This window comes from Schistocerca nitens, chromosome 4, assembly GCF_023898315.1.
Source record: "Schistocerca nitens isolate TAMUIC-IGC-003100 chromosome 4, iqSchNite1.1, whole genome shotgun sequence".
Lineage (NCBI taxonomy): Eukaryota > Metazoa > Arthropoda > Insecta > Orthoptera > Acrididae > Schistocerca > Schistocerca nitens.
This window is the reverse complement of record NC_064617.1, coordinates 306,717,839-306,789,927: the sequence shown is the minus strand read 5'-3', so window position 1 is coordinate 306,789,927 and position 72,089 is coordinate 306,717,839. Positions and strand designations below refer to the sequence as shown.

The window sequence follows — 72,089 nt, the reverse complement described above, 5'->3', positions numbered from 1 at the left end:
AATGTGTCAATACTGAAACCCGAGTCGCGACACTTACGGAAGACGTAAGTAAACAGAAAGAAAAAATAGGTGACTTATCGGAAAGAGTTGAGGAGATTTCAGATAAATTGACAAGTCTTAGTTTAAATGGGGATAGAGATTCAGATGATACAGCTCCATTACCATTTGCAGAAACCGAAGAGTACCAGAACATAAGTAAGCATGTTGAAAATCAGGGAAAATTTAATGAACGCGTTAAAAGGGAAGTTGAGGCATTACGAAAGCAAGTCAAACAAATTGAAGGCGAAATCGTAGGAAAGGACAGCAAAAGAAATTTGGAATCACAGTTAGCGGAGGGGTTTGAAGAAAATAATTTGTTTCATTTACGGGATGCAACAAGGGAGCGCCAGGCGCGCGAACTTGACAATAATCAACATTGGGACTGGGACAGACGCGGTAGGTCTTTGTCGCCACGAGGCGAAAACTTTGACTATAAACACTTTTTGACTGTTCGGAAATTTAAGATCTTCCGCAATTCTAAGAATGACATACATCCATGTGCATGGTTAGATCAATTTATGTATGCACTCCCACCAAAATGGCCACTAAGTCACAAACTGGAATTTATGTGTGGATATTTAGAAAATGAACCGGCGACGCGGATGCGCGCACTCATTAGAGATTGTAATAATCTGAATGATTTTTATCATGCATTTCTATCGGCATATTGGTCCGAAAACACGCAAGACAGAGTCAAACACAGTCTTATTATGCAGCGTAATTTCAAACAGTCTGATTTCCGCACGCCAGCGGAATATTTTGAAGACATGATTCGAAAGAATCAGTTCCTTTCCAACCCTTATAGCCCGACTGAATTAATTCGCATTTGTTTAACTAAGCTGCCACAATCCATAAGACAAATTGCTTTAGCCGGAAGATGTAAAGACGACATTGAGACTTTTAAGACTTTGTTACAAGTACTTGAGTATGACAACGACGACGGGACTTCTTGTAACTTTTTCAGTAACAGTAATTACGATAGATTTTCAGAGAAAAGGGATAGTGATCGGAACGGGCGTTATATGGGTAATTTTGAGAATGACAGACGTAACAGACAGGACAATAGATACCAGCCTTATGACAATAACAGACGTTCTAACAGAAATTACACAGACAATTATAATAACGGTAATTCTTACCGGAATGATCAATCATACGGAAACAGTAATCGGTATCATCAAGACAGAAATTATCCATACAATAATAGAAATTCTTACTACAGAAATGACCAGGGTAGTAGATACAACAATAATTACAGAAGTGACATTCGAAATTATACAAGAAGTAGTTATGCAAACAGACAGGAAAACAGAAATTTTAATAACAGACACAACCAAGAATTTGCATCTAACAGACAGGAAGGACCTAATTGGCATCCTCCGCGTGACAGAAATTCAGAGAGACAAGTGGAAATAGTAGAAATTGATCCGCGAAATGTCGGGAATAATCAAAGACGTGACGCAAACAATCGACAATGACTAGCAGCTTCGGCTTCTGGCAGCAATATAGACGGGTCAGAAAGTAATGACACTACAACTTTACACTACGTACGCCTGGAAGATATGAGAGACATTTTGCTAGGCGAAAAAGAGAATAGTGTAGACGCATTTTTACATCATGTTATTGAACTATGTGTGGGTAAGAATAAGTTCACTGCAGTTCTAGATTCTGGGAGCCCATTGAACGTCATTAGTGAATCAGTTTTTCGTATATGTGAAAGAACTATTGCCTGTCCTGTGTTACCTATTTCTAAAACTACAATTCGAGGAGCGATTTCTGGAAAAGGTGTGGAAGTTAAACAACAGACCAACCTAAATTTCATTTGTCAAGGATACGAATTGTCTGCTAATTTTATTATTGTTCCATTACTCAGTACACAGATTATATTAGGTATGGAGTTTCTTAACACACATAAGGCAATTTTGAACTTTAAAGAAGGAAGTGTGAATTTGACTGTTGCCGGAATGCCGAAATGTCTGAAATTTTTCGAGTGTTTAGCAAGATCTGAATCAGATACAAAATGTTTAAGGTTTCTTATTTCTGATGTTTTCGTTGAGCATTATGACGACAGTGTGTTTATTCATGACAATGACAATAGATACAGAGACGCGATGGAGGTTATAATTAGTAGCGAAGAATTAATTAATGAAAAGGTTAAAAAAGCTGAAGTGCCAGATGACGTTGCAAGAGAAGAGCTGCACCATATTTTGACTTCACATGCTACAGTGTTTAGTCATCACACAGGAACTATACGAGGCTTACAATATTTATTTAAAGTAAAAGAACACACACCATTTCGCGGGAAAACGTACGCTATTCCTTTGGCTTACAGAGACAAGGTTAAGAATGAACTTCAATACATGTTAGATCAGGGCATTATTGAGCCAGCAGTCAGCCCTTATACCAGCCCATTACACGTTGTTCTTAAAAAGGATGGGTCAATTCGTTTGGTTCTGGATTCCAGACAGATAAATAATATTATTATTCCTGAAACTGACCGTCCACAAAATTTAGATGAACTTCTGCAACATTTCCATGGAATTAAAGTTTTATCCACGATTGATATGCGCGCAAGTTTTTGGCAAATAGAACTCCACCCTGATTGTAGAAAATATACTGCCTTTTTAGCCTTTGGTAACTGTTACCAGTTTCGGAAATTACCGTTTGGACTTACTGTATCTTCAGCAGCATTCATTCGTAGCTTAAATGAAATTTTACCTGTTTATCTTCGTGACAATATTACTTCATATGTTGACGATATTCTTATTGCTAAACGTTCTTGGAGTGAGCATAACAAAATTTTGGATTCATTATTACGTATTTTTGCACGAGTTGGCATGACAGTGAACTTGGAAAAATCTGAATTTGGTCGTTCTCAGGTGAAATTTCTCGGTCACATTATTTCTACAGAAGGTATTCTCCCTGATCCAGAGAAACTAGACGCTATTCGTAATTATGCTGTTCCTACCACAAAACGTGATGTTCGTAGTTTCCTTGGTGTCTGTAATTTTCTTAGACGCTTTGTTAGATTGGACAATTTGGCCACACCTCGTTTATGTGAACTATCTGGAAAGAAATCTAACAGGTGTTGGGATGAGGAAGCTCAGTCAGAATTTGAACAACTTCGTGATGCTTTAGTTGCTGCTCCACTTCTTTCACACCCGGATTCATCTAAAGATTTTTGTTTGGCAACGGATTCATCATACAAAGGCCTAGGTGCACACTTATTTCAAGAGATAGAAGAAAACGGCGTTGTAGTACAGAAGACTATTGCATTTGGAAGTCGTGTTCTCTCTAAATCCGAAAAGAATTATTCGATTACGGAACTTGAAGCTTTGGCTGTTGTTTGGGCTTTCACAAAATTTCGCACATTTTTGTTTGGCAGACATACTAAGGTTTACACCGATCATCGAGCTCTGGAATTTCTTATGTCGACAAAATTAACTCATGGCAGATTGTCACGATGGGCGCTGTATCTACAGGAATTTGATTTTAGTATTGTTTACATACAGGGATCTTCAAATATTGTTGCTGATGCTTTATCACGTGCACCTATGGGTTTGAAACAAAGTGCTGAAGAGGACTGCAAAGAAAACCATTTTTGTTTGATGTACATTCAAGGTGTTGCGTTTGAGAACTTTATTTCATCTTCGCTCCAGGACATCGCTAAGGAGCAAAATAAGAATCCAATCTGGAAGGACATTAAGGAGAAGTGGAGGAGAAAGGAAAGCGTAGCGATCAGACAGTATTATTTAGTTCGCAATGATATTCTTTTCAAACGAAAATCGGTCGACAGCTCTGTTTGGTTAGTTTGTATTCCTGATGAGTGGGTCAATAAATTGATTTGGTACACACATTTTAGTTATGCGCACTTTGGTCCCAGAAAATGCTTTCATAAATTACGAGAAAATTGCTACTTCAGTAATATGGAAAAACGTATTCGATCTGTTCTTGCCAAATGCAAATTATGTCAAAAGGCTAAGCCGCCAACAATTTCTCACAGAGCACCGTTGTTTCCTATCATTCCAGCGAAATTAAAGGACATGGCTGCAGTCGATTTGTTCGGTCCAGTGGTTCGTTCTACTAATTGTTTTGCGTACATTTTCGTAGCAGTGGAATTAACATCAAAATATGTGTGTTTTACACCTTTATGCAAAGCAACAGCTCGTTCAGTATCTAATGCTTTCATCAAACATTTTCTTAAAGAAGTGGGTCATGTTGATAAGGTTATATCAGATAATGGATCACAGTTTCGCTCTAAAATTTGGCTTCGTACTCTACGGCGTCGTAAAATTAAACCAATTTTCATTTCACTTTTTCACCCTCAATCTAACGCTTCAGAAAGATGGATGGAGGAAATCAATAAATTGTGCCGTCTTTATTGTCATCAGAATCACAGAACCTGGGATCAGTATCTTCATATTTTTCAAAACATTCTGAATGAACTTCCTAATGACTCAACTTCTTTACCGCCTCTATTGATATTAAAAAATAAAGTACCAACAAATCGCATTTCTGAAATCGTTCCATTTCCGCCTTCACGGAAACTGCGGCATTCTGAAGTTGTCAACCTGGCTCTACAAAATATTGCATCTGCGGCTGCTAGAAGAGAGAAATCAGCTAAACGTCCTGGTCGTTTAAAAATCTTGTCAGTTGGTCAAAAGGTGTTAATTATGTCTCATCGTTTGTCTCATAAAGGAAAAGGCTTGTGTCGCAAATTTTTTCTGCTTTATAACGGTCCATATAGGATTCGCAAAATTATACATGATAATACTGTGGAAGTAGAAACTCTTAAATCTCGGCGCTCTAAGGGAATACATCATATATCGAACGTAAAAATTTTTGTGGAATGACATACTTTTGAGAAACCAACAGTTATACGTAAACAGGTGGAGAATGCAAGGATACCGCGCCGTGTTCCGGCGGCGGCAGATACTCAAAGCAACAGTGAAGTCTGCGCGCCGCAAAAGGCAGTCGTTGACCGCAAACAATTACTTCATACGTCACGCGCCTACAGCTGATCGAGCGCACAGTGTGAATGCACTGACAGCCGTAAACAAATACACAGTCTAATTTTTCCGACTAAATTCTGTATAAAGCTATGGTGACTTTATAAATTATGTTATTAACGTTCAGTATTTTTCAGGATACGGTTGTGTAAAATATTTAAGACCTTTAGGTAAATTCTGTGCGTGTCCGACGTTAAGACGACTTGCTATTGAGAAAATTTCAGGAAGAATGTCATTTCGAAGAAGAAAGTAATAAACAAAAAAGGTAACGATTAATTGAGTTTATTTTTCAGGTAACATATTTCCACTTAGGTACGTACTTTAGACGTAATTTGCTGCTTGCGATTACGTGACTCATACTTTGTGCTAAATTTCATGTTCTATGAATTTATTTGTGAAGCGACGTGCTTACGCACATTAACTGATTTTGACGATGATTGATTAATGAACAGGCTTGTTATTTGTATATATTATGCATCGCTTGGCTGCACTGCTTTTTCACTGATGTCATATTTTTCTATTATGTGCCTGCTGTGCTTATTTATTTAAATTATAATTGTCACCTGATTAATTGTGCTGACTGTAGTTTAGGTATGTAAGTTATACTTTGTGATTTATCTGCTTGCGCCTTCATGTTTACTTATTAAGATGACACATGAACATTTATTTGCTTATGCTGAATGATGCTAATGACTTGTTTATTATGTAAGATATATGTTTGCTGCTGTGCGTATGGATTGCATATTTACACACTTCTGTTTTGTTGTCATAACTATAAGTTGGTATATAGAAATGCTGATATACTGTGTACAAACATAGAGTTTAGGTCACACTATGGTATTAATTATAGATTGTTCGCTTGGCAGAGCCTCGTTGTAGGGATTGTGCTGCATCCACTTGTTGACATTCTGTTCTCTACTGGTATATTTACTCGCTATTGCATGTTTTGCTTACGCTCAGTGCCTTATATTTTTAAGATAAGAAAATGAACTGCTATAATTCTACGAACGACATTGGTACAAAAAACTGCATAGAAGTCACATGAGTTGGAGGTTTTATGGAAGCTGTATAAATTTATGCTAATAGGAAGGAAGCTAACGACATGACATACCAACACTAGGTTTAGACCATTGACAGTTATTACACTGCATTCTTCGTGAGCAATTGAAATAGGAAGTGACACTTGACACGAGAAATACTCCACATGTTTGCTTCTGTTTGCCATAATTTTTGAAGTGGTGTACACACTGAAATATCACCATCATTAACACTTCGTAATCGTACTTACTTACTGAAAGTTATTCAAACTAAGGTCTGTTAGAGGTCATGTACGCATTTCTTTTATTTAACGATGGACAAGGAACCAAAATGTATCTTATAATTTATAATGAGTAGAAGATTTGGGTCAGATGGATTATACAGAGGTTGTGTGTGGACACTGTGTCTTCGGATTGTATGGGACGCTGAATTGAAGTTGCACTAGGATTTTGTCTGTACTTGTTCGAGGAGACTGACTAGAGGAAAGAGTTGTTATGGAAGTGAAATGATATTGGTGCTGAGGTTTATATGTATCGACGTATTATTGAGGTATTGAGATTATGTGAAGTTGATGATTATTGGAGTTTCGTGGACAAGAGGTAAGGTAAATGAGGTATTATTGAAGTATTGAGATTATGTAATGCTGATGTTTATTGGAGTTTTGGTGGATAAGAGGTAAAGTAAGTGAGGAGCATATTTTTTTTGTTGGTCCATATGGTACAAGGAGGATGAAGATGGCAGACTAGAACACTCAAGTAGAAGGAAGATTGTCTACACACACACTTTGTTAAATCACTAAGCAGTATATACTTTTTTTTTGGAGAGAGGAAGCAATTGCATATCTTGGGTCACTGACAGTTGTTCAGCAACCGTACATTTTCATCTGGCTTGGCAAACATTGGTCTTGACATGATGACTATGACGTTGACTAACTATTATTGACTGTTATACATTGCTGCCACTACTACTTGATACACATGATGAACATAAAAGTTTGACAGAATTGCATTTACACAGTTAACACTATTCAATTACACAGTAGCACTAATGTGGATGAAAGATGAGTGAGTCTGTTTTGTGTGTTTTCCTTTTCCTATCCCAAATTGGTACCAACCTATCTCCTAAATATTATTTTACTTGTTTGTTGTGGCTTGCACTGACACCCATAAATATTATAGGTTTACTGATATTTGTGTATTTGTAATATTTAATATGACAATTATCTGATATCATTTGTGTGTTTATTATGATTTGTATGTTTAGTGTAAAAGCATTGTATGTGTATTCAAACTATTGTTCATGCCTGAACTGTCTGATTAGTGATGGTGCTGCACTTTTCAACATGGTGGATGCCACCTGGACATGTTTAATTTCTGCTGATGAACTGTGTGATTAGTGATAGGGAATATTATGAACTGTTATTTGCACTTTTTCTACATGATTGGTGCCACTAGGACATGTTTAATTTCTGCTGATGAACAGTGTGATTAGTGATAGTGAATTTTATGGACTGTGGTCAGCACCTGGTCAACATTACTGGGTGCCACTGATGGACTGCTTCTACTGAAATGGTGTTACTTGTTGCTGTCTGCACCTGCTCAACATAGCTGGGTGCCACTGATGGACTGCTTCTTCTGAAATGGTGCTACTTGTTGGTGTCTGCACCTATTTAACATTGCTGGTGCCACTGATGGACTGCTTCTACTGAAAAGATGTCACCTGTTGATGTCTGCACCTGCTCAACATTGCTGGGTGCCACTGATGGACTGCTTCTACTGAAATGGTGTTACTTGTTGGTGTCTGCACCTGCTCAACATTGCTGGGTGCCACTGATGGACTGCTTCTACTGAAATGGTGTTACTTGTTGGTGTCTGCACCTGCTCAACATTGCTGGGTGCCTCTGATGGACTGCTTCTACTGAAAAGATGTCACCTGTTGGTGTCTGCACCTGCTCAACATTGCTGGGTACCACTGATGGACTGCTTCTACCGAAATGATGTCACTTGTTGGTGTCGGCACCTGCTCAACATTGCTGGGTGCCACTGATGGACTGCTTCTACTGAAAAGATGTCACCTGTTGCTGTGTGCACCTGCTCAACATTGATGGTGCCACTAATGGAACTGCTTATACTGAAATGGTGTTACTTGTTGATGTCTGCACCTGCTCAACATTGCTGGGTGCCACTGATGGACTGCTTCTACTGAAAAGATGTCACCTGTTGATGTCTGCACCTGCTCAACATTGCTGGGTGCCACTGATGGACTGCTTCTACTGAAAAGATGTCACCTGTTGGTGTCTGCACCTGCTCAACATTGCTGGGTGCCACTGATGGACTGCTTCTACTGAAAAGATGTCACCTGTTGCTGTGTGCACCTGCTCAACATTGCTGGTGCCACTAATGGAACTGCTTATACTGAAATGGTGTTACTTGTTGGTGTCTGCACCTATTCAACATTATTGTGTGCCACTGATGGACTGTTTCTACTGAAAAAATGTCACTTGTTGGTATTTGCACCTGTTGACCATTGCTGGATGCTACTGCTGGAACTGTCAACTACTTGTTTCTTGGGCTATGGAAAGCGTTTATGTGAATATTTGTATAAACTGATTTTTTGTGTATTACTGTTTGTGAAAAGTAATGAGACTCTTACCTGCACATATTCGTCATTGCTGATGCTATTGATTGAACTGTTTAACCACATAATACTTGTGTAAACTGTTATGTAAAGTCACATGTATGAAAGAATTTGTATTGCTTACTGTATTTTATATATTAGGTTATTGAAAGGTCAGTGCAAAGCCAAAATTTTGTCTAGTTATATGATATTTACGCATGAATATTATCTTTTATTTTTGTCTGTATTTTTTTGACGAATTTGGTGGTATTTTCACCACCAATGCTGGCAAAAATACCATCAAATTCTAGCCGTGGAGGAAGGGCATATGAAAGGTGGCTACACTGAGCCACAGCGCCAGAGATCGCGCTAGAGAGCATTGTTCTGCCGCCTCCACTGGCAGTGATTATTGAGAACTCGTAGTGGGCAGTGCTTGGGGAGAGCTCGTGGTAGTCAGTGCTGAGATGTCGTAGTGAGGAGTGTTTGTTGAGATGAGCTAGTAGGCAGTGCTTGCTGAGATGTGATACTGAAAAGTTCTTGTTGAGATGTGATAGTAGCGAGTCGGTATGGAGAGATTGTAATGTCTAGAGTGCTTTTCATCAATATAAATTAAGGTAACAAACTACTTTTCTTTTCTTTCTCATTATTTCAATGTCCTGAATAATGCGTCATTACAGGTTCAGTCAACAAAGCATCTGGCTTGTGTTCTTGTATTAGAGTGTAATTCTGGTTTTCTTGAGTAATTATGGTATTTCTATTTTCTTTAATTAATTCAGTATAAATGATATTTAAAATTTCTTGTGTTGTTGAAGAAGAACCGTGCCAGATGCGTACGTTGAGTCATACTTCCACACACAGAACAGTTACACTTGTGCTTTGGTCTCGTAGGTTTTATAGTTGCTGGGGACTTAATTAATTAATTGTGTTAATGAAAATTTCCATTTCATTCTTTGTTGTTGTTCTTTGCAGTCAGATAGCGTAATAATACTAGTCAGGGCCAACCGTTTACGAGACTTCGTAATCGGACAAACAGCTACAAAAATTAAAAATTATTTGCATTGTATTTTAATGAAGCCCCCATGCAACCGCAAGACCGCTACGGTCGCAGGTTCGAATCCTGCCTTGGGCATGGATGTTTGTGATGTCCTTAGGTTAGTTAGGTTTAACTAGTTCTAAGTTCTAGGGGACTAATGACCTCAGCAGTTGAGTCCCATAGTGCTCAGAGCCATTTGAACACTCATGTCCCAAATTTTTTAATGCCTACTGGGCCATCATGAATCGCGGTGACATCTGTATAATTCTTGTCTTTGAATAAAAACGTCCTTTCTGTACCTCATATTGCTGTTCTAGACTGTGGCAGTTCTTTCAATGTATGGTCCAAGTTTCATCGACCTATGTTACCTGGCAGTGACACGTCTTGTGAAAGTTACTTTCGTCCTTAAGTTTTGCTCACCATACACTGAAAACCATCTTGCAGCGTATGGCGGAGGGTACCTGTAGTACCACTACCACTTCTCCGCTTACCTTTTCCTTCTGCACCGATCAAGGTGGCGCAGCGGCTAGCACACTGGACTCGCATTCGGAAGGATGACGATTCAAACCCGCATCCGGCCATCCAGATTTAGGTTTCCCGTCATTTCCCTAAATCGCTTCAGGTAAATGCCGGGATGGGTGCTTTGAGAGGGCACGGCCGATTTCTTTCCCCGTCCTTCCCTAACCCGAGTTTATGCTTCATCTCCAACGCCCTGATTGTTGATGGTTAAACACTAATCTCGTCCAATCCATTCCGCGAAAGGTGTGTGGGAAGAAGAGCTGTCGCGAACCCTCCGTATGAGCTCTAACTGCACTGTTTTCTCCCACAGCGGTCATTCCCAACATGCATATGGAAGAAAGTAAAATGTTGACTGTGTTTGTTGGAACGTACGCTCTCGAAAACGGAACAACAACCATCTTTTTGTTGCGTATAGCTTTGCTTGCAGCGGCTGAAATGGAGAGCATCGACAGAACGTTTTGTTTCTCGCAAGCAGTCGAATTCCAGGACCCACAAGTTGCCATCAAGAATTCGCTACGTTAATTACAAGCTTGGGATGATGTCAGCTAATTACATGCTCGAATGATGCAGCGAATGATCGTATCTCTGCTATCGCACGAGAAACCTGTTAGGAGTGCACATTTCTGAACAGCGCTTGAAAGTACTGATTGCTATCATAATGTTGATTCCCATGTCCTTAAAAATAAATCACCTCAGTGGACAATCAAAAATGGACGCCTGAAGATTTCTTTCTTTTTTTTTTTCAGGAAGAGAGTGTTAACGACCTTGTACTGTGGACTAACAAGTAGGGCGTTGTCTCGCCTGACAAGGATCGAATCCACGTGCCGGATTGACGAGCACTAGTCCGCCTCTCCAGAAAGAATGAGCGTACTTATTAAGCGGTTATACTCCTCCTGAAAACAAAACACACGCCTTTAAAATGCGGTAATCCAGAGAACATCGTTTCACCGACAACTGGCGCACATGACTCCCACACCTTAGAATAACTTGCATTTGCGGCTAGGGGAAGAACATCCCACCACGAAAGTAAAACGAAAAATATCTGCCACATGTAGAATAAGTGATTGTGCATCACTAACAGGCTCTACCGTAAGTGGAACAAATATTGCGAAAGTTCCAGCGTAAAGTCAAGCGCCGGCACGACGGACAAGAACATTAGAGCAGAGAGGACTGTGAGACGACGTCAGCCAGTAGTGCGCTGATCGATACCTCTCTAGCACGACAAAGAGACAGTAGCGCCATCTACACGAAGAGATAAGCGCCCCGCCGCCTGGCAGCGGCACAGTTGAAGACGAGCTGTTCTACGAAGGCTACGACAGTGACTTAGGAACTTCCTTATTTCGCTTTTATTACGAATTGTGTATACTGGCGAGACTTCTTATTTGTTTGTCGCCCATTGCTTGTGACACTTCTGTATTTCACAAAAGCTAAGTATTGTCATTGATCTTACTGTAATAAAAATTCATTAATACGACTTACTAGAACGGTTTTCTAGCGGTACGAGAAAACAGGCTTCCTAGGCACCCTATATTAGACGAGTGGGCAGGAGACAACAGTGAAAAAGGAAGAAAAGAAAACTGCCTGAAGTTGAATCAGAACTGCCTGAAATTGCAGCTATAATTACTTTTGTCCTTTGAATAGTGTCATATGGTGGGGGTGGGGGGGGGGTGGTAATAATGAAACTGATTAATAATTGCTGCTTGAATATTAAAACAACTGATTGGAACGAATAATTGAAAGAGAAGGCAATTTATAAATCTGTACACATATCCTGGGTGAGCTTTTAACTGGTACTAACATCAACAGACCACCAGTGTCAATACATTTACGATCAATATTCAGATTTTGAGTCACGTACTGCTTCACGTTGGTTGCTTTGTGCGTAGTGCTGATTCTGACAATGCGAACACAGGATCGCCCCTCTGGAAAAAAAAAGTGGCTCTGGGACCTAACTTCTGAGGTCATCAGTCCCCTAGAACTTAGAACTACTTAAACCTAACTAACCTAAGGACATCACACATACCCATGCCCGAGGCAGGATTTGAACCTGCGACCGTAGCGGTCGTAAGGTTCCAGATTGTAGCCCCTAGAACCGCTCGGACACAGCAGCCGGCGCCCCTCCGCAGTTCGCGCAAATTCCTCTTGTCTGCTTCGAACCTCCTGATGCAGGATTCTCGAAGCAGGCGAAATGCTGAACAGACAAGTGACATCGATGTAAATATATGAATAAACTTGGGCTTCCTAATAATTTATAATACTTTTTAATATTAATATTAATATTAAGTATTGTTAAAGCAAACAAGGATAAAAACAATCAGCTCTAATAAGTTTTAAATTCATTTTCTTTGTAATATAATGGTTCAAATGGCTCTGAGCACTATGGGACTTAACTTCTGAGGTCATCAGTCCCCTAGAACTTACAACTACTGAAACGTAACTAACCGAAGGACATCACACACATCCATGCCCGAGGCAGGATCCGAACCTGCGACCGTAGCGGTCGCACGGTTCCAGACTGTAGCGCCTAGAACCGCTCGGCCACCCCGGCCGGCTTAGTAATATATATTTAATATTAATAAAAAATTGGAATACACATATTTAAACAATACTGGTACGACGGAGCTAGTCATACGTCCGCCCGCTACCACTTATAGAAACAAAAATGTGAGGATACTGGAATTAATCAATTAAAGAGCGTATCATTTCTCTTTTTTGTATCAGAACATTATCTTTGCCACAAAACAAGTCGTTACTTTACGTTTGGCTTTATATATATATATATATATATATATATATATATATATATATATATATATATATATATTGCATGTATAAAAAGGAAAGAACGAAGAAAGAAAAGAAATAATAATAATATGATTCATGATACCTTTCTTCATGCGCGAAGCGAAGCTAACGCGTAAGTGAAAATCGTCAGTATTCATCAACTTTAACTCGTTTATCGAAAGAAAGAATTTATTAACGATGGTTTACAGTGTTACACAGAGCTGCTAGCGTACTGTTCAACAACTACCAACGAACTCTGTTTCTTTTTATCTATACATTATTTAAATTCCATTTCTTGGGTTTGGGCTGGCAGTGGCAAAATTTCCTATCTTTCGCTGCTTGATTACATAATTCATAAACATAAAATAATTCAATAGGTTAATAAAGGCGGCTGGTAAAGCAGAGAGCGCAGGGTGTTGCCAGTGAAAAACCATTCACCAAACAAACAAAAAATTATTTTATGGAGCTCGAGGTCAGTAGCATTCCTTACAGAAACCCGTAAAATTTACGCAAGGTTAATACCGCCTAGCTTAACACAACTATGTACGGATTAGAATCCCGTGCTAAACAGGCACTAAAGATGATATTCAAGAAAAGCAGTTAAAATTCGCTCGTCGGCTTCCTGACAGACAATCTTCACTCCTTCCAAGATAACAGTGTTAAGTGTAGATCAGATATGACTAGGATTCAAAGAAATAGTATCGACAGTATTAGAGAAAATTGTAACAAGTAAATTAAGAAACGACGGAGCTGTTCCCCTGTGGTACGCAAAATGGGTCAGAACACTTTTGCAGCATCAATGTAAAAAGAATGCCAAATTTAAATGAACGCAAAATCCCTAAGACTGACGATCTTTTACCGAACCTCGAAACTTAGCGCGGACTTCGAGATGCTTATAATAGTTTCCACAACGAAACTTTATCTCGAAAGCTGGCAGAAAACCCGAAGATTCTGGTAGTATGTAGAGTATCCTAGAGGCAAGACACAATCAATGCCTTCTCTACGCGACAGCATTGGAAGTACTATCGATGACAGTGCTGCTAAAGCAAAGCTACAACACACTGCCTTCCGAAATTTCTTCACCTAAGAAGACGAAGTAAGTATTCCAGAATTCGAAACGAGCACAGCTTCCAACATATTAACTCAGAAGCAGATATCCTCAGAGTAGTGAAACAACTTAAATCACTTAACAAAAGCAAGTCTTCTGGTCCAGACTGTATACTAATTAGGTTCCTTTCAGAGTATTCTGATGCAATGCTCCATACACAACAATCAATACAACCGCTCGCTCGACGAAAGATCCGTACCCAAAGACTGGAAAGATCCACAGGTTACACCAATATTCAAGAAAGGCAGTAGGAATTATCCACTAAATTACAAGCCCATATCATTAACGTCGATATGCTACGGTATTTTGGAAAGTATGCTGTGTTGGAACATTATGAATAACCTCGTATAGAACGGTCTATTGACACATAGTCAACACGAATTTGGAGAGCATCGTTCTTGTGAAACACAATTAGCTCTTTACTCACACGAAGTGTTGAGTGCTACTGACAAGGTATTTCAAATTAATTTCATATTTGTACATTTCCAGGTTTTTGACACCGTTCCCCACAAGCGCCTTGTAATCAAATTGCGTGCTTATCGTACCAGTCTTACGCATGTGTTATTGAATTTCCTATAACTGGGGTCACAGTTCCTAGTAATTGACGCAAAGTCATCGACTAAAACAGAACAGATTTCCGGCGGCCCCCTAGGTAGTGTTACAGGCCCTATGTTGTTCTTTATCTATATAAACGATTTAGGAGCAGCTGACCTACGCTGTTTGCAGATGGTCCTGTCGTTTATCGTCTAGTAAAGTCATCAGAAAATCAAAACAAATTTCAAAACTATTTAGGACAGATATGTGTATGGTTCAGAAATTGGCAACTGACCCTAAATAATGAAACATGTGAGATCATCCACGTGAGTGCTAAGGATGTCCGTTAAACTTCGGATGCGCTATAAATTAATCAAATCCAAACGCTGTAAATTCAGCTAAATTCCCAGGAATTTCAATTACGAACACCTTCATTTGTAAAGAATACATGGAAAATACCGTGGGGAAAGCGAACCAAACCCTGAGTTTTATAGGCAGAACACTTAGAAGATGCAACAAGTCCACTAAAGAGACTGCCTACACCACGCTTGTCCGTTCTCTTTTGGAATACAGCTATGCAGTATGGGATACTCAAAACATAGGATTAACGAAGTACATAGAGAAAGTTCAGAGAAGAGCAGCACGTTTCGTATTCTCGAGAAATAGAGGAGAGAGTGTAACGGACACAGGATTTGGGGTGGATACAATTCAAACAAATGCGTTTCTCTTTGAGGCGGGAGCTTCTCACGAAATTTCAATCACCAACTTTCTCCTCCGAATGTGAAAATATTTTTTTTGCCGCCGACCCAAATAGAGAGAAACGATTATCATCAATATATATTATAAAAGTAAGTGTACACTGTGTGCCGCTAAAACTCAGAAACGAGTTCCGATACGACTATGGCAGTTATGTGGTATGTTAGCCGTCCATCCCCCATCCATGAAGAAGGTTCCCGTTATTACCTGAAAGGCATGCTTTCGAAGATATAAGGTCTGTCAAGTTTCGCCCTTTAGGAATTTTAGATTCCAGAAAATCTGAGAGTATTCGACAGCATTCCACAACATTCCAGAAAGTTCCGGATTGGTCCATTATGATCCGAGATGTTCTGGAATATTCGGAAATGGTCTGGAACATTCGAGAAGATTCCAAAATGTTCGGGAACATCCCAGAATATCATGGATCACTGTGGAACATTTCAGAATACTCTTGAATGTTGTGGAATGGTTCAAATGGCTCTGAGCACTATGGGACTCAACTGCTGAGGTCATTAGTCCCCTAGAACTTAGAACTAGTTAAACCTAACTAACCTAAGGACATCACAAATATCCATTCCCGAGGCAGGATTCGAACCTGCGACCGTAGCGGTCTTGCGGTTCCAGACTGCAGCGCCTTGAACCGCACGGCCACTTCGGCCGGCTTGTTGTGGAATGTTCTGGAACATTGTGGACCAGTCGAAGCCTTTTTGGTATGTCCTGGAAGTCCCCACTAGGGGGCTATTCATTGGTAGGGGTATATAAAGACATCATGGGTTTGAACATCAGTTTCTTATCAGTGACATAGGGTGGAACCGGAAAAGTAGCGCAGTGAGGGAATAAAAACAAACAGTGATGAGTGAGTGGTCAAAGTGGTGACTGAATATAAACCGAAAATAAAGTGCGAAAAATTTGTAAAGTGTACTTAGCATATTTCATAATAGAAAGTTGAGTTATATTTTAAACAGAGCCCAAACGATAAAGAGGAGGAGATCTTGCCAGTTCTGAAGCAAAACGACGAAAACAAAAAGAACAGCGAAAAAATGAAACAGACGAAGAGCGCGAAGCACGTTAAGTTCCTAACGAACGAGAATGAACACTGTGAGAAGCAGAGAACATGGCGGCCAATCGATGCCAATGCCAGTGGCTTCTGGGTACCCCAGATACAGAATGCGATCCCCAGTGTGCTCCTCCAGGACTTCACTCTCCTGCTTCGATCGGGTCGAGATCCGTCTTGCATGAACCACATTTTGTCGAAATGAGGGTCATTTTAGATTTTTTTTTTTTTTGTCATCAGTCTTCTGATTTGATGCTGCCCGCCACGAATTCCTCTTCGTCTCAGAGTGGCACTTGCAACCTACGTCCTCAATTATTTGCTGGATGTATTCCAATCTCTGTCTTCCTCTACAGTTTTTGCCCTCTACAGCTTCCTCTAGTACCATGGAAGTCATTCCCTCATCAACGGATGTTACCTTAATAGTGTTCAAAAGTCATAATATATATAGCAGTTCATGACATCCATTCTTACAAATGTACTTTCATTTGCTAACTATGACTATCAGTAGTTAGTGCCTTCACTAGTTTGAATCTTTTATTTAGTTGGCAGTAGTGGCGCTCGCTGTATTGCAGTAGCTTGAGTAACGAAGATTTTTGTGAGGTAAGTGATTTGTGAAAGGTATAGGTTAATGTTAGTCAGGGCCATTCTTTTGTAGGGATTATTGAAAGTCAGATTCCGTTGCGCTAAAATATTGTGTGTCAGTTTAAGCACCGTCATGTATAATTTTTCTAAGGGGACGTTTCAGTACTTTCGCGTTTGTTTTCTGTCGTGTTAGTGGCGACTGTTGCCTTTACCATCTTCACAGTAGTAGCTACTGATACTAACGTGGATTCTGTCGTCGTCTGCGACTCCCCATTAACGCTAATGATAATTATGGGAATTTCACTTAGATAAATTTACGTATCTATCTCAGAATAAAAATAGCTACTTCAAAAAATGTACTACCCCTCCCTCTACACTGTCCAGCTGTTGTTTTCATGTAATACTTGAAACAAAACATTTTTCGAACTCTATACAGACTACTGTCAGTTGTATTTATTCTGCAAAGTCAGGATCTATCTAATACAGATGTTAGAGTATTGAGAAATTTTCATTCCTGATTACAAGTATTCTGATGAATTGTAGAATGAATGTCCAATTAGGCATTCTTTCCATTTGTTTTGAAATTTTTTTGGATTTTTTATTTCCTGCCTGATGTCCACTGGCTACTTGTCATAGATTTTTGGACCAGAATACAGAACTTCATCAGGGACGAATAGTCCATAAGGAAATTATTTCTTCTCCTAGTAATGCAACTGTTAATTTCTGTGTTCATCTTAAATTTGCTCTTTTTATCAAGCGAAAACAGCATCAAGAAGTATATGTATTGGCATGTTAGTGTACGAATACCTAGGTCGATGAAGTTTCTTCTATAAGATGTTCCAGTGTCAACTTGACACAATATTCTTGTTGCACGATCCTGTTGAATAAATACCTTTTCGCCCCAGTTGCAGTGGCTTACAAGATTACAAAATAGGAAAGTACAACACAGGAAAGTAAGCTAGGTATGCCAACAATCCTGTCTGCACAACACAGGGAGGAAGATTTCTTAGCTTAGACCGCCACAACTGAGCTTTTTGTTTAAGTTATCTATATGCTGGTGACACATATGCTGGTATCCTTCTGAATGCTCAGGCACGTTACACATGTGGCATGATCCAGTGTACGCCCATTGATCTTTACTTCAGGTGCCTCAAAGTCATTTTTGTTTCTTTGAAATTGACCACTCTGTGTTTTAAGATTAAGGGTTAAGCTTTTGGCTATGAATTAGTCGCAAGGCCATTCAGTTACTTCTTGAATGTGACTGGCATTGATACGCTTTCGTGCTTCAGTAATATACTTGTGTCATCAACAAGCGTTATAGTTTTGTAAGAGTTCTCCAATGCTCCGGTTAAATCATGTGAACTAAGAACAGGAGCCGCTTAAGCACAGTACCTTCGGTATAACGTGTTTAATGCAACCCCCCTCTTCATTTTATCTTATTCCTGTGATATCGTTTGCTAATGTGACATTCTGCTTTCTATTTTTAAGCTATGACTCCGACCACACAACGGGAAGACCTTAAGTACTATACCCACTTTAGTTTCCCGAAAAGAGTTGTATAATCTGCACAATCAATGGTCTTGACTTGACAAGGTCGCAGAAGAACCCCACAGGGTAACATTCGTTGTCTGATTCGTCTAAAGTTCAGTTCTCGTAAAGTCTTTTCGGAATCCAAAAATAACTGCTCATAAAAGCTGATTTTCAGAGGAGTGGTTCAGCATTCACCTACAAGCTAGCTTAACAAAAAAAAAAATTGAGAACACAGGAAAGAAGAAGACCAGCCTATATTTGGAGGTCAATTGTTTACCTCCATTTTTGTGTATTGGTTTTACTACTTCATGCTTCAGCCACGATTTATCTAGTGATTACAAGAGTTCATGAGTCTCACTAACAACTTAGCACAACATTTAGTACTTCGGTTCAGATAGCATCATAGTCACCAGAGTTACCGAGTGACCTCCCAATCTGGAATGCAGGCAAAACACATTCAACGTCAAAACACATGTTGTATTGGGAAGGAGGCTTAATCGCTAAAAACAGAAGAAGTTCCTTCAAAATGAAACTGTCCATCCTAAGAGTCGGCAATTGAAATTTCTCCGATGTTTAGACAAATATTTGCAAAAATGGCTCTGAGCACTATGGGACTTAATATCTGAGGTCATCAGTCCCCTAGAACTTAGAACTACTTAAGACTAACTAACATAAGGACATCACACACATCCATGTCCGAGGCAGGATTCGAACCTGCGACCGTAGCGGTCCCACGGTTCCAGACTGTAGCGCTTAGAACGGCACGGCCACTCCGGCCGGCACAAATATTTGCAGTTTCGTTTTTTAAATGTGTAGCTATACCCAGCCCAAACAAATACTGTTTATCACGTCCTCCATGCGATACCCAGTGTCAACGAAAAACGTCCACTACTGCAGCAGCGTCAGAGCCGCCATGGCCCGCACTGACTGCTACAGCCATGCAGCAACGCTGTTCAGTCACTGCTGGAGTATTTGTCATTCTTCTTATTTTACTGTACCTGTTAATATATAAGTATAGGGCAAATGTCGCACTAGAATAATTTGCAACCCAGCTATCGAAAGTGGCCATAAGAGCCTGTATTTAGAATGGGAAACAAACCGACAGTTTGCATCGACACTGGGCAACACATGATAGGCGTATGAGCAGTATTTGTGCTGACTGACTCCAGCCACACACTGCAAAAATGAAATTGCAAATATCTGCCGAAACATCAGAGAAACTGCTCCCGACGACTAGGGTGCATGTGTGTGTGTGTGTGTGTGTGTGTGTGTGTGTGTGTGTTTGTAGTTGGTCTAATCTTGTCTTCAGGATTCCTACGTAAACGAAATGTAGGGAGCTGACAAACACCTCTAGATGCATCACTTAAGACTGGTACCCGAAGGTTTGTAAGTAAGCATTCAGGAGACAATTTGCTTCTATCTTCAAGAATCTGCTAAGTTTTTCAACGTATCCGTGATGCTCTCTAATCAGTTAAATAGCTCTCCGATCAATACGCTTGGATCCTACTTAGTGTGGGTTGCAGACTCTTGAGCAATATCGTCAGATGCGAATCACAAGAAATTGTAAGCAATCTCCTTTGTAGACTGACTGGATTTTCCCAGTATCCGTCCAGTGAACCGACGTGAACCACCTGCCTTGCCTACCACTGGCCGATGTGCTCGTCTCATCCCATATCCCTCAAAGTTGTTACAACGAAGTAATTCTACAAGTTGACTGATTCCAGTTGTGGCTCATCGATGTTGAACTCACTTTTTGAGATTTGTAAAATGCACAATTTTATATGTCTGAATATTTAAAACAATTTGTCAGCTTCTGAATCATTTTTAAGTCTTACCAAGAATTGATTGGATATTTACGCAGCGTTTTATAAGTAGCATTTCGTTATAGATAACAGCATAATCTGTGAAATAATGAGTTACAATTTATATTGTCTGCCAGGTCGTTAATTTCCATAAGAGTAACCAAGGTCTCAACACACTTCCTTGGGGAACTCCTGAAGTTACTTCTACTCCCGTCGATTACTCTCTATCCAAGGTTCCATAAAAATATCCTCAATCTGCTAACAACTTTTACTTCGTACCTAATACAATAGTACTTTTGTTAGCAATCATTGCCATGGTGCTAGTCAAACGCTTTTCGGAAGCCAATAATTACTACAATGAAGAACCAAAGAAACTGGTATACCTGCCTAATAGTCAGGCCCCCGCGAGCATGCAGAAGTGCCGCAACACGACGTTGCATGGACTCGACTAATATCTCATGTAGTGCTGGAGGGAACTGACACCATGAATCCTGCAGGGCTGTCCACAAATCAGTAAGAGAACAAGGAGATAGAGAATCCTTCTGAACAGCACGTTGCACGGGATCCCAGATATGCCAATAATATTCATGTCTGGGGACTTTTGTGGCAAGTGGACGTATTTAACCTGAGACGAGTGTTCCGGTAGGGCCACTCTGTAATAATTCTGGACGTTTGGGGTGTCGCATTGTCCTGCTGGAATTGCCCAAGTCCGTCGGAATACACAATCGGTATGAACGAATGCAGATTATCAAACAGGATGCTTAAGTACGTGTCACCAGTCAGAGTCGTGTCTAGACGTATCAGGGGTCCCATATCACACCAACTGCACACACCCCACGCCATTACAGAGCCTCCACGAGCTTGAACAGTCCCCTGCTGACATGCAGGGTCCATTGATTCATGAAGTTGTCCTCATACCCGTACACGTCCATCCGCTCGCTAGAATTTGAAACGAGATTCGTCCGACCAGGCAACAAGTTTACATTTATCAACAGTCCAAGGTCTGTGTTGAAAGGCCCAGGCGAGGCTAAAGCTTTATGTTATGCAGTCATGAAGGGTACACGAGTGGTACTTTGGCTCCTAAAGCCCATATCGATTAGGCTTCGCTGAATGGTTCACAATTGTTGATGGCTCAGCACTGAAATCTGCAGCAATTTGCGGAAGGGTTGCACTTCTGTCACGTTGAAAGATTCTCTTCAGTTGTCATCTTGCAGGATCTTTTTCCGGCTTCAGCGATGTCGGAGATCCGATATTTTATCGGATTCCTGATCTTCACGGTACTCTCATGGAATGGTTGCATGGAATGGTCGCACGGGAAAATTCCCAGTTCCTTGCTATCTCGGAGATGCTCCTTCCCATCTCTCGTGCGCCGAGTATAAAAGTACGCACTTAAACCTTGGTCACCTGTCATTGTAGCAGCAGTGACCGGTCTAACAACTGCACCATTCACTTGTTGTCTTATAGAGACGTTCGCAGCGTCGTATTCTGCCTGTTTATATATCTCTGTATTTGAATACGCATGCCTATACCAGTTTCTTTGGCGCTTCAGTGATATTCACTAGATAACATTGATCCGAGGCTTTCAGGATGTGTTCATGGTCTTTTTCATTTCGCAAGATGTACCTCTGAAGAAGCAATACCATCGGTAGACTCATCTAGGAATGTAAGCTCTTGCAACATTTACACTAGACCCTAATGCGATGTAGAATGCCTCTCTTGCTGCGTCTGCCGCGGCAATTTGCTAGAGATCTCCGTGACGCTGCCGCGCATAGTTAATGAACATGTAACGAAACGCACTGCCCTTCTTTGAATCTTCTCTGTTTCCTCAATCAGTCCAATTTGGTACAGATCCCAAACTGTCCATTATAATTATCCGGGCTGTTATGCCGTGGTGCCAGCTGGAGTGGCCGAGCGGTTCTGGGCGCTACAGTCTGGAACCGCGCGACCGCTACGGTCGCAGGTTCGAATCCTGCCTCAGGCATGGATGTGTGTGATGTCCTTAGGTTAGTTAGGTTAAGTTCTAGGGGACTTATGACCTCAGCAGTTGAGTCCCATAGTGCTCAGAGCCATTTGAACCATTTTTTTAATGCCGTGGTCGGTTGGTGAATTCTTTGTCAAATCCCAACGTTTCGTCCCCGTCTGCGGGAGACATCTTCAAGGGGGTCTGTAGCTCGATGGAAGGTCAGTAGCGAGCCAGTGAGTGTGTTGGACCTTCCATCGAGCTACAGACCCCCTTGAAGATGTCTCCCGCAGACGGGGACGAAACGTTGGGATTTGACAAAGAATTCACCAACCGACCACGGCATAACAGTCCGGATAATTATAACGGACATGACATTTCCGGCCGTGCAAGTCTACATTTTAGTATCAGATCGCATACTGACGAGCAGCGTGTAGGTATTGCTCGAACGAGTCTTTTTACAAGCTACTTCCTCTGTCGATGGACAATATTGCCTAAAGATTGTCCCAAGAATCTCTCTCTCTGGCGTCTGTCTCACTCGCGATTAATTTTATGTGATTGTTCCACTATACTTCGCCCCGAACGCATACTCTTACATATTTTATGGAAGTAACTGCTTCCAGTGACAGTTCCGAAATTTGGCAATCATACAATAAGTGCCATGTGAGAAAAGCGCAAGAGTCGTACAGCTTTATCGATGTTATTGCAATCCATTCTGGTTGCCATGGAGGAGGTCATTCTCTTAGAGATATCGCGTTATACACTCCTGGAAATTGAAATAAGAACACCGTGAATTCATTGTCCCAGGAAGGGGAAACTTTATTGACACATTCCTGGGGTCAGATACATCACATGATCACACTGACAGAACCACAGGCACATAGACACAGGCAACAGAGCATGCACAATGTCGGCACTAGTACAGTGTATATCCACCTTTCGCAGCAATGCAGGCTGCTATTCTCCCATGGAGACGATCGTAGAGATGCTGGATGTAGTCCTGTGGAACGGCTTGCCATGCCATTTCCACCTGGCGCCTCAGTTGGACCAGCGTTCGTGCTGGACGTGCAGACCGCGTGAGACGACGCTTCATCCAGTCCCAAACATGCTCAATGGGGGACAGATCCGGAGATCTTGCTGGCCAGGGTAGTTGACTTACACCTTCTAGAGCACGTTGGGTGGCACGGGATACATGCGGACGTGCATTGTCCTGTTGGAACAGCAAGTTCCCTTGCCGGTCTAGGAATGGTAGAACGATGGGTTCGATGACGGTTTGGATGTACCGTGCACTATTCAGTGTCCCCTCGACGATCACCAGTGGTGTACGGCCAGTGTAGGAGATCGCTCCCCACACCATGATGCCGGGTGTTGGCCCTGTGTGCCTCGGTCGTATGCAGTCCTGATTGTGGCGCTCACCTGCACGGCGCCAAACACGCATACGACCATCATTGGCACCAAGGCAGAAGCGACTCTCATCGCTGAAGACGACACGTCTCCATTCGTCGCTCCATTCACGCCTGTCGCGACACCACTGGAGGCGGGCTGCACGATGTTGGGGCGTGAGCGGAAGACGGCCTAACGGTGTGCGGGACCGTAGCCCAGCTTCATGGAGACGGTTGCGAATGGTCCTCGCCGATACCCCAGGAGCAACAGTGTCCCTAATTTGCTGGGAAGTGGCGGTGCGGTCCCCTACGGCACTGCGTAGGATCCTACGGTCTTGGCGTGCATCCGTGCGTCGCTGCGGTCCGATCCCAGGTCGACGGGCACGTGCACCTTCCGCCGACCACTGGCGACAACATCGATGTACTGTGGAGACCTCACGCCCCACGTGTTGAGCAATTCGGCGGTACGTCCACCCGGCCTCCCGCATGCCCACTATACGCCCTCGCTCAAAGTCCGTCAACTGCACATACGGTTCACGTCGACGCTGTCGCGGCATGCTACCAGTGCTAAAGACTGCGATGGAGCTCCGTATGCCACGGCAAACTGGCTGACACTGACGGCGGCGGTACACAAATGCTGCGCAGCTAGCGCCATTCGACGGCCAACACCGCGGTTCCTGGTGTGTCCGCTGTGCCGTGCGTGTGATCATTGCTTGTACAGCCCTCTCGCAGTGTCCGGAGCAAGTATGGTGGGTCTGACACACCGGTGTCAATGTGTTCTTTTTTCCATTTCCAGGAGTGTATTTGAGCTCAAAATATGTTCTAGGATTCTACAGCGGACGGACATCAATACGGGTAGTTTTATGGATCACTTCCGTTACGTTTGTTGTACACGGGTGTGGCCTGTTCTTGTTTTCTGGTCGCCAGTCACAGTTTTTTGTTCAAGGGAGTTGTCTCAGAGGATCGCAAAGGATTTCAACCGACGCCATCCGCACAGACCACGCCTTAGCCAGTGTCTGGTGGAGAAACTTCCCGCGAAATTCCGCGGAACTGGCTCTGTCGCAGATAAGACGAAATTCTACGGTCTTAAACAGCTGTAGACGAAGCAACATCAAGCGCTGTTCTGGCATCGATCAGTAGGAGTGATGTGGACAATCGAGCTTTTGTATTGTTGCGAACTTCTTCAGTACAGGTTCACAAATAGCAGCGTGTTACCTGCAGCTGTCAGAGGAAGATGTGCTGACATCTGTGCTGTCTGAAGACGGAACATTTCCAGATTCCTTTCAGCACGATAGTACCACACCTCAGTTGTCTGGATATACCTGTCTGTCCAGTTGCCTCGGATACGGAAAAATCGCACATGTCGCTGAAGTGGTCGCCACGTTCCCAGAATTCATTAGAATGCTATCTGTGGGGAGACGTGAAAGCAATTGTGCATACAGTGAAGGTCAAAATGCTTGGACCCCTGAGGAAGCGGAGTGTTCATGCTTCTGCTCGCATACCGGAACGTGTGTAGAGGATAATATGAACCTTACAGCATGATGAACATATCGGGAACATTCTGTAGCCTTTGTGTATTATCAGCAACATTTGCAGTGCTCTACACAAAACGCAGCATGAGTCGAGAATTGATAAAACTGCGCTCAGATTAAAGACACCATTGTCTTCCTTGCGTAACTATCGCCTGTGTGATACGTTACATGATCACCTTCCAATTTCAAAATTCCGACTTACATCCAAGATGATGGATTCCTAAAATGGCCGTCATGTTGGTAACAAACCGTCACAGGTTCCACCCACCCGCCCTCCGGCCCCCACCAGCAACTCTCATCTCAAACTACCTGGCTTTACTTTCTGTTTATGGCTCTGAGCACTATGGGACTTAACATCTTAGGTCATCAGTCCCCTAGACCTTAGAGCTACTTAAACCTAACTAACCTAAGGACATCACACACACCCATGCCCGAAACTGGATTCGAACCTGCGACTGTAGCGGTTGCGCGGTTCCAGACTGAAGCGCCTAGAACCGCTCGGCCACCCCGGCCGGCTTCTGTTTATGTACATGTTTTTGTTTTTGAAGGATAGTTCCACACCTGTATATACTGTATTCTTAGAAGACAAGGAGAAACATTCACAACTGAATCTGTGAAGAAAATAAATAGTATTGCAGAGTTGTGGCTATTTAATTCAGTGTTCATCTTAAGTTTCTATGAAATGTTTCTTTTGGGTAACGTTTACCTTAAATCGTTCTACATTCCTTACAGTTCTCAATCATAATGGGATCTATGAAGAATGAATGACCGACTCCCTCGGTGAAACAATACAGAGGAGATTTAAACTGCTAATACAAATAAAAGCATGTGTATATAGGGCAGTATTAAATGCATGAATTGTACTATTTGTGAAACAAATTTACGAGTATAGAATAAATATATATTTTGTGCTAAAAATAAATAAAAATGAATAAAGAAAACATGATTTTGTGACTGGTTGCTGCATATTTAGTAACTTTATGGTTTACGGTCGCTGCACGACTTGGGAACCACATGGAGCACACCATTCAAAAATGTATTTGCATTGACTGATTATTTTGTCAGCTCTTGGAGAATTTTTTGTACTTTATGAATTAAAACACACAGGACACTGATATAATATTCTAAGCTTTTTTATTATTTCTACAAATTGCTTTTCGACTGTTACGCCATCATCAGATAAAATGACGAATATGTGTGGCTGTAGGCCCAAAGATTTTAAAGTAGTACACTACAGCGTATCACAGCTGGTTTCCAAAGGAGACGCATTCCAATATTTCGTTTAGGACTAAAACGAGAGGGTTTTTATCAGTGAAAAGTCTGATAGTTTTTGAATCCGAAAGATTAGTTAGAGGATATGCAAACATTGTCTTTTGAACTGGTTCTGAGAGCTCTTTGCTACAGAATAGAAAACGCGAACGTTAGCTTACGGACTTTTAAACGACTAGTCAAAAATGTAATATGTTGAGAAAAGGCTTCTAATACGCTCCACCACAAAAAGTTTCCGAAACTAACTGGAAGTAATAAAAGGAGATCTAGGACGCTCACTGGGTGATGACATCTCCATTAAACATCTAGTAGTCTACTGATTGGAAAAATGTATCCTCATTTCTAGTTCAAAAATGGCTCTGAGCATTATGGGACTTAACATCTATGGTCATCAGTCCCCTAGAACTTGTTGTTGTTGTTGTGGTCTTCAGTCCTGAGATTGGTTTGATGCAGCTCTCCATGCTACTCTATCCTCTGCAAGCTTCTTCATCTCCCAGTACCTACTGCAACCTACGTCCTTCTGAATCTGCTTAGTGTATTCGTCTCTTGGTCTCCCCCTACGATTTTTACCCTCCACGCTGCCCTCCAATACTAAATTGGTGATCCCTTGATGCCTCACAACATGTCCTACCAACCGATCCCTTCTTCTGGTCAAGTTGTGCCACAAACTTCTTTTCTCCCCAATCCTATTCAATACTTCCTCATTAGTTATGTGATCTACCCATCTAATCTTCAGCATTCTTCTGTAGCACCACATTTCGAAAGCTTCTATTCTCTTCTTGTCCAAACTATTTACCGTCCATGTTTCACTTCCATACACGGCTACACTCCATAAAAATACTTTCAGAAATGACTTCTTGATACTTAAATCTATACTCGATGTTAACAAATTTCTCTTCTTCAGAAACGCTTTCCTTGCCATTGCCAGTCTACATTTTATATCCTCTCTACTTCGACCATCATCAGTTATTTTGCTCCCCAAGTAGCAAAACTCCTTTACTACTTTAAGTGTCTCATTTCCTAATCTAATACCCTCAACATCACCCGACTTAATTCGACTACATTCCATTATCCTCGTTTTGTTTTTGTTGATGTTCATCTTATATCCTCCCTTCAAGACAACATCCTTTCCGTTCAACTGCTCTTCCAAGTCCTTTGCTGTCTCTGACAGAATTACAATGTCATCGGCGAACCTCAATGTTTTTATTTCTTCTCCATGGATTTTAATACCTACTCCGAATTTTTCTTTTGTTTCCTTTACTGCTTGCTCAATATACAGATTGAATAACATCGGGGAGAGGCTACAACCCTGTCTTACTCCCTTCCCAACCACTGCTTCCCTTTCATGTCTCTCGACTCTTATAACTGCCATCTGGTTTCTGTACAAATTGTAAATAGCCTTTCGCTCCCTGTATTTTACCCCTGCCACCTTTAGAATTTGAAAGAGAGTATTCCAGTCAACATTATCAAAAGCTTTCTCTAAGTCTACAAATGCTAGAAACGTAGGTTTGCCTTTCCTTAATCTTTCTTCTAAGATAAGTCGTAAGGTCAGTATTGCCTCACGTGTTCCAGTATTTCTACGGAATCCAAACTGATCTTCCCCGAGCTCGGCTTCTACTAGTTTTTCCATTCGTCTGTAAAGAATTCGTGTTAGTATTTTGCAGCTGTGGCTTAGAACTACTTAAACCTAACTAACCTAAGGACAGCACGCAACACCCAGTCATCACGAGGCAGAGAAAATCCCTGACCCCGCCGGGAATCGAACCCGGGAACCCGGGCGTGGGAAGCGAGAACGCTACCGCACGACCACGAGCTGCGGACTCATTTCTAGTGCTCAGCCAGCTGAAGAAAGAAAAGTTTTAAACAATTTCAAGTAGAAAGTGAGTGACAATAATGTTTTGGTAATCACATCAGAAAAAGCAGTGTTTTTATCTTAATGAACACAGGTTACTACGTAAACAAAGTGGTAGGTTTTCTAAGATCCACCAACTTACAACCCTCGCAGAAAGACCCTTCACAATCTTGTAATTATAAAGTTGAAATTGTTATTAAACTGTGTAAAACTATAATATTTGACTGTGATACCTACCGTATTTTCTCACTAACATGAATTCTACAGTTCCCATACTGTATGGCATCCCTAAACTCCATAAAGACGGTATCTCATTCCGTGGTGTAGTGTCTTCACTCTCAGGCCCATGTTACAAATTAGCTAGAGAATTAAATGAGATGATCAAAATCAAAACAAAGTTTAAATCTAGTCATCGTATTCTCAATTCACTTGACTTAGTGAACGACTTAAAACATATCCAAATCTCCTCCAAAGCCAGGCAAGATTATTATGATGTCAGCATCGTAGTCACCAATATAACTGTATAAGAATGCGTAAACGGTGTCACATACTTACTAGATAAACCACGAAGTAACGTAGTTGACATAATGTTAGCTACACAAACTTGCCTAACTCAAAATTATTTACGTTTCAGTGGTAAGATATACAAACACTTGGATGATGTACCATGGTATCCCACCTCAGTCCAAACCTTGCTGAGATATTCATGGCTAATTTCGAAAAACAGCTCTTGCAAAATAACCCCTCTTACAGGGTTGGACACTGGTTTAGGTATGCTGATGATGTGTTGTGCTGATGGACGAGAACTGCCAGACACCTTCAAACATTCCTCAAGCAACTATAAGTACTATATCAAATTCACAATGGAGTTTGGGTGTAGCTACATAAATTATCTAGATCTAACCATAGATATCAATGATCACAAGATTTATAGGATCTATCACCACAGATACTGTAATACTAGCTGCCTTTCATTCAATGCTATATCGTTAAATATCCACCCCACAAGTGATGACCACTTCCAAACTGAATTAAATACAGTCAATCAGGTAACATCAAACAACGGCTCTGTCCTCCCTCGGTGGACTCCACAATACATAAAAAGCAGAAAGAATGTGTCCACTCTCTTCTCTATCATGTTCTCAACTCACTACCCCAAGATTAAGTCTTGGGGTGGTGAGATGAGAACAGGGTACCATATTCAGTGAAAGTCGTCTGAATATGGCCAGAAAGGAGGTCATGGATACAAGGTGCAAGTGAACCCTTACAACACATCCAAAAAGGGAGGAAGGTGAAACCGTCATTAATTAATGGAAATTAATAAACATATCTTCATTTCCTCAAGCTCAGTATCGACTGATCAGAATTAGTTCCCTTACTTGCCACACTTAACTGCTTATTCCTCCAACTCACATGCGCCATTGTTTCCTTTACACCATTTACTATAGTTTTATTCGTCCTGTTAAAAAATCACATTGTAGAATCACTGCTGCTTTACTTACTTGCTTAATTTCACTTGTATGTCTAACCTGTTTGTAATACTGGACCTGTTAAAGATAAGATTATTTTGTTCAGCCACTTGCTTGAAAAATGTCAGCTAAGTTTACTGTTCAATTCATTTCCTTCTCAGAATAATGTTGTAATTTCTTATACTGTTCAAATACTTTGTCTAAGTTCAACAATTTTACATAACATTTGCACTCAGATAAATCCTCTGGTGTTAATCCTAAACCAAACATTAAGAGCTGTAGTATTTGGAAAGTAACAGATATTCTGTAAATACGTCTGTACCGGACTAGTTTTAAATCTTTGATCCTACAAAGTTTCACGTAGCAGATATTCATCTTTGTACTTGATGTTGGTATAGCCACTGAAAAATAGCTCACAAACGCTATAAATATCGTAGAATACTGCAGCAGTGTCATGTGTGTTTTAATTCGTAAAAATGTTTGTAATAAATCGATCTCTTCTGTAAAGTATTTCATAAATATTTTCTTTGCCTTTGTATTTACTTTCTGAATGACAGTGGTAAAATATTCGCCAATGAGTATATGGTTTCTTAATAAAGGCGCTGAAAATATTTACAGTGAACGGTATTTGTTTATTCCCTAACTTTCTAATAAAAATCACTTCTACCTAGACGCTGTTCGGAATTTAACCCCTCCTCCCCATTTCTCTCTAGTAAGTCGTGATCATTTCGCCACGTTTCTCGATACATGTTACAGATATATACAGTTGATTCTGATTCCTAATTAGAGTATCAAAATAACAGATTCCTGAAACGTATCGCAAAAAATTTCAAAATGTGGTCTCATCTCTCATCCCATTGTCCACGAGTAATGTTTAACTTTCTATGCAACGAAAGCAGCTCCTGTCGTGTGCGGCCTGGGCTTAACTATATTTCTGTCAACGACTGTTACTAGTAGTAAATACAGCTGTTTATATAGGAAGGAATCAAATGCAAATTAACCGATACGAGAGATTAAATTATTGATAACGAACTATGAGCGATGTTGATGACAGAAGTAGTGAAACCGTCCCGCTATCTTTCCATCAGCAACGGGTACAATTGCTGATAAGGACCCCTTTATATATGTGTTGGATTGCACGGTGTAGGACAAGCCTTGCCAAGATGAAAGTCATTGCTTTGATTGTTATACTCTCAGCAGTAGTCTCAGGTTAGTAACAACGGTGTACACTTTTGTTTCACCGACGCCACAAAGAGATTCTGTTCCAATACTCCTGTATTTATATTAGGTATCTGTTGCTGCAATATTAGAAAGTAAGTGTACTTGCATTAAAAAGGTTTTAGAAACTGAATAAGACTGTTTTGTGGTCAATCTGTCACATTTTAGACGTGAGAACCAGGGGTCCGTGCCTCAAAACGTACAGAAATCAATTTTGTCAATAATCTATATCACTAGTCGGTTTCAGTTAGAAACAAAGCAAGAAGTAAACTTTTTAACTATGTCCATTCACTAATATGATATGGAATACTATTTCATGGGAAACATCTACTGCAGAGAAAGTTTTCATTAGACGAAGGGGTCACGTGAATTATATGTAGTATTCGTCTATAATTATGGCACATTCAAAGAGCGAGACATTACTATAGCATCACAAAACATACATTTACGACTGACTTTTAGTGTAAATGATCATTCAGTATTGTAATCGAGTTATAATATTCACAAGTATGTTACAATACGAAAATTAATACCATCCTTACTTCTCCCTAAAATTGATTGTGTCCGAAATATGGGCCAATTACACTGAGGTACAAATTGTTCATCACAAAACCAGAAAGGAAACACGTTCTTCGTGTTCTGCAACTATTATTTCTTTGATAACGAAGAGGTTTTAAGTTTCTAACGCCGTCGTCAGGTGACAAAATCGATTCGTGAAAAATTAAATACTTGTGATGAAAATGTTTCTTTGATTATATAATTTTCATATTCTGTCACGTATCGACGAAGAAATCAGTTAATATTATTGTTCATCTTCTCAATGATGTAACTTTCTAACAGATCCGAAAATAACCTTAAAAACGAACTTTTATTCTGTAATATATGACATAAATAATTAATTAGTTAGTGCACATGCTTTCCTCTTGTTCTTTTTCTTTTTTCTGTGTGGCGGTCTGTGTAAGACGATAGGAAGGTTATTTATAAGCTGGGTTTTCTTCTTCTCCCATTAAAATATATTCACCTTTTTTCTCCTTCTCTCCCTTTGTTCTTTAGATATCCTCAGTGTCTCTTTTCTTCTCTGTCTGACTGGTTACCCTTCATTTTCTTTCTCTGTCATTTTTTATCACTGATCTCTGGTATCTTAATTGATGTATAGTTTCTTCTTCAGTTCTCATTCTCTCACATCTTGATTTCTGTGTCAGACCAATTCTTCCTAAGTGTAGTAAATTTAATAATCCACTTTTTACTCTTGTCTTGCAAAGTTTCTCCCACTCTCTTCTAAAAATTCTACTCAAGCCCATCCACATTATGTCTCGAGCAGTATCGTTCATTTGAGTCCAGATTCTTCTATGCTGTACTAAACTTCCAGCGCAGTTTTTGTCTTGATCTTCGGTCCCGTCTTTTTTCTCTAATTTTTGGGTTACAGTACCCCTCCAAAGAGACTGCTCTTTTTTATTTTTTTATTGCTCTACAGCATATTTTCCCAGTGTTACGGTATTAGCCGAAAATAACACCGCGTTCCCTATTCTTGTCTTGTAGTACGTAATTTTGAGTCTCTTCATATGTTATTTTTATTATAAACGTCTCTATCTAAATAGTACGTAATTCCCACCCATTTTACCCTTTCTTTTACCTCCTCACCAGTTCAGTTTCTCTCTTTCACAACACTAGTTGCTTAAATTGCCCAACTTTTCCGCGGTACCTTCACATGTTTTCTTGTCTTATAGGGTATTCAGTATTTTTGCCGTGTTGTTGGTGATTCTTATCACTACTCTTCTCCAGGTCACCAATTACTGCTACGTCATTCACAAAACAAAACAAAAAAAAAACGGTTCAAATGGCTCTGAGCACTATGGGACTTAACATCTGAGGTCATATGTTCCCTAGAACTTAGAACTACTTAAACCTAACTAACCTAAGGACATCACACACATCCATGCCCGAGGCAGGATTCTAACCTGCGACCGTAGCAGTCGCGCGGTTCCGGACTGCAGCGCCTAGAAACGCCTGGCCACCGAGGTCGGCCATCTTCAAAAACCAGGGACTCCAAATGTGCCATTTTGCTCTTCTTGACATCGTTCTTTCTTTTGTATTCTTGTTTTGTCGTTTCTTATTCTCCATCATCCGATCGTATCATCCAGTACTTTTGAGAACATTACTGGTAACAGTTCGTCTTGCAACACTGTCTATCTGAAATTTGACAATGCAGGTCCATGGTCTATCCCAGGTTTTTATCTCCTTTGGCTCGACATTGATGTGTGTTGTCCTCACTCTCATTTTATACCTTCGGCACGGCTCCATTATTCTTCTGGCAATTTTTGTTCGTCATCGTACTTTCTGTGTAGTCTCCGACTAGAACCTTATGTAGGCTCCTTCTCCATAACAGGGTTATATAATATTCTACCAAAACTTCCTCTAACCTTTCAGGTACGTATCTCAGTGCATCATCGAATTTTAATCAGAAGTTGTGTCTCTATAGTCCTTCCCGCTTTTGTTGCCATTCGCTGCGCGTTTGGTTACTACTGCACACTTTTTGTTGTCTGCTCTGATGGTCATCTTATGTATCCAATCCGACTTACTCCTCGCCTCTATTATGCAGCCTTCGCATCTCTTGTCTGCGATAAACCGCTACCAAAGCACCTAGGTGTGTGGCTTTCTTTTCCCAGTGCGATTCCTGGTTCTGCTTTTGACCTTTAGAAACACCCAACTCTAAATATTTATGTTAGTACCCCGGAAACGACTTCGTTTCACGTCATTTCCATGTAAAACGTAAATAGCTTACATAACATGTGATGAACTGGTGGACTAGCTGTTTGATCATGGAAAAAAGTACTGAACTGCCATGCTGCTAGGAGAACATACTGATACAATATGCAGAACTTTCCATGTCCTATGGCCAAAGTCCCCGTTACCGTTAGAGACCATTTAGAGAAATACTAATGCAATACAAAATTTTCATTGTGACCAGAACGTAGAGCAGTGAAACGAGCAGAAACGTTTTCCTTTGACTGCAAGGAAAAGAGATGCTTTCTAAATGACAAAAAAATACTCATTAACCTGCTTTGCGATAATCAATCGACATTATTCGTACCAAAGGCTTGTAATCGAAAACACGAAAACTGTAATTGAGTACAGATTTTCCGTTACAGTGAAAAATGAAGCAACAATTTTGAATATTTTATATATGCTGAGATTCTTGAAACATTCGTCTACTTTTCTTCGAAGTTGTTGTTCACGCATTTGTTCAGAGCGTGGCGGCGAAGCTATTGCCAGACTAGAGGAGCGATTTTCAAATCCCGTTCTACTATCGTGATTTAGATTTTCCACGATTTTCCTAAGTCTATCAGGACAAATATTATGATATCTTTGTAAAGGTCAATGTAGGCTTTACGAAACACGAGATAAGATAATTTTTGTTTCCTCTCATTACTGCCAGCATTTTCCTCCAGCTCATACAGGTTTGTATTCTTATGGCTGGATACTTTAGCAAAGCGATTGAAAATTCTCAACATTTGGTTACTATACAACTTTCCCCCGTTTTGCCAGTAACGTAACTTAAGCCAACAGATAGTTCATTCTGCAAAACCGGGTAACATCATGCGCAGTAAATTCACACTTCTTACTGTGGCTTCTTCAAAGATCCTGGAAATTTTCATTCATTTCACAGTCCATTTGCTTCTAAAGGGTATCAGTATCTAGTAACGAAAATCAGTTCCGAGTTAACTGCGATTTACACAATCACAGTCCAACACAAAAGTATAGCATCCATATAGACTTTGCTTTGCCTTACTGTTTCGTGTTCAAAATGGTGATCAGGGCCCAGCTACGAAGATCTGTATCAAGTGGCCAACAGACAGTGAGCAAGAAATGGGGAATACTTGTGAATTCAAAAGAAAACGAAATATACACTATGTGATCGAAAGCATCCGGACGCCAGGCCGAAAATGAGCTACAAGTTCGTGGCACCATCCATCAGTAATAATGGAATTCAATATGGTGTTGGCCCACCGTTAGGCTTGATGACAGCTTCCACTCTCGCAGGCATACGTTCAGTTAGGTGCTAGAAGGTTTCTTGGAGAACGGCAGCCCATTCTTCACAGCGTGCCGCACTGGGGAGAGGTATCGATGTCGGTCGATGAGGCCTGGCTCAAAGTCAGCCTCCCAAAACATCCCAAAGGTTTTCTATAGGATTCAGGTCAGGACGCTGTGCAGGCCAGTCCATTACAGGGATGTTATCGTCGTGTAACCATTGCGCCATAGGCCGTTCATTATGAACAGGTGCTCGATCGTGTTGAAATATGCAATCGCCATCCCCGAATTGCTCTTCAACAGTGGGAAGCAAGAAGGGCTGAAAACACCAATGTAGGCCTGTGCTGTGATAGTGCCACGCAAAACAACAAGGGGTGCCAGCCCCCTCTATGAAGAACACGACCACAGCATAACACCATCGCCTCCGAAATTTACTGTTGGCACTACACATGCTGACAGATGACGTTCACCAGGCATTCGCCTAACCCACACCCTGCCATCCGGTTGTCACATTGTGTACCGTGATTCGTCACTCCACACAACGTTTTCCTACTGTTCAATCGTCCAATGTTTACGCTCCTTACACCAAGCGATTTTTCGTTTGGCATTTACTGGGGTGATAGTCCGCCTGCTTCGCTGGGTGGTAACGTACTCGCCTCCCATGCAAGTGGGCCCGGGGTCGATTCCCGGCTGGGGTGGAGATTTTCTCCGCTGGCAGACTGGGTGTTGTGTTGTCCTCATCACCATATCATCCTCCTCACCGGCGCGCAAGTCGCCCAATGTGGCATCGACTGAAACAAGACGCACTTGGCGGCCGAACTTTCCAGATAGGGCCTCCCGGCCAACGATGCCATACGCTCATTTCATTTACCACTCGACCATGAAATCAACTTCCCACCTAACTGTCGTTGTACTTGCAGTGGATCCTGATGCAGTTTGGAACTCCTGTGTGATGGTCTGGATAGATGTCTGCCTATTACACATTACTACCAACTGTCAGCGGTCTCTGTCAGTCAACAGATGAGGTCGGCCTGTACGCTTTTGTGCTGCATGTGTCCCTTCACGTTTCCACTTCACTATCAAATCGGAAACAGTGGACGTAGGGATGTTTAGGTGTGTGGAAATCTCGAGTACAGACGTATGACACAAGTGACACCGAATCACCTGACCACGTTCCAAATCCGTGAGTTCCGCAAAGCGGCCCATTCTGCTTTCTCATGATGTCTAATGACTACTGGGGTCGCTGACCCCCATGAACCATGGACCTTGCCGTTGGTGGGGAGGCTTGCGTGCCTCAGCGATACAGATGGCCGTACCGTAGGTGCAACCACAACGGAGGGGTATCTGTTGAGAGGCCAGACAAACATGTGGTTCCTGAAGAGGGGCAGCAGCCTTTTCAGTAGTTGCAGGGGCAACAGTCTGGATGATTGACTGATCTGGCCTTGTAACATTAACCAAAACGGCCTTGCTGTGCTGGTACTGCGAACGGCTGAAAGCAAGGGGAAACTACAGCCGTAATTTTTCCCGAGGACATGCAGCTCTACTGTATGATTAAATGATGATGGCGTCCTCTTGGGTAAAATATTCCGGAGGTAAAATAGTCCCCCATTCGGATCTCCGGGCGGGGACTACTCAGGAGGACGTCGTTATCAGGAGAAAGAAAACTGGCGTTCTACGGATCGGAGCGTGGAATGTCAGATCACTTAATCGGGCAGGTAGGTTAGAAAATTTGAAAAGGGAAATGGATAGGTTAAAGTTAGATATAGTGGGAATTAGTGAAGTTCGGTGGCAGGAGGAACAAGACTTTTGGTCAGGTGATTACAGGGTTATAAATACAAAATCAAATAGGGGTAATGCAGGAGTAGGTTTAATAATGAATAAAAAAATAGGAGTGCGGGTTAGTTACTACAAACAGCATAGTGAACGCATTATTGTGGCCAAGATAGACACAAAGCCCATGCCTACTACAGTAGTACAAGTTTATATGCCAACTAGCTCTGCAGATGATGAAGAAATAGATGAAATGTATGACGAGATAAAAGAAATTATTCAGGTAGTGAAGGGAGACGAAAATTTAATAGTCATGGGTGACTGGAATTCGTCAGTAGGAAAAGGGAGAGAAGGAAACATAGTAGGTGAATATGGATTGGGGGGAAGGAATGAAAGAGGAAGCCGCCTTGTAGAATTTTGCACAGAGCATAACTTAATCATAGCTAACACTTGGTTCAAGAATCATGAAAGGAGGCTGTATACATGGAAGAAGCCAGGAGATACTGACAGGTTTCAGATAGATTATATAATGGTAAGACAGAGATTTAGGAACCAGGTTTTAAATTGTAAGACATTTCCTGGGGCAGATGTGGATTCTGACCACAATCTATTGGTTATGAACTGCAGATTGAAACTGAAGAAACTGCAAAAAGGTGGGAATTTAAGGAGATGGGACCTGGATAAACTGAAAGAACCAGAGGTTGTAGAGAGTTTCAGGGAGAGCATAAGGGGACAATTGACAGGAATGGGGGAAAGAAATACAGTAGAAGAAGAATGGGTAGCTCTGAGGGATGAAGTGGTGAAGGCAGCAGACGATCAAGTAGGTAAAAAGACGAGGGCTAATAGAAATCCTTGGGTAACAGAAGAAATATTGAATTTAATTGATGAAAGGAGAAAATATAAAAATGCAGTAAATGAAGCAGGCAAAAAGGAATACAAACGTCTCAAAAATGAAATCGACAGGAAGTGCAAAATGGCTAAGCAGGGATGGCTAGAGGACAAATGTAAGGATGTAGAGGCTTGTCTCACTAGGGGTAAGATAGATACTGCCTACAGGAAAATTAAAGAGACCTTTGGAGAGAAGAGAACCACTTGTATGAATATCAAGAGCTCAGATGGAAACCCAGTTCTAAGCAAAGAAGGGAAGGCAGAAAGGTGGAAGGAGTATATAGAGGGTTTATACAAGGGAGATGTACTCGAGGACAATATTATGGAAATGGAAGAGGATGTAGATGAAGACGAAATGGGAGATAAGATACTGCGTGAAGAGTTTGACAGAGCACTGAAAGACCTGAGTCGAAACAAGGCCCCGGGAGTAGACAACATTCCACTAGAACTACTGATGGCCTCGGGAGAGCCAGTCATGACAAAACTCTACCATCTAGTGAGCACGATGTATGAGACAGGTGAAATACCCTCAGACTTCAAGAAGAATATAATAATTCCAATCCCAAAGAAAGCAGGTGTTGACAGATGTGAAAATTACCGAACTATCAGTTTAATAAGTCACAGCTGCAAAATACTTATGCGAATTCTTTACAGACGAATGGAAAAACTGGTAGAAGCCGACCTCGGGGAAGATCAGTTTGGATTCCGTAGAAATGTTGGAACACGTGAGGCAATACTGACCTTACGACTTATCTTGGAAGAAAGATTAAGAAAAGGCAAACCTACGTTTCTAGCATTTGTAGACTTAGAGAAAGCTTTTGACAATGTTGACTGGAATACTCTCTTTCAAATTCTGAAGGTGGCAGGGGTAAACTACAGGGAGCGAAAGGCTATTTACAATTTGTACAGAAACCAGATGGCAGTTATAAGAGTCGAGGGGCATGAAAGGGAAGCAGTGGTTGGGAAAGGAGTGAGACAGGGTTGTAGCCTCTCCCCGATGTTATTCAATCTGTATATTGAGCAAGCAGTAAAGGAAACAAAAGAAAAGTTCGGAGTAGGTATTAAAATTCATGGAGAAGAAGTAAAAACTTTGAGGTTCGCCGATGACATTGTAATTCTGTCAGAGACAGCAAAGGACTTGGAAGAGCAGTTGAACGGAATGGACAATGTCTTGAAAGGAGGATATAAGATGAACATCAACAAAAGCAAAACGAGGATAATGGAATGTAGTCAAATTAAGTCGGGTGATGCTGAGGGAATTAGATTAGGAAATGAGACACTTAAAGTAGTAAAGGAGTTTTGCTATTTAGGGAGTAAAATAACCGATGATGGTCGAAGTAGAGAGGATATAAAATGTAGACTGGCAATGGCAAGGAAAGCGTTTCTCAAGAAGAGAAATTTGTTAACATCGAGTATAGATTTAGGTGTCAGGAAGTCGTTTCTGAAAGTATTTGTATGGAGTGTAGCCATGTATGGAAGTGAGACATGGACGATAACTAGTTTGGACAAGAAGAGAATAGAAGCTTTCGAAATGTGGTGCTACAGAAGAATGCTGAAGATAAGGTGGGTAGATCACGTAACTAATGAGGAGGTATTGAATAGGATTGGGGAGAAGAGAAGTTTGTGGCACAACTTGACTAAAAGAAGGGATCGGTTGGTAGGACATGTTTTGAGGCATCAAGGGATCACAAATTTAGCATTGGAGGGCAGCGTGGAGGGTAAAAATCGTAGAGGGAGACCAAGAGATCAATACACTAAGCAGATTCAGAAGGATGTAGGTTGCAGTAGGTACTGGGAGATGAAGAAGCTTGCACAGGATAGAGTAGCATGGAGAGCTGCATCAAACCAGTCTCAGGACTGAAGACCACAACAACAACAACAGTGTGTGTTACTAACCACTTCTCCTACAATTTGTCTGACTATTCACAGACTAGATTATACACTGAAGAATTCAAAATTCCTAATTGTAGCATGTAGCACTATACGAATCAACGATGGCCCGCACCCTTGGTTGAGTGGTACTCGCTTCCGTGGTACATTCGAACGATACGGACAGGGTAAGCATGGTATCTCCACAAGGATGAGACGCAAAATCATTAAGCGTAAAACTCGAACTCGGAACCTTTGCCTTTCGCAGGCAAGTGCTCTATCACTTTTTTTTCGGTATTGTTCGTTGCGTTTGGTCTGGAGGGACGTCACAAGACATCCGTGCAAATTGTACCTCGTCTCCTACCTTCAGGAGTGCCAGTTCTGCAAGGTTCGCAGGAGAGCTTCCGTAAAGTTTGGAAGGTAGGAGACGAGGTACCGGCAGAAGTAAAGCTGTGAGGACGGTGTGTGAGTCGTGCGTGGGAGGCTCAGATGGTAGAGCACTTGCCTGTGAAAGGCAAAGGTCCCGAGTTCGAGTCTCGGTCCGGCACACAGTTTTAATCTGCCAGGAATTTTTAAAAAATTTTAAGTGGTCAACGCGTTCGACTGGGTTGCAGCGGGCCCAGCCGCGATTCCCGGCAGGGACAGGAATTTTCTCCACTAGGTTTTGTGTTGCTCTCATCATCATTTCATCATCGACATGCAAATCGCCAAACGTGCCATCAACTGAGAAGACTCAACTGGAAAGACTTGCAACTCGGCAGCAGAGCTTCTCTGTGTGCGGACTCCCGGCCATTAATGCCATACGATCGTTTCATTTTCTATTTCAGTATAAGTTATCATTCCGAATACGCTTCCTCCTTATAGCATTTAGATAATCGTTATCGTTTAACATTTATCAGTGCCAGGCAAGATATTATACAAGAATTAGCAGAAAAACATTTGTTATCTTGGTATAACAGGGAAAATATTATTTTTTTGTACAATATCGACCTTTCTGCCAACGGTATCGCGTTGATTTATACACTTTCTGAGCCACAACAGAGTACAGCTTATGGACTATATGCTAATGCTACCAATAGAAGTATTTCTGATTGCTATTTCTCTTTGTGAATTTACACCTGGAGTTGTTCTACATAATGCAGGCAGAAACTCCTTCGCTATTGGTCTTATAGATCGCAAATATTTTTTGCGGTAAAGAACGAAGTAACTGTCATTTCACTCTAGCTGTTCGTTGGATAGAAAAATGAAGTAGTCACATTATACGGCGATTATAGGAAATTTTTACGATGTAGCCGTAAAATATGCCACATTTTGTTGAAACTTTCCTATGCCATACTCAGTTGCTTCGCTGGTAAATCTCTTTTAGCAGCTGCTCTCGTATATACCATGTGAATGTACCAATATTCGTAAGTATGGGGTGATCACACAGTTATACACTACTGGCCATTAAAATTGCTACACCACGAAGATCAATTTAACCGACTGTGATACGCAAATGATTAGCTTTTCAGAGCATTCACACAAGTTTGGCGCCGGTGGCGACACCTACAGCGTGCTGACATAAGGAAAGTTTCCAGCCGATTTCTCATGCACAAACAGTAGTTGACCAGCGTTGCCTGGTGAAACGTTGTTGTGATGCCTCGTGTAAGGAGGAGAAATGCGTACCATCACGTTTCCCACTTTGATAAAGGTCGAATTGTAGCCTATCGCGATTGCGCTTTATCGTATAGCGACATTGCTGCTCGCGTTGATCGAGATCCAATGGCTGTTAGCAGAATATGGAATCGGTGAGTTCAGGAGGGTAATACGGAACGCCGTGCTGGATCCCAACGGCCTCCTATCACTAGCAGTCGAGATGACAGGCATCTTATCCGCATGGCTGTAACGGATCGCGCAGCCACGTCCCGATCCCTGGTTCTTCTGGGTACTGATTTCTCAGGATCTATGAACCCATTTATCATCTGCATTTCTTCTTGGTGTAGCAATTTTAATAGCCAGTAGTGTATATAATAAAAAATTTTAGTGAAACCACCACAAGAGCAGCAGAAGGACGTTCGTGGGGATGCAATCAGAACATTCATATTCGTATTATGCAGACCACCATGGACTGCAGGGTAGAGGGTAGTTGGTATGATACCACATGTCACGTTTTCTTCCTAACCCAGTCGCGCATAGAGCGCTGGAAAAATGCTTGCTGAAGTGTCTCTGCGTGTTGCAATTGGTCTGATCTTGTGCTCAGGGTCCCTATGGGAGCGATAAATAGGGGAAGGAAGAATATCTCTAGATTCTTTGGTTTACACTGGTTTCCAAAACTTTATAAGAAGGCTTTCGCGGAATGATTACAGTACATCTCCAAGTTCTACCGATTCAGGGTGGCAAATGGGAAGTTGCGGTTCGGAAAATGGCCCAGAGATCACCAGTGTGTGTGTGTGTGTGTGTGTGTGTGTGTGTGTGTTTTTGTGTGTAGTGAGTGAAGTGTTATGAAACAATGTGTGTATAGTGTGTGCAGTGACTGATAGTGAGATATGAGTGAATAGTGTGGCATTACATAATTTAATAAGTTATTTGTAAAAAAAAGTGTTGTATACCAGAAGTAAATCCAATGATTGTCTCTAGCTAGAAGTCTCTTCGACATGTCCTATATCCCTGTAAAAAGAGATTTACGGGAGAATAAAGCTACTACTACTACTACTACTACTACTACTGCTACTACTACTACATTTCACAGCGTTTCCGTGACGCTCTTCTGCGATTCAAACTTGCGAAAATTCCTGCCGCCGATTTTTCTAAATGTTTGGTAAATACCATGTTAGTCCTGTTCGGTATATATCCCACACACTTTAGCAATATTCTAAGATGGGAAGCACAACTTATTTGTAAGCAGTCTCCTTCGCAGACTGACGACATTTTCCCACTCCTCTGGCAATGACACCAAGTCCGTGACCTGCCTTATTTACAACTGAGTCTACACGATTATTCCATTTCATAGGTCCCACCTACTCAACACCAACGAAATTCTGCACTCTTACAAGTTAGCTCTTCATGTTGTAGGTCTGTAACTCAAAGAATCGCATGCCACTATTGTGCATAGATGTAATTTTTTTTTTCCCCACAGCCCATCTTCGTCGGTGGGAGCTGGTTCCCACGAAGGATGGCGGAGTCGAGCTTTACGACTTGACCCAGCCTTTGCCGGAAGTGCGGGTCGATACGAGTGACGTCATCTTCGAGCTCTACACAAAGTAAGACAAGTTACTGTTAACTGTAATACGCACTCTAGTGGTAATATTTGATTCTTGCATCTCTTCTGCGTAAACGTTATGTCTAATACTGAAATCAGTGTGATATTTAATGTTGGAATCATACGCAGTGACTTGTTGAAGCTGTCGTGGTTGTGTAGATACTTCATGTCTCGCAGCATTGCGAATATTTCATCCGTTTTTAAGTCCTGAGGTATATGTAAAGTGGAATCCCAAAATTATACTACCTCTGCTTTTATTCACCCACTTACTTCTAATTTTATATGACTCAATTTCCTTGACCACTAGGATGTGCAGTCACAACTCTAGATTATCACTACAGAGTAGCAACTTTCATATTTGCAGTCATCAGTCTCTCAACAGGTCCCCCATATATTCCCCCTGTATGTCATCGTTTCATACTAATTTTCATCTAATGACGTCAATACTCTGTGTAGCATATCCTAATTTTGATTCGTTACCCCTCCTACCTCCAACTCACCTCACTAAACCTGCTGCTTGTTCCAGTGTCAGTGTAATTATCACTGGATGCCGGAGGGCTTAGATCATGTACCACGAACGTGAACCTTCATCTTGTACCGATTTATCATAGTTTCCTTTCTGCCCTACACATTTTTTCCCTTCCTCTTAATTTATAGTTAATACTTTTAAACATACAAACTCCTCAGCAATTAATTATCCAAGATGCTGATAAGAATAATATGGAAAAGAAAGGAAAAGAGTATTGAGGATATATTAAATAATGAGCAGTTCCTCTTTCGGAGAGGCGAAGTCACCTGAGACGCAGTTCTGTCGTTGTACTTGGTAACAGAGGCAAGAAATAAGAAGAATCAAGAGACTCTCATGGGATCTCTCGAATTAGAAAAATCTTTCGACAAGCTAAAATTGTGCAATATGTTTGAAATACTCATAAAAATAAGCATAAGCTATAGGTAGAAACAGGTACCATACAATATGGGCAAAAACCAAGAGGACACATTAAGAATGGAAGACCAACGGAGAAGTGCTTGGACTAAAAAGAGCAAGCTTTCTTCGATGTCGTTCAACTGAAAGGCCCCCAGACCCAACAAGCAATCTCGTAAATGAAACAAATGTTCAGGATCAGAACCGTGCCAAGCTGATTCAGCGTCCCCGACACAATTGCTAATGCTTTTGCTTGTGTGAGAGATAATGTTGCGTCTTACACTCTGTAAAGATATTGACAAATGGGCGAAAATGGGAAGATACTGCCAGGAGCCATGTCACGTAATATGTTCCTTTGATTTACCCAGTAAGCATGATAAAACTCCCTCTGTGAAGCCCGAGCCCTCACTGGGAGACAGTTGTACAGGCACACTTTTAAGAATTGTTCGAGCTTCTGGTTGCCGAGAACTAGTTCGCAGCCCACCACTCATATGCGTGTATCATTGATGTGCGTGAACGTTTCTGTGCTATGATATCACACCAAAATATCCTTTAATCATTTTACAGCACTAATTGACCACTAAGAAAAATTTCCATGGAAATCATGATGACGCCTCAAATCACAAATTTGGATGTCCCAAACAATGACTTAATTTATCAAACAAATATATATACATTGTCAACAGTGACTTCTGTTCCTCAACAGATCAAACCCAAGCAGCCCTCAAATTTTGACAGCTGGTGGCTCTTATACTGGGAACTTCGTTGCCTCAAAAGAAACGAAATTTGTTACACATGGATGGATGAACGAAGGGGATCACATGAGTGCAATCCGTGATGGTAAGTGCTGTTCTTTAAAATAATGAGGTGTATATCACATAATACAAATTTGGAGACTCAGCACAAATGAATAATACTTAATTCCAACCATCAACAATGAATACTAATCGCAGGTAACAGAAATCTTAACTGCAGTTATTGAATTTTTTTAACATCTCACGTCAGGTATCTATTATTTTCAGTCTAATGAAAAATATACTGCAGATCGAAGAATACAACACAATCCTTTACGAAATTACTAAATAGAGTGATATAAGTCAATGGCTATATCACTGCCTTTGTGTAGCTTATTTAGCAGACACTTTCTCAGTTTGTATTAGTGCAATATTTATGATCAATTCGAAACAAAATACATGTATCCCTCATTTCAGTCAAACAGACTCAGTTTTTTCAGTTTTATGAATCAGGTTTTAGTAGTAAACTGTGGTTTAAAAAGGCTTCAGTAGTAAAGTGAGCTTATAAGAGGTATGACAATGATGTGACACACACATTAGTTCCAGAATGAGATTTTCACTCTGCAGCGAAGTGTGCTCTGATATGAAACTTCCTGGCAGATTAAAACTGTGTGCCGGACCGAGGCTCGAACTCGGGACCTTTGCCTTTCGCGGGCAAGCGGTCTACCAACTGAGCTACCCAAGCATGACTCACGCCCCGTCCTCACAGCTTTACTTCTGCCAGTACCTCGTCTCGTACCTTCCAAACTTTGCAGAAGCTCTCCTGCAGTAGAGTGCTTGCCCGCGAAAGGCAAAGGTCCCGAGTTCGAGTCTCGGTCCGGCACACAGTTTTAATCTGCCAGTAAGTTTCACACACATTAGTTGCTTTTCACTATGTTAAACCCAGCCACAAATTCTATCATAATAACGGTATTCATCTCACAAAAATTTGACACTACAAATCATGAAATTTCTTCAGATAAGACATTACCACTTTTAAAAGCATGTTCTTAATAACAAACATTAAAAACATAGTACAGAAAAATGAAATGAAAAAAATAAAAGTAAATCATATTAGTAAGAGGAAAAGAAGATGTGCTTCTAAAAACTAAACTGCAAAAAAACTTTTTCCCCTTCATCACAGCGACACCTTTTTCCAGATTTATGACTCCATGCAATCATACATTCTTTGATACTGGTATACATGGCGATAGCCCTGTGCTTCATTTTATGAGTTCAGTAAACAATAAACAGTAAACAGAATTTCTCAAACTATCTTTCTTTTTACAAATCGTGAACCAGACACAAAAACTGATGTAAATATGTAATACATTGATGCTATAATCCAGTATGAAATATAATATGTATACGAGGATAGATCAACAATAGAACAGATGCGAGTAACGGACACACATATGGAGACAATGACAAAACACTAAGCTTTCAGACAAACCATTATTCAAATCTAAACTACCAACTGGATCAGGAGTTAACATTAGTTGCTCTGTGTGTGTGTGTTTTAGCTTTGAAGAAAACTCAGAAATTTATTGTTACTTTGTATTTCTGCCACAATTCTGCAGGCAGCCTCTTCTCTTTTGGAAAGAAGTGATCTGTGGAACAAATATATGGTAGTTAGACTGAAATTTTGTTTTATATTTCCGGGAAACAAGTCAAAAAACTGTTTAAAATACAGCGGAAAAACTCTCAACTACCTATAGAAGAAACTTATGTATGGCTTTGCTATATGTAGTGCAGTTAGCGCTAAGGATTGTGCACAATACAGTCAGTCTTCCACTTAGCAGACATGAGAGCGTAGGATACGCTATTTCACATATTTGTTTCTGCAGCACTAACCTGTAATGAAATCTTTCAATTAATTTATTGCAGAGGTGTATAAATTTAGGTGCAATAAACATGACACTATGCTTATGCTCTGCACAAGGACAGCAGGAAAGCTACAAAGGAAATCTTTCCACAATATTGGTATTTCCTTGCACAGTGGTAAACATTTAATTACATGTCAGTTCTAGTATAATATATTTGTCCAATGAATACCCATTTATCATCTGCATTTCTTCTCGGTGTAGCAATTTTAATGGCCAGTAGTGTATATAATAAAAATTTTTAGTGCAACCCAAACACAAGAGCAGCAGAAGGACGTTCGTGGGGATGCAATCAGAACATCATACATAGAAAGTAGAAAAATATAAATGTTTTGTCTTGTTTTGGTGCTTGGCCAAGTGGTAGGTAACTTCTATGAACTTCCTCAATTTGAAATAACATTTAATTCCCATATAACTAGGATAATTAGTTTTTTTGTATATTGCCCTTGCTACAACTAAATGCCTTTAACTTCGTCATTTCAGACACAGTAGTAAATTTATTTGCATATTTTTAGGCTGGATACAGGCTGGAGATTACAATGTTATTGTCATAGACTGGTCAGCGGAAGCAGGAAACTGGAATTATGCTCAGGCAAAAGCTGCTGTAACAGGAGTTGGAGAAATAGTGGCAACTTTCATCAACTGGCTTGCTTCTCTTGGTGCCAGCACCAATAACATGCAGCTTGTAGGACACAGCCTAGGCGCTCACGTCTGTGGTGTTGCAGGAAATCGTGTTACTGCAGGAAGACTGAACAGAATTACAGGTCGGAGGTTTTTTAAGTCACATTGTTAAATGCATTAATAACAGAAGATGCTGTTTATATGTCTGCTGTTCTGTCACAGAGTGTGTAACTTCTTGTCTTATTAGCCTCATGGACCAATTTTATGAATGTTTCATACTTCCATTTGTCATCTCTACTACCTTTTTGCACATTTTCGTTCCTGCCTTTTCTCTTTTTTACTCCTGATGAATTTTGTTTATTTACGAAGGCTTATGGTACATTATAACCATAGTCACATCATTATCTTTTACTGGTCAGAACATTTTACAAACACATTCTGTATTTGTCATGTCTTTACCTCTTGTGCAAATACTTGAGACTGACATCATAGTTGTTAACGTGTTCATCGCAAACAGAAATAACAACGCCTAGATTATGTCTTTCAAGGAATATCGATAGTATCGTTTGCGTTTGTCTTGAATTTCATCATCTTTATCACGAGCTTGGATAATTCCAACTTTCTTAAATTATAGGAATATACTTAACGTAAATCCATAATTTGAACTCAACTAAGTCTACTGTACTATTTTGTTATTATTACTCCATTTTTGTTTTTATCTATGAGGTGTAATTAACATTGATTAATGACAGTGATGTTCTGACTGTTTAATATCAGTTTCAATAAATGCAAAATGATCTTCAGAAACAAAATAAATAATTTTTAAGTACTGATCCATGTCAATATTTGTTGCTTTAGTCAAACATGAACATTAAAAATACATAGAGCAGGAGGCAGAATTAGCTTCTCAGTATTATAGTCTAAGTCAGAATATTAATTCAGAGAAAGTAAAGCTTCCCTAAAAAGTTTAGTCTTCCAGCCATGAAATGTGTAAAAATAATGATTTCATGGGAACAGATATAGAGACATGAGATTATTAAATGAATCACCAATGATCCAGTTCATTAATTTCAAGTACATCTTAAACGATACACTTAAGAAACTGTTCCTCCCATGAAGAACCAGTGACTACATTGAAGATTTTTTGCCATAGAAAACAGTTTGAATTTAATTGCAGTAATAACTAGAATAAAGAAGAATGTGTTGATACAAATATATTGTCCTACCTTGTCTATCAGAAGTCCATTCATCATAAGTCTGATTTCATCTGCACAGGCATGGACCCAGCAGCACCACTCTTCGGCTCAGAGTCTGCCGCAGACCGTCTTGATGCAAGTGATGCTGGCTTTGTACAGGTGATACATACCAATGGTGGACTTCTAGGATGGTATGATGCTATGGGAACAGCTGACTTCTATCCAAATGGTGGAAAATTTCAGCCTGGTTGTGAATTTGATGTTACAGGTTAGTTTTTTATGAAATTATGTTCTTTTAAGTCCTTTTACAAGAAGTAGACACAGTTGAAGTACTGACATGCAAGCTGTTTCATACCAACCTAATTAAATGTGGTATAGATGCTGATATTATATGACCTGGTTTGCAAAAAGTTAACATTTATTTTTGTCATAAACAACCTCAGATTTGCAGTTTTCACACTTCAATTTATCAAACAATTCACATATGTGTAGCAATCCATTGTGACATATGTTACTCTTTTTCAAACCTAAATATGTTATACAAAATAGATCCTTATCTATGCATTAATTAAAGTTCCTTGCCACATTTTTCAATCAGTATGTGAAGGCATATCTCAAGAAGTACTGTAGGCATTTTGATACAGTTTTCACTAATAGCTAAACTGATTTGCATGGAAGGTTTATGTATATAATTCATAAATGTTTCATGTAGATCAACTGAACTATAATGAATTAAAGTTCCCCACCACTTTTTTCTCTCTGTATGTGAAGCCTAACCTTATGAACCACTGTAGAGATTTTGATTTGATTTTGACTAATAGATAGTCTGATTCACAACCAAGGTTTGTGTATACAATCTATTACCACTGTGGCCGAGTCATCCAGCTATATATACTCAGTACTGCAAAGCCAGGGTGAGTCACTAGTGACAATACAATTTTATGGTATTTCTATTAATAAAAATGTAGGTACAGAAAAAACCTTATTTGTCTAATAGGACAGTTTCTTCACAGCCACAATATTACTTCCAGATTTTTGCTGTTCTTCTTTTTTAATCATTACTGACTGATGTTTGCTAATGTAGCACGTAATATTGTCTGGTAATTCGTTATATATTCACATTTGTGTCAATGACTACAGTAAAATGTATGCATACATCTTCATTCTGCAAATTCACAGGTGCCTGTAGTCATGGCCGATCAACTGAATTCTTTGCTGAATCCATAACAACAGGAACAGGATTTAAGGCATATCAGTGTGGCAGCTGGGACGACTTCAATGCTGGAAATTGTGCTAGCAATCCAACAGCTCTCATGGGAGAGAAACTCTCAAGCAGGTACAATATGTTCAACAATGTGTAATATTTGGTAAATGACATAGTTTAGGAATTATTGGGTGATTTAGATCAAAATCTAATGAAGAATTACATATAATCATAATTGTCCTTTCATTCATTCTAACATACATAGATCACCCTCCTATCAGGATGATAGACAATCTTGATTACTTATTACACTGGAAGACTTTACTGTAACTCTCCACACTTCCTAAACCTCGCCTGTCGTTTTCCTTCATCCCTCTCCCTTTCCCTTCAGCCCTTCTGCCAGAATAAGGAGCCACCAGCTCCAAAAAGCTAGCACATTTCTTAACTTTAATCTGAGTTTTCTCCTGCTGCTGATTGTTCAGTAGATTTTATATCTATCCAGTAATATTACATTTTAAAAAATTGGTTATTTTCGTTGAAATATTTGTGAAAGTTCGTATCATCACCATGGAAAGATCTTGATCTGAACTTGAAACATGTAGCAAAGGTAAAAATGGAAACTGCTGCAGCTTTGGAGGAATTCCTTTGTTATTTGTTGACCATAATATAAAACAGCCTCAAGATTGTACTATAATTACAAAATACTTCAAACATGTATAACTGCTAAACTTTGAACGTAGAGGCATCTTCTGGTGAAAAACAGAAAATTGTTGAAGGAAAGTAAATTTATAAGCCCTGAAGTTACATTAAAGAATCATACACGACCCAGAGTCAAGGGCAACTCGCGAGATAGTTTATCTCGTAAGGCTTCCTTGGACTGAAATTCTCTGTGGATTTTCCAGTAATCTTAAGCGTTACAAATCTCTTTCATGTCACTGTTTTTCTTCCACCTACTACATCAGTTAGATACTTATTCAGACAAAAAATTTATATCTCTGTGTGAATCTATCTGCAGCCACCTGGTGATCAGATGGTCTCTGTCCATATTACAAATATTTTAATAGCATTAATAACTACATATTATATTTCAGTAAGACTGAACAGACTTTCTTTTTTTCAGTGCATCTGGAACATACTTTTTGGCTACTGCAAGCTCTTCGCCATATGCTCTCGGTTAGACATGGTGTCTATTGTTTCATTCTTCCCAGGGTGTAAGTTGCATCCCAGTTAACCTGGAACAGTAATATCCATGTTTATCCAATGCATAAATGTCATTAAATAAATAATTTGTTGATGGCAGTCTATAAAATCTCTTTCATTTTCCCAGAAAACAACAGTACCGATTATACAATTTTAATTAAACAAAGAGATGTACACAATTTGTGTGTCTATTTTTATCATCACTAATGTCATGACATATTCTTCTCTATCAATAGTGTTAGTTGTCTACAGCAAAGCAGTAATACTGTAGTTTATTGTGCTGGTTTGGCAGCATCATAAAAGGATTAAGATCAATAGTCGTCTGTAGAGTTCTTAATCAACTAAAAGAAACAATTCAAATACCTAGATTACAGTCAAACTTGCCAAATCAACCAAAAGTTGTATTATGATTATAACACAAACATAAAGACTGCATTGTTTTTTGACCATTCAGATAGATTCTGGATAAAATTTTGTGCTTAATTAGTAAATATAGAACTTCAGTAATTTCTAAGAAAAATTTAATATTTATATGCTTGTATATGACCAGTCACTCCTCACTCGGCCACATCATTTCCATATTGTAAGTTTGTATGTCTGAATGCACTTGGTAGAGGTAATCTGCGTAACTACAAGGATCATTTAGAAAGTAAAATTACAGGTCAAACTAAAATGTCATAACACTGTTGTTTTTTTGTACGAGTATTTCTGAAATTCCACAGTTCTCTATATATCTTTTACGGCTTGAAGGTGAATTTCATATTACCATTTTGATTATAAATAACAAAAGTGAAAGTTAATGCTGCAATTTCGTTAATGCATTCAAACTAAGTATGAAGAATTCAATGTCATCTCCTTCCTGATTGTGATGACAAGAGAAAAACTGGATATTGTGTTTTACTTTCAAAAGTGTTAATAAGGGAGAACAGGAGGAATTTGATATGTGGGGATATGAAATGATCACATTAGTTACATAGTAGGTAAAGCATGTGGAAGATTTTCCTTCATTGGTAGAATATTGGGAAAAATGCAGTCTGTCTACAAAGAAGGTTGTTTACAAAACATTTTTTGACTCATCCTAGAATAGCATTCGAGTGTGTGGTACACATATCAAACAGGCCTAACAGGGATATCAAAGTAGGGCAAAACGAATGACCAGTTTCTTTGACTCAGGCGAGGATATCAAATAAATGCTAAAAAACATGAATCGGCAGACACCTGTATATAGACATTAACTGTACTGCAAAATCCTATTTCCAAAATATCAATAATCCCAGTGAAGAATCTAGAAGTATACTAAAGTTCCTTGCATTTTGCTCCTGTAGGGACCAGAAAGACAAGATTAGAATGCTAGCAGCATGCACAGGTGCACTTAAGCAATCATTCTTTGCACGCTCCATATGCAGATGGAATGGTAATAAGTCTTTAGTCCTTAATAGGGTTTCTTAATATTTTACTGAGAAATACTGAATTTTTCTCATTTATTAGTACTTAAATGAAGACTATTTGAGAACCAAGATTACCACTTCCCGAGAAGATGACAAAAAGAAAGCATCCTAACGATCTGCGAAACACAATTTATTGTGCGTAAATAGAGCTAAGTGTGGGAGAAACAGCATTAGTGATTGGTAACCGTCTTTTAGGTTCAAGACTTGTTCCAAATGAACAACTAAATCACGAATTCATTTACTGCAAAAGCTTAGCTCAGTAAATGTGCCAAGAATATATCAAAAATACAACAAAATTGAAGGAGCAACACAAGACTCATTAGCTCACTTATTAGTAACATTGGCGACGTGGAACATTGGGATAAATGGCAATAAAATTCACTGATGGTACTTGACGTGATCATATTACAAAGTCAAGATAGCGAAAAAGTTTATTTTTTAGAGAGAAACATACATCATTATGCTCTTTGATTTAGTTCGAACATACTTTTTAGAACTATGCACACACTTTTGAAAAGGTGACTTTGGTGAAAATCTGGCTGCTGTTGCAGTTAGAGCGATAGTGTTCAGTAAGATAACAAACAGAGTGATTCAGCTAGGCTGTTTAAATCAGATATTTCCTGAAACTTTAGGACATTGTAATTCCGGTTCCACACAAAAGAACTGTGGAAAAAGCCTCTCAACATGATGCATAATATCTTTTCATTGTGAATTATTACAGAGCTATCGATATGAACTTCGCTGCTTCAAACTGAACTCCTGCAATTTCTGCTGATATTGTCACTTTTCTAAGAGAGGTGAATTCAACGGTCTTTTCCCCTTCAGGATACGATTAAGTATTTATAACTTAGCGTTATCTGTTTTTCAACAAGAAGCCATTTCCTGTCTTATGAGCCGGCCGTTGTGGCCGAGCGGTTCTAGGCGTTTCAGTCCGGAACCGCGCTGCTGCTACGGTCGCAGGTTCGAATCCTGTCTCGAGCATGGATGTGTGTGATGTCATTAGGTTAGTTAGGTTTAAGTAGTTCAAAGTCTATGGATTGATGACCTCAGATGTTAAGTCTCACAGTGCCCAGAGCATTTGAACCATTTGAACCTGTCTTATGCGGAAGTTCGTCTAATATTGAACTTTCTCGCAGGCTGAAAGGGCTCTCCAGTTTGACGCAACTGAGAGAGCCTACTTACAATATGGACAACAGGTTAATTTATAACTAACACTAATCGCTCTAGACATCGAATGATGATTTGCCAGTAAGGGTTGTAATAGTTTTGCTCTTGCTTCTACCAGAGCCTTCATTGTATGCCGCACGTAAAAATAGAATAGGCTTGTAAAAACTGAATTAAAGTATATAGAATGTTAAATAATAATTTCACAACACGGGTTTAAAGTCAGAGTATACATCTACACCGCAAAATCACGACAGCAAGAAAAATAAAGGCACAGAAGTATATGGTCATAAAAACTTCCTTAACTTCTAGTTACATCGTTAAGTGTCTGAAATGCGCACCGTCTATCACAATGCACGTTTTCAGGTGTAAAGACTTCTGGAAAGTCTGAAGAGATTCCTCCGATATCATTGCACATGCTGCATCAATGCGTTGCTTTATATTTTCTTGGGTCGTCGGACTTAGTCATAGACTTCATCTTTGAGTTTACTGGAGAGAAAAACGTCCAGTGGCGTCACATTAGGCGCTCGTGCAGGTCAGTCCTAAAGGCTGACAGCTTTGTTTGCGAGATGAAAGCAGAGCTCACCATTAGCAGCATAGACGACAGGACTGATTGCCGACCTTTGGTACAGAGCCGAGTGGAGGGTCTGAATCAGAGGCTTAGAGGTTCTGCGACCGTGTAGACTGCAGATTCCTTCAATTGCGCCTTAGGGTGATAGGGTTTTGGGTTTCACTGAGTAGTTGAGGAGTCCACTACATACAGGAGGCGGCTACACCGGTAGCAGGGACAGTGTGGCGCGGACAGTGCGATTTTTTAGGTTAGAGCGTGTTAGGCCAATGCAAGAAGAGAATCTGTCTCAAAGGGAGCAGCTCGAACATAGGAATAACGTAGAAACAGGAACCATCAGCATAACAGTTCTAAATTGTCGTAGCTTTGTAGGGAAAGTACCAGAGCTCCAAGCGCTAATAGAAAGCACTAATGCTCAGATAGCTATAGCCACCGAGAGCTGGCTAAAGCCTGATATAAGTTCAGCCGAAATTTTCGCGAAGAACATAACAGTGTTCCGAAAGAATATGCTAAGCACAGTTGGCAGTTGTGTGTTCGTTACTGTTAGAGGTAGTTTATCCTTTAGCGAAACTGAAGCAGATAATGCCTTTGTGTTAGTATGGGTAGAGGTCATTCTTGGCAACCGGAAAAAATAATAACTTGATCCTTTTACCGACCACCCAACTCAGATGATACATTTGCTGAAAGGAAAATTTAAGTTTAATTTCATACATTTACCGGACTCATGCAATTATAGTTGGTGGTGACTTTAATTTACAAGCGACATATTTGCGAAAATACATGTTTAAAACTGGAGGTACGCACAAATCATCATCCGTAATTGTGCTAAACGCATTCTCTGAAAATTCGTTCGAGCAGTTAGTTCGTGATCCCACGCGAATAGTAAACGGTTGTGAAAACACCCTTGACCTCTTAGCATCAAATAGGTGAGCTAATAAAGAGCATCAAAACACGGATAGGGATTAGTGAACATTGGGTTGTCTTAGTGAGACTGAATATTGCAACCCTCAAATCCTCCAAAAATAAACGAAAAATATACTTATTAAAGAAAGCAGATAAACGTTCACTTGACACCTTCCTGAGAGACAGTCTCCACTCCTTCCAAACTAACAATGCAAGTGTAGATCACATATGGCTTGAATTCAGAGAAATAGTATCGACAGCAGTTGAAAGATTTATACCAAATAAATTAACAAACGACGGAGCTGATCCCCTTTGGTACACAAAACGGTTCAGAACACTGTTGCAAAACAACGAAAAAAAGTGCCAAATTCAAACGAACGCGAAATCTCCAAGATTGGCGATCTTTTACAGAAGCTCGTAATTTATTGCTGACATCAACGCCAGATGCTTGCAATAGTTCCCACAACGAAACTTTCTCTCTAAACCTGGCAGAAAATCCAAAGAGATTCTCGTCGTATGAAAAGTATGCTAGCGGCAAGACACAGTCAATGCCTCCTCTCCGCGATAGCAATGGAAATACTATCGACGACATTGCTGCCAAAGCAGAGTTACTAAATACAGACTTTCGAAATTCCGTCACCAAAACAGACGATGTAAATAGTTCAGAGTTAGAATCTAGAAGATCTGCCAACATGAGTAACGTAGAGGTAAGTATCCTCGGAGTAGTGAATTAACTTAGTGATACAGGGTACTTACAAATGGTGGAAAAATCGAAATTTTTATGACTTTATTAAATTCTATACTCTTCCCTGATTACATTGATATATACAATATAGTGTTTCAAATGAAAAATTACCTATATATGCGTAATTTTAAATTTATGGTCATTTATGTCACCACGCCCGCTTTATTCCTGTTACAGAAACCAGTATTATTTCGAAAAGAACTGTGTACGTTCTGCTTTCAGCGATTATACGTATGACACATTGTATATATTGGCAACAGTGTAGGTTTCTAGTGTCTGTAAACGATTATCTTTGCTAGTATTTACAACGCCAGATGCTTGCAATAGTTCCCACAACGAAACTTTCTCTCTAAACCTGGCAGAAAATCCAAAGAGATTCTCGTCGTATGAAAAGTATGCTAGCGGCAAGACACAGTCAATGCCTCCTCTCCGCGATAGCAATGGAAATACTATCGACGACATTGCTGCCAAAGCAGAGTTACTAAATACAGACTTTCGAAATTCCGTCACCAAAACAGACGATGTAAATAGTTCAGAGTTAGAATCTAGAAGATCTGCCAACATGAGTAACGTAGAGGTAAGTATCCTCGGAGTAGTGAATTAACTTAGTGATACAAGGTACTTACAAATGGTGGAAAAATCGAAATTTTTATGACTTTATTAAATTCTATACTCTTTCCTGATTACATTGATATATACAATATAGTGTTTCAAATGAAAAATTACTTATATATGCGTAATTTTAAATTTATGGTCATTTATGCCACCACGCCCGCTTTATTCCTGTTACAGAAACCAGTATTATTTCGAAAAGAACTGTGTACGTTCTGCTTTCAGCGATTATACGTATGACACATTGTATATATTGGCAACAGTGTAGGTTTCTAGTGTCTGTAAACGATTATCTTTGCTAGTATTTACTTTTGTTTCTCTGAAGCAGTTTGTTCACGTGTTGCTGAATGTTTTTTGCCCAAGTGCTACATGTATTTGTGGAAGTACACATCCTTTCGTGTGCAATAAATACGAACTCTGCCACGGATCAAGAAATTCAATGAAAGGAAATTCCATGGTAACCAGTTCACAAACAAAGCAAGCCACACTGTAGAAAGTAACCTATGTATCAGTTCTTCAGGGAAGAAACTCCCACATGGCACACCTTCTGGTGATTCAAATTTTTGTGTTAACAATGAAGCTGTTTGCAGTTGATCTGTAAGTCGCTGATGTGGGTATCTTATCTTCTTGGCTAAAGGAAGTGGCGAAATGTAAACAGTGTGATGGTGTAGGCTGTCTGGAAGTAACTGAACAACAAAGTATCAGGAAGACTTTAAAGACAAAATTAGTTATTCTGTGTAGATCTTGCAATAAAACTAACTCGAAAATGACTTCGAACATTGTGCATAATTCATATGATGTGAATTTGAAGTTGTTGTTATTGTGGTCTTCAGTCCAGAGACTGGTTTGATGCAGCTCTCCATGCTACTCTATCCTGTGCAATGTTCTTCATCTCCCAGTACCTACTGCAACCTATATCCTTCTGAATCTGTTAAGCGTATTCCTCTCTTGGTCTCCCACCACGATTTTTACTCTCCACGCTGCCCTCCAATACTAAATTGGTGATCCCTTGATGCCTCAGAATATGCCCTACCAACCGATCCCTCCTTCTAGTCAAGTCGTTCCACAAACTCCTCTTCTCCCCAATTCTATTCAATACCTCCTCATTAGTTATGTGATCTACCCCTCTAATCTTCAGCATTCTTCTGTAGCACCACATTTCGAAAGCTTCTATTCTCTTCTTGTCCAAATTATTTATCGTCGACGTTTCACTTCCATACATGGCTACACTCCATGCAAATACTTTCAGAAAATACTTCCTGACGCTTAAATCTATACTCGACGTTAACAAAATTCTCTTCTTCAGAAACGCTTTCCTTGCCAGTGCCAGTCTACATTTTATATCCTCTCTACTTCGACCATCATTAGTTATTTTGCTCCTCAAATAGCAAAACTCATTGACTACTTTAAACGCCTCATTTCCTAATCTAATTCCTGAAGCATCACCCGATTTAATTCGTTTACATTTCATTATTCTCGTTTTGCTTTCGTTGATGTTCATCTTATATCCTCCTTTCAAGACACGGTCCATTCCATTCAGCTGCTCTTCCAGGTCCTTCGCTGTCTCTTACAGAATTACAATGTCATCGGCGAACCTCGAAGTTTTTATTTCTTTTCCATGGATTTTAATCCCAACTCCAAATTTTTCTTTTTTTCCTTTACTGCTTGCTCAATATACAGATTGAATAACATCGGGATAGGCTGTCTCACTCCCTTCCCAACCACTGCTTCCCTTTCATGCCCCCTGATTCTTATAACTGCCATCTGGTTTCTGTACAAATTGTAAATAGCCTTTCGCTCCCTTTATTTTACCCTGCCACCTTCAGAATATGAAAGAGAGTATTCCAGTCAACATTGTCAAAAGCTTTCTCTAAGTCTACAAATGCTAGAAACGTACGTTTGCCTTTCCTTAATCTCTTTCCTAAGATAAGTCGTAGGGTCAGTATTGCCTCACGTGTTCCAACATTTCTACAGAATCCAAACTGAACTTCCTCGAGTCGGCTTCTACCAGTTTTTCCATTCGTCTGTAAAGAATTCGTGTTAGTATTTTGCAGCTGTGGCTTATTAAACTGATAGTTCGGTAATTTTCACATCTGTCAGCACCTGCTTTCTTTGGGATTGGAATTATTATATTCTTCTTGAAGTCTTTGTACTTACTTGATCCTCTGCTACCTTCACTATTTCGTCTCTCAAAGTTACCCATTCTTATTCTATTGTATTTCTTTCCCTCATTCTTGTCAATCGTTCCCTAATACTCTCCCTGAAGCTCTCTACAAGCTCTGGTTCTTTCAGTTTATCCAGGTCCCATCTCCTCAAATTCCCACCTTTTTGCAGTTTCTTCAGTTTTAATCTACAGTTCATAATCAACAGATTGTGATCAGAGTCCACATCTGCCCCTGGAAATGTCTTACAATTTAAAACCTGGTTCCTGAATCTCTGTCTTACCATTATATAATCTAACTGCTACCTTCTAGTATCTCCAGGGTTCTTCCATAAATTCCATGTATTCCATTTGAAGTTAGTGTATGCAATGAGTGCAATTGCTGCTCAAACGTTTTGTGGTTTGATGGACCTGCCTCCTCCTCCCAGTAAGTTCAGCAAGTATGTACATAAAAATACTTTTAGGTGCCTTGACGGTTGTGTGTAAAACATCTATGAAACTTGCAGTAGAAGAAACAGTAAATATTAGTGGAACTAGGGACATTTCTGTTGCACTTGATGGGACATGGTAATATCGAGGACACAATTCAAGGAATGAGAAGTGGTACTTCTCTGGAGAATTGAAATGTTGTTGATGTTGAGTGCTTATCTAAGTACTGCCACGCCTGTAATGGTAACACTGAACATTAGTGTTCTAAGAATTATGATGGATGCAGTGGAGGTATGGCGTGTGATGTAGCTCTACAAATATTTCAGAGGTCGGTGCCCGTTTATAATGTTATATACGAAGTACCTACGCGATGGGGACTCTAAAGCTTTCAATAAAATTAATGAGGTGATATTATGGTGATATCTTGGTGACAAAACTGGAGTGTTGTGGACATGTGGAAAAGAGTACGGGTGCTAGATTGAGGAAGCTACGAAGAGAAATGAAAGGAAAGTTGCTATCTGATGGAAAATCGCCGTCTGGTCGAGGCAAATTGACAGAAACTGAAATAGACCTTCTTCAGAGTTATTATGGACTCGCCATTTGACGAACTACACCTCTGAAAAAGCAATGAGAAAAGCTGTATGGGCTACCTACTTTCATAAGGTGTCCACAGATGACCAACCTGTTCATGGTCTTTACCCTAAAGGAGCAGATTCTTGGTGTGGTTACCAAAAACCAAAAGAAAATGGTCAAATATACCATCATAAGCATTCTCTTACTGAGCCTCTTATGAATGAAATAAAACAAATTTTTGGAGACCTGAGTGACCCTGTTTTGCTTAGTAAATGTCTTCATGGGTGCACTCAGAATACAAAACTAAGTTTCAAGCATTCCATATGGGAAAGATTACCGAAGAATGTTTTTGTAGGACTAAATAAATCAAAAGTTGGTCTAATAGATGCAGTGATATGTTTCAATGATGGAGTGATAGGAATGTTGGAAGTCCCAAGAAATTTAGGCATAAAATGTGGCACTGATATGGAAGATCAACTACTTGGTGTGACAGACAATGGGTGAATGAATCTGAAAGATTCGCTCTTCAAGTTAACCAAAGAAGCAATAAGTGCTAAAAGGAACGCCAAGAGGAAACTTGAAGATGAAGAAATGCTGTAGGATGAAGTCTATGCTTCAGGAATGTTCTGAGGCACAGTTTAATTGGACTCATATCTTCATTCGCAATTTCTCACAAGTTGTATTTTTCACAGTTCAGGTACAGATATTTCTTAAAGTTTATAAAGTATTACTCTAATTTTTTCTGCAACTTGCAATAGTCCATACTTATGTAGTAGACCTAAGCTTTATTGCAGAATCAACTCAATTATAGAAAAAAAATACTTTTTTATTAGGAAAAAAATTATAATCATTAAAATGTAAAATGTGATATTTTTTATCCTTGTAATATACATAATAGGTGGAATTAAATAGGTCTAGTACCTCAGCCATCATGTCATGCATATCTGGTAAAAATTTGGTCTCTTTGAAATGTATAACATTGGATTAAATTGTACCTCAATTTGAGGAAGCATTTTGGAAAAAATGCATCAATATCTTTGGAATTTTTTTAATAGCACTAAGCAGGTTCAAAAATATTTGCTTATAAAGTGTGCTGCATGACCTGATACCAACAAAAAATGTGTAAAACATATACATCTTAAACGGTGCCTGAAAGTAATAGGTGTTGATTTTTACATAATATTGAACTGGAAAAGTACACTGTACCCTTAAATCACTTAATAAAAGCAAGTCTTCTGGTCCAGACTCTATACCAACTAGGTTCCTTTCAGAGTATGCTGATGCAATAGCAATAGCTCTATACTAAACAATCATATACAACCGTTCATCTGGTGAAAGATCCATACCCAAAGACTGGATAGTTCCACAGGCCAAACCAATATTCAATAAAGTTAGTAGCAGTAATCCACAAAATTATAGGTCTTATCATTAAAGCGGATATGCAGCAGGATTTTCGAACATACAGTATATTGCGTTTGAAAATTTTGAATTACCTCGTAGAGGACAGTCAGTTGACAGACAGTCAATATGGCGTTAGAAAACACCACTAGTTCTTTACTCACACGAAATGTTCAGTGCTATTGACAAGGGATTTCAAATTGATTCCATATTTCTAGATTTCCAAAAGAATTGATGCCTTTCGTTACATGGCGACAGTGGACAAAAAATAAAAAATAAAGAAGAGAACTGATCTTCACAATTCACTGCAGTTCAAAGTTTCCAACTCGTGGGCAATGAAATTTAAATGTAAAAATAAGATTGCATCTCACAAAATAAATCACGAAGTTTGGAAGTGGTCTGTCACTAGATCAAGTAATTAATACCAGCCAATTAAGATTTGATAAAGAGTTACGATCTAGAAGAGAAGCAAGCATGTCTTTGATGCTACTGGACCACACACTCTTATATGATAAAGCCTGGGATTTCAGGGATGGTACACTGCAGTAGTGGGACAAAGCGAAAGCTCGTGCAATTTTGATATCGAATTAATTCACTAATTATTTAAATTGGTCAATTAATCTCCTCCTGGGAAATTCCAAGTCCTCCCCAGCTTCTCCTTCCTCCCTTCACCGACAGGAAATTCAAATTTTAGAAGTAAATTTAAATTTTCACACTAAATTCAAATTTCCCCAATAAATTTTATTATTAATTAAATTTCAGAGAACATAATAATAATAACAACAACAATAATAATAGTAGTAGTAATAATATATTCTTTATTTAGAAAATATTCAATTTGCCTGTCACATAGGACATAATATGTTATTTATAGGGGCTCAGTTGGAGGGAAATCCGGATTTTGGCAGGAAATTTAAACTATGTGCATGTGCTTGCAACATGACAAACTTCTCTCACAAGTTTCTTTTTTTTATACATCAAAGCTATTGTGTGTGGTCACTGCATACCCTGGGTCCGCTTGCATTCTAAACACAAGGAGAGGCCGCAAGAATGAAGAATTAATGCCCAGTATACATTCTGCATAGAAACTGAAGAAAAATTAAGTAGTGCACATTCATTTTCTTGATGGAGAACACTTGGCATGGGCTGTGGAATGGGTTCAGGTACTATGCTTGAAAAACTCATCACAGAAGGTTCATATGTGGCATGGATGGCAGCTATTTCACATAGTCATACATCTCACATGGTGGCTGGTAAATTAGCACAATGCATAATGGAATACAAGATGGACAATTTGGAAGTGTCCGCCTCCAGTAGCTGAGTGGTCAGCGCGACAGAATGTCAATCCTAAGGGCCTAGGTTCAATTCTCGGCTGGGGCAAAGATTTTCTCCATTCAGAGACTGGGTGTTGTGTTTCCCTAATCATCATCATTTCATCCCCATCGACGCGCAAGTCACTGAAGTGGCGTCAAATCGAAAGTCTTGCGCCCAGCGAACAGTCTACCTGACAGGAGGCCCTAGTCACAAGACACTTACTATGGAAGTGAGTCTGTTGCTGTAAAGTACAGAATAGAAGATGGTGCATTGTCAAGTTGGAATTCTAGATGTCTGGCTGGGGTCACTTTTTCTCCTAAGTATGTGTGTAATTCTACCCTCTCTATTGTAATTAGCCCCTCCTCTGACGTGGCAATTTCAGTGTGGCCAGCGCATATGTCATACAGTTCATACAGTGAAATGTGAGCCTCTCCTTCTACTAAGTTAAACTGTATACTGTGCATTAGAAACAATTTAAACAAATTGAGGGATGGAAAGGCCCTCCATCCCTGTCCCCACTGTCACCACCCTGAGCTGCCACCACTTCCACCCCCATCTGGGCACCACTCAAACCTCTGCCCTGTGACCCTTATGGCCGCTGCCTCTGCATGCCATTGTGATCCTGAAGCCTCAATCCTGACACTAGCCTAGATGCAAGTGAGCAGTGTGCAGAGAAACAATTTCCTCTTGAACACTGGGGGCGGTGAAGTGGGGAAGGTTCCTCTGCATCACTTTACCTGCTTCCACAGCAAACTCAGTTGTCACAAGCCGATATGCATACAGCTCCTGGATGGGAAGCCACTTGTCGCCGAAGCCTGTAGAGCTGAAGAGCCACTGTGAGATGGCGTGTGCCACCTGCTTTGATCAAAGTTTAAGTTGAAACTGTATGTGGGAAAGGGCTCTCCTTGATGTCAGCACCACTTAAGCAATTGTCACCATAAGTTTGGTGAGAAATAACACATATTTCACATGGTATTGTTAACCCACTTTCCCTACCAAACTTTAAATAACTACCCTTCCTACATCACAGTTTAACCAATCCTTCCCCTTCTACCACTCTGTTATCACAGTTTAACTACTACACAATCTCCCATAACTTTCAAAACCAAGAAGTCACTCTTCCTTCATTTAAAAACGACAGGGGCACATTCACATGAAATTGATGAGTGAATCATGGGGAGACCACTTGTTGTCAGAACCATAGAGTGCTTTTCCTAACTTTAAAACTGAGTACACAGTTGATGCAGCCTGTATCCCAGAGTGCTACCGTTCACTTCTACATGTAATTTAACTACTAGTGTGTCAAAGTGTCTGACTATATGCATAGGAGGATATGGTGAGAGCTGATTACAGGCACAAAGGCAGAAGGCAGCTGGTGTTTGATAGCGGAGATTGAGAGTGTGGTGAAGGGTGTTAAGAAGAAGCTTACTCAGAATGGGAGAAGGTATGTTGTTCATGGCCATACATGAATGATGAGATTACAGAGTATGATCCATCTCTTTCTCCCCTGGACATTTTCTGTGCTGGTCTGCTGTTATCTATCACATCAATGAATGATGATGCACCACATGGCGTGAAATCTGGAGACCAATCCATTTATTTACAACACTACTGTTACGAACTTGGACTAATGAGCGCAATGGCTCCTGTATCACAGAGAGTGGACCACTGACTGTTATGGAAGCAACCTGTATACAATAACGTTGTGAACTATCTTTGAGTGTATAGTATACCCTTGAATGAGTTAGATCAGTGCATCAATACATGCAATGATGTAGTGCCAGATTCACCTACTATTGCTCCAATGGATATGGAGCCCAACCATGTCATTTTTATCGATGGAATACCCAAGTTTTGTGATGTACCGATCACTCTAAGGGAAATACAAGCATAATTTAGTGCATGAAAGGAACACTCAGTCTGGAAATACTGTGCTGCTGTGAAAAATTAACCAATGGGTTTTGCTGATGTACTGCAACCCATGTACCATTGCTAAAGTGTAAATAAAAAATAATATATTATCGTAAATCTGAAGTTCTTTTATTCCGTTACCATCTCATTATAATGTATGATGTGTAGCCATTTTAAGCTCAGAAAATAAATGTCAATTCAGCAGCATGTTTGGGGAGGGGGGGGGAGGTTAGTATTTAACATCCCATCAACAATGAGGTCATCAGAGACGGAGCACAAGCTCGGATTAGGGAAGGGTGAGAAGGAAAGCAACTGTGCCCTTTTGAAGAAATTATCAAAGCATTTAGCTTAAGTGATTCAGGGAAATTATGGAGAAACTTAACCAGGATGGCCGAACACAGATCTGTAACATTATCCTCCCGAATGCAAGTCCAGTGTGCTAACCACTGCCAGACCTCACTTGATTGCAGGATGGTTAGCCAGGTCTGTTAGAGAGAGAAGAAGTGACATAAAAAACATTGTTATGGTAGGGAAAATATATTTAAACTATTGCTATTAATTCAGTCACTAATTGTATTTCATCGTCATTCATCAGCAACGCCGGTAACTCCTCCTCTGGAGGATGAACGATTGAGTTAATGGTGGCTCAAGGGACGCCTCCACATCAAACAGTGACAGGAAATTAGCTCTGTGGATTACATATCCACACATCAGGTGATCACTTCACAATAGTTCTCTCATACCGAGCATATAAACACGTCAAACTACACAGTAGATGGTACTCAAAAAAAAAAAACATGCTACATTGGTGTCCAAACTGAAGGCAACAAACCGCCCTTTCCCCATCACAATATAATCATACAAACTGTCAACAGATGTCCGTACTATTGTGTTCTGCATGGAAGATGGCATTAACCACGCCAAAGCTACCGTCAGGGCACCTATCAAAAAGAGTAGTGTCTGCCGACTAGTGTCACATCCACAATCGCTGTGTACACAGCCACACTCGCCTACCAGAATCTCTGTACTGGAGGGTCATAGGAAGAATGGAAGCAGGACAGTCGCAAACTGATGTGTCCCGATGGCTTAATACGAATCGTTCTGTTTTTTCTCGGATGTGGTGGCAGTTTATAGAGACCGAAACTGTATCCCAAAGGCCCGGGCAGGGCCTACCATTTTTGACATCAGAAAGTGAAGGGGCACGACGTTACCGCCTTAGTACTGCACGGCAACTGGCATCTGACCTCGCAGCATCCACTGTACATGTTGTATCGAGGCAAAGGGTGTACACAAGGGTTCAGCAAAGTGGCCCTTATAGTCCGAGATCTGCTGTAAGTGTACCTCTAACACATCTTCGCAGAAGGGAAAGTCTACAGTGGAGTCGTCAACATACCACATGGAAGGTAGAACAGTGGACTACTGTTCTTTCCACAGATGAATCCTGATTTGGTCTGGAGAGTGATTCTCGACGGATTCCCTTCTCGGGGGAACATGGAACACGATTTTGGGACCCAAACATTTTCGAAAGAGATCGGAATCGAGGAGGATCCCCAATGGTGTGGGCAGGGATTATGTTGACCACTCTAACGCCTCTTCACTCTAATGCCTCTTCACGGAATTGTTATGGGTGAATCGACTAGGTTTAACTGCTCTCAGGTATCATGACGAAATCTTGGGACCTCATGTGCGGTTGTTGCAAGGTGCTGTGAACCCAGATTTCGTGGTGATGGACGATGATGCTCGACCTCATAGTGCACGGATGGTCTATGTTTTCTGGAAATGGAAGATAATGCACACATGGCCTACCCTGTACGCTCGCTGAACTTGGATCCCATAGAGCACATCTGGGATGCACTAAGGAGACGGGTTGCATCAAGTCAACTTCCACCAACCAATCTCCAAGACTTGCGGGCGTCTCTGCAAGAAAAAGGGGCCATATTGCCTCAACCAGAGATTGATGACGTCAGTTCACAGTATGCCCCATCGTTGTCAGGCCTGTATTGCTGCCAGAGGTGCTCACATCCCACACTGAGCACATTAACCAGTTGCTGGAATGTGTGTGCGGTTCCGTTATGCATGTTGCAGTTGTTTACGGTCTGTATTCTTTACATTGTTTTTCATTTACCATCAGTTGTTCACGTTATTTTGTCGAAAAATATACGCAATCTTGCAAAATTTCCTTTTGCTGCTTTAATTTTGAACACCAGTGTATTTTGATCCTGACGCGTAAACGAAAGACGAAGAATATTATGATATATTCTATGAACGTAGTGAGCCGTATTCTAACAGAATTAACCAGTGCGCTTGGAAAGCGAACACTTAAATCACCATGTGCAATCTCTGATTTTATTACAATGGTCATTTCTCCCTACGTAGGCACCTGTTAACACAATATTTTCACATTCGGGCGATAAAGTCGCAGACTGGAATTCTTTACAGAAAGTATCACTTTCCTTAAAAATCACACCTCGCATCAAATCTAAGTCTTCCACCGACAAGTGTACTGCCACAATGGGCGTGCTTGTGCACACATCGCATCAGACGTCTCTATATTTTTCCAACGCAAGTGTGTGATTTATTAATCGCGTCTGCGAAAGACTTTATTCCAAGTCACAGACAGCAACCATTAGACAATATTTCTGCTATAAAACGGCGCACGATAGATCAAGAAACCATGGTATTGTTCAGTCGAAGGTTTTGTGTCATGTCTTACGACTTCAGTCTTATGTCCAAGTTAGCGCTGCATTTTAATCGGTTCCTCACATAACACACCATCTGTTGTATGTGGACAGTAAACATTCTCTCCTCTGACATCATTCTCCCGGATCTATAACCTAGTGGATATATCGAGGAACCCTGTTACACTGCCCGCAGCACATGGAGCATATGACATAGGATGCTGTGGCGGAACCGGTTTATAGTATTTCGTGTTTAATTACTGATAAATTATATTTCAGGTAGATCAAAAAGATATAAAACCAGTTACCTATTGTCAGCTTAACAATTCGTTTGATCTCAAAAATGATTATCCCAGCTAATATTTGTCACTCTGCTAAAGAAATCTCCACTTGACGTTGTGCAGAAATGTTGTCTGTAAAGTCGTGTGAATGGCACTAAATTGCATATTATTTATCAGATTTTACACAACTGTTACTTAAGATGGAAGCACTTTTCTCTAGCAAAAGGAACATTTAGTCACAAAATACTACCCGGGCACAACACTGATGTATATCTCCTATTAAAATATTTAATGTAAATCGTCCGAAATAATTAGGCTTCATACATCAGCAAATAAGAAATTGATATTACGTAACGTGCTGTGAGCATTATTTTTAAAGATTCAATCTGAGTTGAATTCTGTCTTTTAAAGTAGATTCTGGACCACGGGTGCACATTTATTTCCATTCATTTATATCTAACAACATTTATGTTTGTTGAAATTCTCGATTCAAAACTGCCACGGAGATATTTTTGCTAAGATGGCGGGAGACAGACAATAGTCGATTTGTCTATTGTTATTCTCGATTCCTTTTATATCAAGTTAATACATTCAGATAAGAGTCTTTAAGCCTTTTGTTCTCTATTCTTTAGCATTTAAAATTATTCTCAATGAAAAATGTTTCATATTTTTTATATCAGCTACTAGCAAACTACGCTGTAAGTTACTAGCGCTAATGGCTGCACTGCTAATTGCGGAGTTGAAATGAACACTTAAAAACTTCAATTAGATTGAATTACAATTAAAATGAATACAAATCCACTTCTAGACAATAGCAACTCTATTTTTCAAAGAATAATTAAGAATATAGTTACATGTTTTCTCTTTAGAGACCTCACACGTCTCACGTCCTAACAGTTCATCGGTTAGCACAGGAAGAACAACTGAACCACAGTTATCAAAGACAACAAAAAAATTATAATTGTCGTTGTCTATAAATGTACTTCTCTGATAAAAGTTAGCCGGCCGGGGTGGCCGAGCGGTTCTAGGCGCTACAGTCTGGAACCACGCGACCGCTACGGTAGCAGGTTCGAATCCTGTCTCGGGCATGAATGTGTGTGATGTCCTTAGGTTAGTTAGGTTTAAGTAGTTCTCAGTTCTAGGGGACTGATGACCACAGCTGTTAAGTCCCATAGTGCTCAGAGCCATTTTTTGAACCATTTTTGATAATAGTTTAATTCACACAAAAATTAAATTATTACAGAAATAATTAAATAATGATTGTCATTTTTACAGGATACAGTCTATTTATACGTAGTATCGATAATATTTGTTGAATTTTGTACACTTAGTTCTTTTTAACATCTTGCGACTAGAACTTACGTAGTGTCGTGGATATTACAATACCTTAAAATATTACTTTCTCTGTAAGTATTTTTGTTTGTTTCTGAAAAGGAAATCTACATTTTTAAGAAGCTCTTAACGTTCGTTGACATTTTTTGATCCGACTGTTAGTTGTTATTATAAAACAAGGTTGAGAACATAGGCTTGATTAGGGCCGCATGTGGGCTACAGGCTACAGTTTTTGATGACCACTGCGTTGGAGTGTATATATTTAGACAATTCGGGGAGGCATACGTTTTATGTATCTGTTTGGCCTGTCCCATAAAAGTTACTTACGGTGGAAGCCTAAACTTTTGAATGTGACTATAACCCGTTCCGCACTAGTGCCTATGAATACATGTAAGCCATTACCTCTACACAGTTTCTTTTCTGTCACCGCAACGGTAAGTGTAAGACGCGCAAACTGGTATTAGATGCAAAATATAGAACACTTGATATGACAATAACACGTATGTACCGCAGCAGACGTCACATAGCTTAGCAATTGTATATTCTAGTCACTATCGATTTATCTAGGACGCTATTGCCATCTTTGGCGCTACCAGTAAACAATGATCGGCTGTTCATTCGCCTCTGCGTCGTATGAATATGTTCACAGTCTTGACACCGATTACAGTTTTAACAAGAGTGAGTACACTACCGAGCACAGCTTTTGTAGACTGACGATATAATTTGTATTACGATATGATAACAGGTAACTCTGTACAAATGTGAACCATTAACGTCTTTATGATATGTCGTTTCCGTAATGAGTGACATAACTGTGTTATGGTATACTTTCATTTTCAGTACATAATTCATGATTTTATCACCTGACGACGATTTTATATTTCGTCTAACGTGATTCTGTGAATATTTTCATGTAAGTGACATTCCATTAGCTGTGTGTTGTTGTTAACATTTACATCAGTTAACAGATTCATGGCAGCTAAATACTGTAGTGTTGCTTACGCATTATTTTATTTGGTGTATAAGAACCTGATGATGGTCAGACGATGGTTGTGTAAATAAAGTATTTTACCAGCAGCCAAAAGCAATAGTAGTCGATATCCAGAAATAAAGAAAATTACTTACCATATACTGTGAGACGTCTCACACTCTGCAAACACAAATTCAATATTAACACATCAAAATTGTCTGTATAATTCAGTTAAATACATGTTTATTGTAACATAAGCAAGATGGCTACGAAATTTCGATTTCGTATGCCTTGCAAGCATAATGAGTCATCAAAATATGCCTAACACAAGACAACGTATGACCACCTTCCATTGCTATAAATGCTAAGCAAATGCTACAACACGCATTAAAACGATTTTATTCTTAATAACTTAAAGATATGTAGATGTAGATGCGGAAGTTTTGATGTTTCAAAATTTAGTGGGTCACAATCGGAACTGATAGAGATTCTACCGACCCTTGATGCTGCTATAGCTGAAATATATGCTAAATATCAAGTCCCCGACCACATCTTTTATCTTCGGACTTCGAAGAAGCATAGCATTAACAAAATGACTGCAAATATGACAAGGTAAGGTGCCCCAACATTGCAGTTTGACAGAATGACGCTGCCGATTTGCAGAGACGGAGATGTCGAGGTCGTAATACACAGGAAACAAAGACGAACTAATCTTATTACAGCAGCAATGGTCGTGGGGAACTGCCAGTAATTGTCGTAATAATGTAATTATATTCCCCACCAGAGAAGCTGAAAAGAAAGATGCAGGTTGACATATACATAACTAAACAATGTTGCACACACGACCCATTCTGTCGAGTTCTCCAGCTTGGCAAATTCCTTGTAGCCACACTAAACAATGTTGCACACACGACCCATTCTGTAGAGTTCTCCAGCTTGGCAAATTCCCTGTAGTCACATGTCTGGATACTTTATAAAATCATTAAGTAGGTTACTAATAATTCTGTCCACTCCTTGGCCATCCACTTTAAAAAGTCAGCCCAACATTTTTTATCATACTGTATAGCCCTAGGTGTCGCTGCATATTCGAGATGTTATCTCCAAGCCAATACTATGCTCCACCTAGGTTCCGAGTGGAAGCAACTTTGTGGCACTACCGATGCACGCTCGTTGCTTTCCTGCAGATTTATTGTGTAGTTTCGTAAGGCAGAATAGTATGTGAATCCCACGTGCACTATGTACAAATTAATGATATTGCCAAAACACCGTGGTGAGTAGTGCGTAACTAGCGGATTTAATGATAAATAACGCGACTGGCATGTGACACTGTGGTAAATCGCAACGACCAGACTGTGCTGTTGACGGTATCGGGGAGAACAAAGTTTCCGCCATGTTTTAATACAGCACATCTGTCTGAGTCACAGTCGTATGCAGATAGAATATAGTTGCTAGTCTGCCTGTACGCCAAAAGAGCTTACCTGTACGCCAGTATAGACACAGCAGAAGCGTTTTAAAGCACAGCACAGCGGTTCTGTAAGTTATTCGTTAATTGACATCAAATGGAAACAGTTGGCTTAGAGTAGTGGTACTGCCTCTCAGTAATCGTCCCTAGCAAGTCGTAACATAGTATGGCCTGAACGATTGCCGTCCAAGGGGCTTCCGATTCAACGACAACAGAACTGACGGAGTTCCAGCATACAAGTGTATGAGACACAGTATTGGATTTGTTGCTCCAATACCATGAATGGAACGTACTGTAACTTTGCCATAGTAAATTTTCATAAAATGGAAGCTTTATCATTTACCATTTGTCATCCAGTTCTCATGAGTTATTTACTGTGTGACTGTAGCAGGAAGGTGGAGCTGCAGCAAGCAATATCGCTGACACAAAACTCTCAAACAATAACATTATATATATATATATATATATATATATATATATATATATATATATATATATATATATATATAACTGCTGTTTTGTTTTGTTCTAGTTGTAAACAACCTTTCGCTCTTTGTATTTTACCCCTGCCCCCTTCACATCTTCAAAGCAAGTACATGTATTATACAAATATGAATTACAGAATGTTATTGTTTAAGAGTTTTGTGTCAGCGATATCGCTTGCTGCAGCTCCACCTTCCTCCTACAGTCAGACAGTAAATAATATATATATATATATATATATATATATATATATATATATATATATATATACCGCATTGATCGTGACCGGGCCAAATATCTCACGAAATAAGCGTCAAACGAAAAAACTATAAAGAACGAAACTTGTCTAGCTTCAAGGGGGAAACCAGATGGCGCTATGGTTGGCCCGCTAGATGGCGCTGCCATAGGTCAAACGGTTATCAACTGTGTTTTATTTAAATAGGGACCGCCGTTTTTTATTACATATTCGCGTAGTACGTAAAGAAATATGAATCTTTTAGTTGGACCACTTTTTTCGCTTTTTGATAGATGGCGCTGTAATAGTCACAAACATATGGCTCACAATTTTAGACGAACAGTTGGTAACATGTAGGTTTTTTAAGTTATAATACAGAACGTAGGTACGTTTGAACATTTTATTTCGGTTGTTCCAATGTGATACATGTACCTTTGTGAACTTATCATTACTGAGAATGATTGCTGTTACAGCGTGATTGCCTTTAAATACCACATTAATGCAATAAATGCTCAAAATGATGTCCGTCAATCTCAATGCATTTGGCAATACGTGTAACGACATTCCTCTCAACAGCGAGTAGTTCGCCTTCCGTAATGTTCGCACATGCATTGACAATGCTCTGACACATGTTGTCAGGCGTTTTTGGTGGATCACGATAGCAAATATCCTTCAACTTTCCCCTCAGAAAGAAATCTGTGGACGTCAGATCCGGTGAAAGTGCGGGCCAATCCACATGCCAT

The 72,089-nt window shown here is 40.0% G+C and overlaps 1 protein-coding gene across 1 annotated transcript; it reads left to right on the top strand.

The window, feature by feature from the left end:
* Positions 1 to 31,031: 31,031 nt before the first annotated feature.
* LOC126252934 (pancreatic triacylglycerol lipase-like) lies at positions 31,032 to 50,798 on the top strand. Its single transcript, XM_049953928.1, has 7 exons — positions 31,032 to 31,077; positions 42,758 to 42,881; positions 44,509 to 44,642; positions 46,974 to 47,222; positions 48,355 to 48,543; positions 49,455 to 49,611; positions 50,600 to 50,798. Exons 1-7 carry the CDS (start codon positions 31,032 to 31,034, stop codon positions 50,655 to 50,657), a joined length of 957 nt encoding a protein of 318 aa, XP_049809885.1. The 3' UTR covers positions 50,658 to 50,798.
* The last annotated feature ends 21,291 nt before the right edge of the window (positions 50,799 to 72,089 follow it).

Bases quoted from the DNA above. Each gene is read 5' to 3' on its own strand.
- LOC126252934 (XM_049953928.1), top strand. From the start codon at position 31,032: ATGAAAGTCATTGCTTTGATTGTTATACTCTCAGCAGTAGTCTCAG. The intron at 31,078-42,757 runs GTTAGTAACAAC...TTTTCCCCACAG, and splicing joins ACTCTCAGCAGTAGTCTCAG to CCCATCTTCGTCGGTGGGAG. The intron at 44,643-46,973 runs GTAAGTGCTGTT...GCATATTTTTAG, and splicing joins CATGAGTGCAATCCGTGATG to GCTGGATACAGGCTGGAGAT.